The sequence below is a fragment of the Arabidopsis lyrata genome, assembly GCF_000004255.2.
Source record: "Arabidopsis lyrata subsp. lyrata unplaced genomic scaffold ARALYscaffold_8, whole genome shotgun sequence".
In the NCBI taxonomy this organism is placed as follows: domain Eukaryota; kingdom Viridiplantae; phylum Streptophyta; class Magnoliopsida; order Brassicales; family Brassicaceae; genus Arabidopsis; species Arabidopsis lyrata.
In genome coordinates this window covers 3089581-3149824 of record NW_003302548.1, presented here as the reverse complement: position 1 = coordinate 3149824, position 60244 = coordinate 3089581, and the positions used below count along the sequence as shown (strand labels likewise).

At 33.7% G+C, this 60244-nt stretch overlaps 10 protein-coding genes and 2 long non-coding RNA genes across 15 annotated transcripts; 6 read left to right on the top strand and 6 right to left on the bottom strand.

Moving 5' to 3' along the window:
- Positions 1-6397: 6397 nt before the first annotated feature.
- LOC9301423 lies at positions 6398-7722 on the top strand. The gene is made up of 2 exons (XM_002865303.2): positions 6398-6578; positions 7456-7722. Exons 1-2 carry the CDS (start codon positions 6461-6463, stop codon positions 7551-7553), a joined length of 216 nt encoding a protein of 71 aa, XP_002865349.1. The 5' UTR covers positions 6398-6460; the 3' UTR covers positions 7554-7722.
- Positions 7723-10273: 2551 nt separating this feature from the next.
- On the bottom strand, positions 10274-11030 carry LOC110225107. Its single transcript, XR_002329512.1, has 2 exons — positions 10742-11030; positions 10274-10654 (listed from the first exon to the last, which is right to left on the bottom strand). It is a non-coding gene; the product is annotated as an uncharacterized LOC110225107 (long non-coding RNA).
- A 14-nt stretch (positions 11031-11044) lies between these two features.
- Positions 11045-14076, bottom strand: LOC110225103. 2 transcript variants are annotated; one of them, XM_021013903.1, is made up of 5 exons: positions 14013-14076; positions 12766-13080; positions 11794-12665; positions 11501-11693; positions 11045-11352 (listed from the first exon to the last, which is right to left on the bottom strand). In XM_021013903.1, exons 2-3 carry the CDS (start codon positions 12875-12877, stop codon positions 11944-11946), a joined length of 834 nt encoding a protein of 277 aa, XP_020869562.1. In that variant the 5' UTR covers positions 12878-13080; positions 14013-14076; the 3' UTR covers positions 11045-11352; positions 11501-11693; positions 11794-11943. The 2 variants fall into 2 exon arrangements, with proteins under 2 accessions (XP_020869562.1, XP_020869565.1); XM_021013906.1 differs by having other exon boundaries at positions 12772-13080.
- Positions 14077-16572: 2496 nt separating this feature from the next.
- Positions 16573-19194, top strand: LOC9301421. Of its 2 annotated transcripts, none has more exons than XM_002865301.2 (3): positions 16573-16750; positions 18170-18259; positions 18932-19194. In XM_002865301.2, the coding sequence occupies exons 1-3, from the start codon at positions 16633-16635 to the stop codon at positions 19033-19035; spliced, it is 312 nt and encodes a 103-aa protein (XP_002865347.1). In that variant the 5' UTR covers positions 16573-16632; the 3' UTR covers positions 19036-19194. The 2 variants fall into 2 exon arrangements, with proteins under 2 accessions (XP_002865347.1, XP_020880711.1); XM_021025052.1 differs by having other exon boundaries at positions 16574-16750; positions 18170-18244.
- Positions 19195-21552: 2358 nt separating this feature from the next.
- On the top strand, positions 21553-22977 carry LOC9301420. The gene is made up of 3 exons (XM_002865300.2): positions 21553-21701; positions 21816-21899; positions 22690-22977. The coding sequence occupies exons 1-3, from the start codon at positions 21578-21580 to the stop codon at positions 22782-22784; spliced, it is 303 nt and encodes a 100-aa protein (XP_002865346.1). The 5' UTR covers positions 21553-21577; the 3' UTR covers positions 22785-22977.
- A 1436-nt stretch (positions 22978-24413) lies between these two features.
- Positions 24414-26539, top strand: LOC9299635. Its single transcript, XM_002865299.2, has 2 exons — positions 24414-25667; positions 26252-26539. The coding sequence occupies exons 1-2, from the start codon at positions 25547-25549 to the stop codon at positions 26371-26373; spliced, it is 243 nt and encodes an 80-aa protein (XP_002865345.2). The 5' UTR covers positions 24414-25546; the 3' UTR covers positions 26374-26539.
- Positions 26540-28496: 1957 nt separating this feature from the next.
- Positions 28497-30224, bottom strand: LOC9301419 (elongation factor Tu, chloroplastic). Its single transcript, XM_002863512.2, has one exon. The coding sequence runs from the start codon at positions 30133-30135 to the stop codon at positions 28699-28701; it is 1437 nt and encodes a 478-aa protein (XP_002863558.1). The 5' UTR covers positions 30136-30224; the 3' UTR covers positions 28497-28698.
- Positions 30225-30716: 492 nt separating this feature from the next.
- Positions 30717-32906, top strand: LOC9301418. 2 transcript variants are annotated; one of them, XM_021015891.1, is made up of 8 exons: positions 30717-31430; positions 31510-31565; positions 31677-31736; positions 31844-31921; positions 32010-32139; positions 32221-32273; positions 32353-32526; positions 32626-32906. In XM_021015891.1, the coding sequence occupies exons 1-8, from the start codon at positions 31142-31144 to the stop codon at positions 32848-32850; spliced, it is 1065 nt and encodes a 354-aa protein (XP_020871550.1). In that variant the 5' UTR covers positions 30717-31141; the 3' UTR covers positions 32851-32906. The 2 variants fall into 2 exon arrangements, with proteins under 2 accessions (XP_020871550.1, XP_002865344.2); XM_002865298.2 differs by having other exon boundaries at positions 31635-31736.
- A 2077-nt stretch (positions 32907-34983) lies between these two features.
- On the top strand, positions 34984-36815 carry LOC9301417. The gene is made up of 8 exons (XM_002865297.2): positions 34984-35364; positions 35455-35510; positions 35668-35727; positions 35806-35883; positions 35983-36112; positions 36185-36237; positions 36324-36497; positions 36588-36815. The coding sequence occupies exons 1-8, from the start codon at positions 35055-35057 to the stop codon at positions 36726-36728; spliced, it is 1002 nt and encodes a 333-aa protein (XP_002865343.1). The 5' UTR covers positions 34984-35054; the 3' UTR covers positions 36729-36815.
- Positions 36816-37038: 223 nt separating this feature from the next.
- On the bottom strand, positions 37039-37993 carry LOC110225891. The gene is made up of 2 exons (XR_002330055.1): positions 37390-37993; positions 37039-37291 (listed from the first exon to the last, which is right to left on the bottom strand). It is a non-coding gene; the product is annotated as an uncharacterized LOC110225891 (long non-coding RNA).
- Positions 37994-41231: 3238 nt separating this feature from the next.
- LOC9299633 (plasma membrane-associated cation-binding protein 2) lies at positions 41232-42347 on the bottom strand. Its single transcript, XM_002863511.2, has 2 exons — positions 42244-42347; positions 41232-41849 (listed from the first exon to the last, which is right to left on the bottom strand). Exon 2 carries the CDS (start codon positions 41832-41834, stop codon positions 41349-41351), a length of 486 nt encoding a protein of 161 aa, XP_002863557.1. The 5' UTR covers positions 41835-41849; positions 42244-42347; the 3' UTR covers positions 41232-41348.
- A 6181-nt stretch (positions 42348-48528) lies between these two features.
- Positions 48529-50379, bottom strand: LOC9301416 (cytochrome P450 93A3). Its single transcript, XM_021015406.1, is given in 5 exon segments — positions 48529-49214; positions 49446-49508; positions 49511-49942; positions 49945-50188; positions 50190-50379. Coding segments are annotated over 5 exon segments (1500 nt in total). The 5' UTR covers positions 50351-50379; the 3' UTR covers positions 48529-48614.
- Between the last annotated feature and the right edge of the window lie 9865 nt (positions 50380-60244).

Genomic DNA, 60244 nt, shown 5'->3' with positions numbered 1-60244 from the left:
ACGCAGATGATTCTCCAGCTTGCCTACCCATGGCAAAACAACTCCCGATCCTTCGAGCTTCATAGGTAGGCCCGACTAAGACTCCATGCGCCTTCTCTAAAACACACGAACAGGTTCACAGATTTATCATCAATGCTTAAAGATTTAAAGCTTCGAAACTGCCTATCACACCGAATCATTGTTGGGCCCGGCTGAACACCAGCTAACAGTGCTAAATTGTCCTCAAACATGTAGCTAAGCTCTACTGATATTGAGCTGCTCTCCATTCTGTACAGTTGCCTCACTTTAAGCTCCAAATCCCTGAAAGTTTTTAACCCCATCAAACTCAACGCCCTCCCCTGCCGATAAGAATCCATCTTGAACTCCCATTCACCTGTGCTAAACAAGATCCATCTTCCAGCCTGTACAACAACAATATCATCAACTGCAAAGGAAATTCAATTAGAATCAGTTTCTAGGCCAGTACAGTAGGAAACATTAAAAGAAAATTTGGAAATTTGTTTCAGTACTGAATTCCACCTTCCATTCTTTGTTCTCTGATCTGTACGTCCTCAGGAACTTAGAAAACCTACCGAAACTGACAATCATCTTCTTCTTTTTATCTTATAATAAATTTTCCATCAAAAAAGGTAAAATAAATTTCCCTCCAAAAAATTTGCCTACTTTCGAAAAAAATCTAAAGAGAATCTGAGTATTATATGATTTCTCACACCAACCTAGCAACTAATTTCGTTGACATAAACTTCTCATTAATGCAGGGGTTTCTGACTGCTCCAACGCCGCCACTGATGAAGACGACTTGTTTGATAATTGACTTCGGGTACTATTTAATTTTGGAGACAAAATGGGGAAGAATTTTAAGGCCCATTTAAAACTATCTAAAACCTGTTAATCACAGTTGGCCCATGTGTCCAACAAACCAAACACGCCATCTCGTCTAGAGGCTTCCTCATTTCCCTGTAAAAAGAAGGAAGCTCTCAGACGTAATTTCCACAACAACCTCAAGGCCCCACTCTTTTTCTATCAGAGAGAACGCTTATTTGTGTAGCAGTGGAGACCCGACTATTTCTTGATTATTGAATAGCACCTGTACCAATTATCCTATTATGTTTCATAAATGTACTAATTCCCAACTTATTCCATTAATTATAAATTGGAAAGAGAGGACGTGGGAAGATTAGAAGAAGAAAGAGAAAATCAAAAGCACTATTTTGGATGCTGTAGAAAATTGGCTGTGTAAAGCCAAAAATTTATTTATAAATAACAAGAAAATTAATTACATTTTCTGTAATTTATATATATTTTTTAAATCATTATATAATATATTATTTTATTTTTATAAATGGTTAGTTTTATTGGACAGACTAAATCGGAATTATTTAAGCAGAGACTTCGTCGTCGGCAGTTGAGTTCATAGTTGATCATTGACATGAACTTTAAAGACAGAGCATTCTAAGCCACTGACACTGTTGTAACGAAAATCCAAAGCCAAAAATAATCCGAAAAAATTAAAAATATCTCGAGGTAATAGAAATATGGGTTTTATTTACTATTCAAGGTGTTTACGGATGACCAACTTGCGAGATGGAAATTCTTTGCTAAGGGGATCGATTCTTGACTTATATCCACATAGAGATTCTAACTGGAGCCACTAATTCATTTGGTTGGATGATATTATGTGAATGTTGGATATGTAATATGTGAATATGTTTGTTGTCCACAAATTGGAAGACGTCGGTACTAGACTACATATATAATTAAATGGTCCAAACAAAATTCAAAGTCAGTCTAATAAAACAGTCAACGCCACTTGATTTTCTTGTTTTATATTACTAATTAAAATTCAAAGATTTCTGCCTAAAAAGTCCAACAAGTTTGAAACTTCAATGAATAAGATGGTTCGACGTAGACAACACTAATTTTTTAATATTGCAAAAATAGTTATGCATCTTTAAATGACTCTTTAAATTTTTTTTTTTTTTTTCATCCAAAATTAATTAGAATTCAGAAGAGGCATTTCTGGAAAATGTTGTTTACGTATGTAATATGAAGCGGTTCTGTACAAATTTTTCGTGCCAGATTATCCGTTTTTACATTAGTACTACGAGAAACTAAAGATAAAGAAAAGGTTGAAAATTCTTTCTTGTCGCTCTGAAATTCCTCCAAATACACTGAAAACGCCGGCCATTCGATTGGAGAAGACACCATCTTCACCAGTTCAGAACAGTCTGTAAAGAACGCTACCTTTTGATTATCCGCACCAATCATACACTTCATCGCCTAAAGAAGGGCCTCGACTTCTGTATGTAGTGGAGATAGACTTCTAAGGAGGTTGGCAGCTCCCATGGTTGACGGCTCTCCATTTAATGATGTACAGAACCACTTTGTACCGGAGAACTTATATATGGATATCAAATGACTCGTAAAGATATGTAATATGTTTCTAAACGGTTAAACCTGAGTGATTTTTTAAGATGCATAACTGTCAACAACGAGCTGATGGATTACAACGAGCTAATGTCAACAGGCATCTGTTATCTACATCAAGTGACTGATGAGTGCGAGAAAGTTAGAAGCTGACGTGGCACTTATGGGAGGCTGATGTGTCATGGCAAGGAAGCAAAAAGGTGACTTGGCATGAAGATTAAAAGAAATAGAAGTTGTTGAGATTTGGTAAATATTCTCTACAACGAATAAGGAAAGAGATAACCTTGACAAGCAAGGTGTATCTCTAGGGGATATTCTCGGAGACCTTAGGGTTAGGATTTTCGTGATTGGTATAAGTACTCTAGAGTGAGGCAAAAGCCTAGGTTAGCACTCTAGAATATTTGCATCGAATTGTATACATTGCAGCTAACTGAAAAGCTGAGAAGGGAGTGTGTAGATCTCTCTTTGTCTTCACAAGTATGTGGTTAGAATAGAGAAGAGAGATTAGGCTTAGAGTCGTTCTTTGTCGGGGTTAACTATTCGTTTGTAATAGGTTAAGTAAATCCGTGATAAATAGGATCTATTGTAAAAGGTCATATTATCAATAAGAATGAATACAAGCGTTTGATTCGGCGCGTTCCGAATCGTGTATATGTTGTGTACCCTCTATACTTCTTCACTTTTGTTTCTTAACTAGCACTAGTCCGTCACTAATTCCAAATGATTGTTCGTATGTCTGAACTAATTCTAGAATGGACAATATTTTTACATGAAGAGGTTTTGGTAAACCCAAACCCAACTTTCTATATTTTACATGAAGAGCTCATGATTGAATAAAATATTGAACTCCAATAAAACCTACGTGTACGGCCACTCTAAAACCAAAAGTCTTCATTTAAAAAAAAAATATTGAACGGCCACTCACTCAGGTAACACCTTTTCCAAAATTAGAAATTCAATAATTTTATTGATGGTAAGGGAGATTTATTTGCTGCATGACGACTAGTATTTGATACAGGTCAAATTAAATCCTAAAGCCTACTCTCTCATATAAGAGATCAATTGCAGCATTTAAGGGTCGAATTCCACAAAGTTTTTTTATTCACACAAAAGTTATAAGTCTCGAAATTATGCTAAATAAAATAATTAGAATTAAAATAAAACAAGAGCAAGCAATGATTTCAGGTGAAAAGATCAATAGATTAAAGCGTTAGGTTTAGGGAAATTTTCAGGAAATAAACTAATAGTAAATCTAGCAATTAATTAGGATTATTTAACGGACCGTTCTAGAACTCAAAACACTAATGAATAGCTAACCAACTCTCGATGCGCTAACTAACTAATCTAATATCAGTAATTCCACAACTCGATCCGAATTCCTAAATCTAGACTAGCATTAAATTCAGGTTTGATATGTTCACCTTAGTATATAGGCCGATTCTTATTACACACCTATAAACCAGGCTCATCTAAGGTAGTTCCAGTAACAGGTGCCCTCTCGGATCAAATACCTATTATCCTATAATCAAGTTCTAGTTAGCTACTCTAGAACTAGCATTAAGAACAACCTAGATGAAGAATTCTATATATTAATCCTAACAGGTAATCGATTTACTACTTCATCTAAATCCCTAATGAGAATCCCTAAACCTAACAAGGAGATTACTCAGACATGATTAATGAAACAGAAAACATGATGAATAAATTGTAGAATAAGAAATTAAAAGAAGAAAAGAGTTTTGAATAAATCTTCTCTCTAACAGGGTATATAAATCTCTTGAAGTAGCTCTCTCCAATTATATTCCAAAGGGTTCAAGCTCAGAGAATTACCAAAGCCAAAAACAAGATAATGAAATAGAAAAACCCTAAAAACTATTTATAAAGTCTCAAAAACGTGCAGAGACTACAATTGCAAATAGGAAAGTCTTCTAGGTAAATTATGCGGGCTTTAAAACTCTAAACCGTCGAGACTTCTTGCTGGGCCGTGTTTGGTGTCGAGCGACACCAATGGTGTCGGTCGACACTTATGCCTTGGTTCGAACCGAATTCGTCTCTTCAGCTCCAAATCCTTGGTTTAGCTCCAGAATGATTATTTTTCTCCACTTTTGTCCCGAACGTGTAAAAACCTGAAAAGACTCGAAAAGACACTAGAAACAACAAAAAGACTCTAAAATCGACACGTAAATCACGGTTAAAACTGGTAAAATCCGTGATATATCAGTATTCAAATTGTCATGTGTTTAAATCTTTATTGAATTATTTTGGGCCAATTAAGCACATATGTCTTTATAAGTTTTATAGGTTACCTCTCGAATGGGCAAATGGAAGTGAACAATGATATAGTCGGTTAAATTAAACAATTGAAACATTCGGTTCAAATAGTAACTGAAAAGAAGCGGTTATAAACCACAATAACAAAATATATGGTTTGCATCCGTCTGTTTATCAAATGAATAGTTGGATATTTCTAAAACAATTTGGTGATTATTAATTTAAAAAATTATACTTCTTTTAATTTTTTTTTTAATTTACTTTTTTTAATTTTTTTCATCTGTTTCAATCAAAATTGTTCTTGTCTCACCGCTAGTATTACTATCTCGAGTCCGAGGCTAGAGTGCCACTAAATGGAGAAAATGAATCCGACATGTTATTTTGTGATCTGAATGCCACTGTAAATGTGATATCCCCAAATTATCCTTCATGAAATAACAGACGATTGGTACAACTAAGAGATGATAGTACAACTGGTACAGATGAAGGATTATAGGAAAACTGATACAAATAGTATAACTGAGAGTTAATAGGAAAACTGGTACAAATGGTAAAAATGAAAGATAATAGTATAATTGGTACAAATGGTATAACTAAGATATAAATAGGTACAACTAGTATAAATAGTTAGGGACAACTGGTACAAATGGTTCTACTGAAACAAAGCAATTTGTAATTCTAAACCCTAGAGCCGTCACATTCACTAATTCGTCTCTTTTTGCTTTGTTCACTATCATCGTCGCCGATTATCCACCATTATCCTTCCTCGTCGAAGTGTGTGGACCGTATTCTCTCACCAAACGATTGCGCACTAGAAAGGACGAAAGCACAAAGAGAAATCCATGGAGAAGAAGCATGAAGAGAGATCTATGACTTTTGAATCTCAGCAATCCATGGAGAAAAAGCACGAAGAGAGATCCGATCCATAAAGAAGCGCGAAGAGAGATCCATGGAGAAGAAAAGATCTAGAGTTTCATGATGGAAAAAAAGAGATCTAAAGTGAAAGATCCAAAAAGTCCAGAAAAAGTAAAAGAAGAAGAAGAGTAGTTATGTTATTGGGTTGGAAAAAAAAAAAAGGTAAGAATACGTAATAATTAGATTAAGGTAAGGGTTTTTTGTCTTTTCACATTTATTTGATTTAAATTAAATTTAAATTTATTTTCTCCGAAAATTGAAATTAGATGGGTGACATTTTAGAAATTTTTGTTCCCACATAGTGGCTTTCTAGCCATTGTTTCTACTATCTCTAATCGATTTCTTTTTAACATCCACAAAACTACTAACTGTCTTATTTTAATGATGGTTCCAAAATTTGTTTTTGTTAAAGGGCTTGATGGTTCTAAATTTTTAGTTCGAATGAAATATTTTCAGGAATAACTCCTCCCATGAATAGTTAGACTGACAAACAAAAGTCTTCATTTTTTTCTTGTGTTTTTGGTTAGTTCCTGGAACTTAGTTTATTATTAGAACAATTATTGGGTTCACCCCTCATTCACCCCCTTTTTAATCACCAATCAAAATTTGACATGTCATCTAACTAAAACAAATATTTTGATTTTAACTAAAACAAATTTTGATTTTAACTAAAACAAATATTTTAACTAAAACAAATTTGACATGTCATCTAACTAATACAACATGTCAAATTTTGATTGGTGATTAAAAAGGGGTGAATGAATTGTTCTTATTATTAGGTATATAAATAGGGGATTCATATTAACAATTTAACATATTATCAAAGAGCGAGATCAGAGAGAGAGAAATGGAAAAGAAGAGTGCTTCACAATTGGGGCTTGTGTTGTTTCTTCTGGTTGTTCTTTTGGTCCCAACCCATACGGAGTCTGCTCTTCCTTCTCAACAAGAATCACTCCTAGTGATCGGTTAGTGTTTCTTTCACATACTCATATACATAAACAAATCAATTATCTAATCTAGAATTAGAAAGGGAAAAAAAACTAGTATTGAAGTAAATCTTTTTGGTTAATTATCCATATTTCTACAAGAAAAATCCAAAATAATTTCAGGACTACGTGCAATTACCAATTGAACTCGAAGTGCTGAAATTAATATGGCTACTAATAAAGTTACTGCATGGGTTTTCACTATTTACTACTCCTTCTGTTTCAAAATATAAGTCGTTTTAGGTAAAAACACGCAGATTAAGAAGATTTACTTTTTAAAAGTTCAGCCAATCATAAAAGAGACTGCATAATATAAATAATCATAAAATATTAAAATAATATATAATTTGCATTGAAACTCGAAAACGACTTATATTGTGAAACAAAGTACTTTATCCAAAACGCCTTACATTATGAAACGGAGGGAGTATTTAAAAATACCATGTGGGATAACTTCTGAGTTATGCCAATTTTAAAGCTTTTTTAAAAATTAATTATATTATAAATATAAATAAGTATGAAAATCCAGAAACTGAAATTTGATGTTAAAATATTCTTAAATATTTAAAGCCAGACCAAAGTAAGTGTACATTTATTTTTAAAAAAATTTCAGCCATATATATAGGATTTTTTTTTATTTCCTTTGTTTAAATATTAACTCTTTTTTTTTGAGTCTTATGAAGCTTAGAACATGAAAAGTATTTAGATTTTTGTGAGTTTAACCATTTTAAAATATAATGTTTTATCAAGTGACAGTCATTATTGTATTTTATCAAAATATTTTATTTTTGGACTGCACACCTTTTTTAATCGATTACACACATAAATATATACACGTTATTATTTATTTTTGCAGGATCAAGGAAGTTGATGAGTAGCTATAAGACCAATAGTAACATAGATTTTGGGGGATCAATCAGTGGACAAGCCGGTGGTGGTAAACAAAATCCCTAGTTTACGTTTCTCCATCGTCGTTCCCAATTACTATCGAAGCTACTAGACTTCAACTATATGTATTAATCATCATATATGAATAAAAAAAATATTCTACGCAATTACAAGTATGTTTTTTTAGCCGAGACGCCTTTATTATAGTGATATCCTTGTGCAAATCATTTGGGAACTCCTGGATTCAAATCTTCTCGATAGCCAAAAATATTTAGAAATTAGCTTTCTAGTCTAGTGGTGGTGGCCGAATGATATAATGACAATTGAGGTCTTATAACATTAATTGCTTTTGTATTAGTTGGTTTGAGACTTGTTTGGATGATGCACAATCCCATTAGTATAATTACGCATATCTCCATCTTTCATGAAGTTTATGATATTTATATATAAACAAAGTTTATAATATCTGCTGATTCGATTATCTATCAAAGAACTTCTTCAGAACTAAACATCGTCAACGTAGAATGATTTCAAGATTCATAACCTTGATGTTTCAGTATTTTGTGGATGTAGTAGACAAATCATAAAGACAAACTTTGTATTGATCTATATATATGGACTAAATACATATTTATATATTTAGTTTTCGAGGTTTTCCATATCAACGAACTGGCTGCATGGTGAATAATGAATATGAATCCCACATATTGATAATTAATGTACTGTAGATGGTAAGAATTTAGAAGGTCTAGTATTAGATGATTAACCAAGGTCAGATTACCTTGTGGGATATATGTATAGTAGCTTTTCCGTAGTGATAATTAAGAACATCCTTATATATGTAGATTTTGTTGTAATGGAAAGTTGGAAACAGCCTCTATAACAGTTATAGTTTCTGCGTTTCAATAATCTTCAATTGGTGTACGATTGCACAGACACACACAAACGAACAAGTATAATGTATGCATATCAGTATTTCAATAATTAAAAGCATCAACCTTATTCTCGTATTTCTCTTCTTATTCATTAGGGTTATATAACAAACTAACGTTTAACTAAAAAAAAATTGAAGAAATAGCCATGAGTAAGAAATAGGGGAATTGCAGTCTATAACCAAAAAAAAAATTATAATTCACTCTATAACCATTCTAACCATGAACCGTCGATATTACATGTATTTCATGTATTATAGACAAGTTTACCCTCATTGCATAAGTAACAGTTGCCTACTTTCGCAACCTTGAGAAACACGAACCGTAAAAGTGAAAAGACAAGTCGATGTCTAATCCCGCCAATTAAACGACAATTTCGTCGCAAGAGAAAACAGAGAGTTAGGGTTTCACCGGAATCGACCTTCTGGTTGGGATTCATCTCCGTCGCCGGAATTTGAAGTTTGTCGTCGCCAGATTAGCGGTTGTCGTTTGTTTCTGAGTAAGTCGAGGGTTGGGATTTCTATAACTGTTGTCGATTGCTCCATATCTATTTCTGACTCAATCTATCGACTTTCTCAGGTGAATAGCCGCGGTGTGCCGGAGGAGTGGAGCCCAATTTCGGAATTATAAAGTCTTAGTTCTCTGCAACTGTGCTTTATCTCTGTTAGATTCAACACACGGTAAGCCTTTCTCCACGCATTCGCCTCTGCAACAGTAATTTCTGGTTGTTTTGTTTTATAATTCCGATAACTATTGGTCTGTAGTTGGTGAAGAATGGAAGAAGAGCCGTTGCCTAAACGTATGTTCTGTACTGGGTTTGAGCCATCTAGAAGGCATATGGTGAATAACTACTTTAATCTGCGGTGGATTGAGAACATAAAGCAGGCGCTTTCGGATGCTGATAATGAGCGGTTGTGTAACTCGCAGTTTGGTTCTTTGATGTTGATGGGAAACCACACATTCTCTGTAATGTTTGTGCATTACCTCCTTTCGAGGTAGTTGGTGACCAACAAGAAGTATGAGTTGTGGTGGGTGTTTGCGGGTAAGCCAATTAGATATGCCATTGAGGATTTTGCTCTTGTAACTGGTCTCAATTGTGGGAAGACTGGATTTAAGCCCGATAGGGGCAGGGGAATAGCTGTAAGGAGAGGAGCGCATTTGAAGACTGCTTTGTGGAAATCTCTATTCGGCAATCTTGCTAAGCCTACAACAACATGGATTCTGGAGAAGTTGCTTTTAGGGAAAAAATACAAAGATGATGAGACACGTTTCAGACTTGCGTTGTTGCTTCTGGTGGATGGCATTCTTTGTCCTACTTGTGCAAAGACAAACATCAGTCCAAAGCATGTTGCAATGGTAGGTGATATTGAAGCATTTCTGACGATGAAACATCAGTGTCATCACTGCAAACCTATTACAGGGAACTTGACGATGAAAAGATCCAAATTGCAGCAAAACAGTATGCTATTGAAGCATTTGGTGCATTTTCTCCAACTCCTATTGCTCTGTAGACATCTATGTAGTAAAATGGTGCATTTTCTCCAACTCCTATTGCTCTGTAGACTTCTATGTAGTAAAATGGTGGAATTCTTTACTTTTTATCTTGTACTCCTAGTATCAAATCTTTGGATTGGATGTTGTTTACTGTTTAATTATTGCAAACTTATTTGGATGACTTGCTACTATGTTAAAAAGTATTTGATGTTTCCTTGAGAAGTTGCTATATAGTTCTAGTAGTCTCTATAATATTTAGATTTAGGTTAATTCTGATTTGTTTTTGTTATGTTCAGAATTGATAATCAAACTTTTAGTCAACATATAATTAAAATCCAAAATACTATTTAGGCATCAAAATAACATTAAACCATTTCTGGGTTTATAATATATTACAATCTTCAAAACATGGTGTTCTTGGGCATCACAACCTTATTTACAACACTGCATAGAGATAGATAGATAAGCGTATCATCCAAAATACTATGGTATATACCATGATAGGATATACCAGAGTATTTTGTGATAGCTTTGGACTACACAGCCACTGCATATATACATCATCGCATCTATACTTGATGCGGTAACCATTATTTTGCCCACTCCAAAAACCTTCTTTGGAACACCTTCATTAAAACCCATGGTTGTTGCTAATGCTTATATAGCATTTTTACAGGAAGCCTTGTTGTGGCCTGGGCGACAACAACGGGAACACCTCCTGTTAGACTGTTGACGAGGGCGCTGCATTAAAATGCAAAACATTGTGTTAGGAATATCTGATGATGATAAATAGAATAGACTTGTTAAGTAAATAGAATAGAATCATACCTTGAATTCCCCCTTAGATTTGATCTGAATCTTCTTAGGCCTGCCCGGTGGACGTCGCACAAAAGGAGGATTAAGATCCCCTACAGTACCAAACGCATTATCGGGTCCCCCGACAGATGGAATAGGATAAATCTTCTCGGCATAAGAAAGTCGAAGCGTGTGTTCAAAGTATGCCGGTGCTACAAAGTTATCCATGCTAATTCCAATGCTTGTTGCTGCTGCTATCACATGGGCACATGGAATGCTAAGGCTCTGGAATTCATTACAGGTACAAGTCCCGTCTACTAGTTTAACTCTGAAACATTCACCACTTGTAATTTGAACTTGAAATTCGAACTCGCTTATTGGCCTTACTGACATGGCCATTGCCAGCTCAAAATTAGCTTCTACTAAGCTGCGAACTTTGGGAGCTAAGGTGGTTTGTGACCGTGCAGCCCTGGCTCTACGGAAAGCGAACCAATCCATAAGAGTTGTACGATTGTATTCAAGCATGCATATCAATGGATAGTCTCTAGCTTCTTTCAGTACACTATTCCAGGATTCGGCGATGTTGCTGTCCATTATGTTGTACCGCTTTCCCATAGAATGGACCCTTGTCCAATGAGAGAATCCTACATAATCATTAGCAACACTCATTAAGCAGTACAACTCTTATATATTTTAAAATAGTGTAACCTATGTTAACGAGATAAATATATATCTTTAAGTCCTCATACCCCTTGAATATATATAACCATGATCTATAGTATAATGACCTACCTATGTCAACAAGATATGCAGCACATCCTGGGCTTAGCTTTTGAATTTGGAGGAAATTTTTGTTGAAGTCATCAACTACATAGGCTCTGGCTGCAGCTGACATTAAACCAGCTAGGGTTTGGAGCTTGTACAAGTGCTTTACATTCCTCCACAGATGAACAGTACAGGCAGCATGATTCGCGTCCGTGTAAACCTGAAAGCCAAATTATAATGCCCATTAGTTAACTTACATAGCCAAACAGAGGTTAATATTTTGTAAATTTCTATCTGTGAAATTGGTTAATCATTTATACCTTCCTTAAACCGCTGTAAATGCTAGAATGGCGGTCTGATATGAAAACCAACTCGGTTGTGTCAGGGACAAATACGTTTAACCGCCTAAAGAACCACTCCCATGCTTCATCATTCTCACTATTAACGACAGCATATGCTAAGGGAAAAACCTAAAAATTCCCGTCTTGGCAACTAGCAGACAGTAAGCATCCTCCAAATCGCCCTTTCATTGATGTCCCGTCGACCACAATGACCTTCCTCATGTATTGATAACCTTTTACGGATGCAGCCAATTCTATGAACTGGTATTTAAAACGTGTAGGACCTTTTGGATCATCAGAATGGGCCGAAAAACAAAGTGATCCAGGATTAGTTTGCTGAAGCAAAGCGATGTATGCCGGTAACAGAGCATAACTTCCAGCCATAGAACCCATAGACTTTTCCATTGCAATCTCCCTTGCACGCCATGCTTTCCAATATGAAATGTTGATGTGGAAATCATCTAGCAGAAACTTGCGAATGACAGCAGCATTGGGATCTCTTTTGATATTCACAAATCGAGATTGCATAATCTCACCTATAACTTGTGTTGTAGCTAACCTGTGGTAGCTACGCCTCTCATCAACCGTGCATGTGTGCGTCAGTTTGGCTTGACGGATTTGGAAGTTCTCAGATGCATCCACTTTTGCTGCATAAACCCGCCATGGGCAGGTTTTTGAAATACACTTCAAGACCATGAACTTAGGAGTTGACCTAGTGGTGCGAAAATGGAACTTCCTGTTGATTGCGTGAATAGCAATCTTCAGCTTGCAATCCGCTTTTGACTTAAACACACGTCCGACAAACAGCTTGTCTCCTTCATAGTTTATATCCGCCAAAGCAGTTTCAACATCTACACAATTAGATAATAATGTTAGGTAGTGAAAACATTGACATTAGAAATGGATGTACTATGTAGACATATATGTATGGTTAAAAAGTTTCTTTTGTACCTGCACCTTTTCCATCATTAAAGACAGGAGGTGCATCGCGACAGAACAAGGCCGGATCATCACTCTTGTCTAGTAGCATCTTGTTTAATGCCTCTTGAACTCGTCCCCACATCACACATGGAACATGTTCTGCTCCATTTCCATCACCGTCAATGCTCCCAGTTGATTCAGAATCTGAAACAGGGCTTCGTACAGCTACCCGTGATGAATTGATAGTGTCATTCACCCTTGCTTGGCTACATTCAACTCTGGAGGGTATATCTGGCTGTGAAAATAGAACAATTTGATTCTCCTGCTCGTCATCACTATCAACTTCTGTAGGATTTGGAGCAGGAGTACTCCCTTGCCTTTATCACCAGGTTTACAAGCAGGACCAGCAGGGCGAATTGTAGGTTCTGTTTCTCGGATAGTTATGCCTCCTGCAGTTGTTGGGACAGAGCATAATCTAATTGTCTCACCTTCAACAATAGGTCCTTCTTGTGGTGATGTTGTGTGTTCGCTAAGTGCAAAATCATGCCAGTCGGCATCATATTCATCCTCTGAAGAGTCTCCATCACTGTTTGCTGAAACGTAATGCAGCCAGTGCTTCTCCCTCCTCTTTGGCTGAGCCTCTTGGGATGTTATTTTCTTCACCACAGTGACACACAGGTTAACCTCTTCAATGAAACGCCTCATTCTGATGAAAACTTCAACATCCTTATCTTCACATATGTACTGTGGCGAGGATCCGTTGCCTTCGTCTATTTCCATCCATAAAGGGTACTGGTATGACATTTTTATAACGACGTCATGTGCTCGGAGTCTCAGCTTCTCTTTAACTTTGCTTGCAAGCTCTTTGTATGTCATGGAGTCCCGCAGGCGAAGGAACCGGTTCCCCTCCACCGTTGTAGGTTCAAAGTTCCAGATAAATGAATCCACCTTCACCCATTCTCCAATAACGAGTAGAACATGATCCTGAGCCGTCATCTACAAAGACAAAACAGAGTAAATATTTTTTAGGTTATATATTATGCTGTTTGGATTACACATAACTTATGATATTAGTACAAAGCTTTGCCGCATAAAGAAAATTAGGTTTGGTTAGCAGATCTATAAAAAATGGAAACTATATCATTGTTTACTTGTTTGTAAAGACAGATCTGTGTAAAAGCTAAGTATATATATGAGTTCTTAAATGGTCTGCAGCAATAAATTCCATACTATGTTTAGAACAGGAATAAAAGGAATCTAGAATCTATGCTTTTTACCTGAGTATTTCGATGCCTTGAATTTACTGTCCAACTACTTTCCCCATCATCCATTCTTTTTGCAGATGGATATAGTACTCTGCAAGTAAAAAGAGCCTCACTAGTCTATTTAATAACTGCAGTACAATATCTCAACCGCACATCTTTCTCGGGGGAATTTAAAATTCAAAAGAAGTAAGTTTTTTCGCATGGTTAAGTTACTGATTGGACAAATTGTGCAACTTGGCAGGTTACTATAAGCCTACTTTTGTAGACCAGACACGTCGACCTTCTTTTTACCAGGGAGATAGCGCGTGTCACGTACGGAGGCTACTCAGGTAATATCCACAGGCCCAATGGTTATTCTCTTTGTTTTGGGCTTTAGTGTGCTATATTCTTAATTTTCTGTTTGAAATTGGTCATTCACCTAATTGCCCCTAAGAAATAGCCATTAGTAAACTGACGTTTTTTAGAGATTAAAAAAATTCAAAAAAAACAAAAAAAAACAAAAAATTGTTTTGTACAAAAAAAAAGAAAAATTCAAAATTGCCTTCAAACATAAAGACAAACATGCAATAACGTATTGTAATATAGAGAAAAACATGAAATGAATAATAATACATTGAAATCTGAAAACAGACAGTGCACTTTACAAAAGATATGATTTTTTTAGTCGCGTATGACATTTAAATATACTAGACCGGCTCTATGCTTATCATCTATAATACTAGGAAAAATGGGCTCGTAGACATAAAGGTATCAATACTAGCAATACACATTGCCACGCGAAAGCTTATGCATTTCGCGTGGCAATGTATCTCCGGTTGCCTAGCAACTTGTCAAAGATTAGCCTACCGTCACATTGGGAACGAGAAAGGATGCCCTCGCTGCGGAAGCCCGGAGGAATCTATAAATCACTTACTCTTTGACTGCCCGCCCTCGAGACAAATCTGGGCTTTGTCCCCTATCCCCACCTCGGGGCATATCTTCCCCAGAAGCTCCCTCTTCTATAATTTCGATTTTCTTTTCTGGCGTGGGAAAGAATTCGGAATAGAAGAGGACACACTTGAGATCTTCCCTTGGATTCTTTGGTATATCTGGAAAAGTAGAAATAGATTTCTGTTTGAAAATATCAGAGAACCTCCCCAGGAGACTCTAGCTTTGGCGATTCAAGAGGCGAATGCTTGGAAACAAGCAATGCTGAAAGATCGATCTCCCGTTGACCCTCTCCCCCCCGGGGTATCTGCCTTACCCCCTCCCCTCTTGACCTCGGAATGTCAGATTGACGCATCTTGGCATACAGATGATAGTCTAAGCGGGTTTGGATGGGTTTTAGTAAGACAGGATAAAGTCTGCCATTTAGGACTCAAAAGTGCTCGACGAAGTCTTTCACCGCTCCATGCGGAACTCGATTCTCTGTTGTGGGCAATGGAATGCATGATCTCGATTGGGGATTCTTCTGGTGCGTTTGCCTCCGACTGTTCTGATCTGATCTCCCTTCTTGATAACCACGAAGATTGGCCTACCTTTGCTGCTGAGCTAGCCTCTTTTCGGTCTTTAATTTGTTTTTTCCCTTTTTTTAGTGTTAGATTTATTCCTCGCAATTTTAATGGTCGGGCTGATTGTTTAGCCAAAAAAGCTCGGGCTCGTAATAGTCTGTTTTCCCATGTAAGTCAATCGGTTCCTGATTGGCTCTCCCTAGCGGAGAGTTTCTTTCTGATAACTTAATATAATGGCGTTCGAAGAAAAAAAAAAAAAAAAAAGACATAAAGGTATCAATATACCTAAGACCACAAACATGACATCAGACATCAGCACTGTGTACCTTCGATATTTTGTGAGTCGCCCAGACACCGACAAAATATTTAGACTTGACTTGTTGACCTTTTTTGTTTTTGTTTTTTGGTCGCCAACTGAGTAGTTGACTTATATGTTAATTTATTAAAAACATATTATTATTGTTTATAGATGAAATGCCATTGAAAAACAAAGGAAAAGGGTCATCGCTATCTTTATAAACATCGCACTTGGTCATCGTTCATTATAGGGATATGTATTACAGTTGTATTTTTAAATTTTAGTTCCTTTTATTTTTATGTTGTTTATCAAAATGCCAAATGCATTGATATGTTTTGTTTTTTTCCCTCTATTTTTTTTTCGTCTAGATTTATTATTAATTAATTTTTCCCTATATTTTCGTGTGTAAAATGCGACTGTAATAAACAAAATAAAGAGAATAAAAAATTCAAAACTGTAAAGTTTATTTTCACTAACCAACGCTTATTTAACATAAGATAATTATTTTAGCCAGTAAAAACAAGATTTGAATAATGTTATTTTTTGGATTATTAAGAAATTTTATCTATAGATCCGTACATTTTCTCAGGCCAAATACAAATATATTTTATATAGTTTCCTTCCAAGTATCACTTGAACCACTTTCTTTTCCGTTATCCGGTACAAGAAAAAAATCATCATTATCCATTCTTTTCTTTTTGTTATTTTTCTTTTTTATAATAACCGCATTTGTTATGCCTAATTTATATGATTTTCCTAAGAATATTTTGAGCCTATAAAACTCAAAAGGCTTAAGTCAATATGGAAATAGAGAAGCAAAACTAGTAAACGTAGAGAGAGAGAAATGGGAAAGAAAACTTCTTCAAAATTGAGTCAAGTGTTCATTGTGGTTCTTCTTTGCATCTTCATTTATCGTACCGACTCAGCTATTTCTTCTCATCATGAACAACTTCCAATTTCCGGTTAGCATATATATATATATATATATAATTAATTGTTTGACATATTTAGTCTATAGTATCTGTGCTCTATGACCGTTTTGAACGATTTTACGTTTATTATTAAATTGTTATAGACACGTGATTTTTCTTTGTCACATTTAATCTTTCTACGTTGACACCTAATTTATCAAATAAACTTTATAGTTGGTTTTACTCCTATATATCATATTAAGTGTTGTAAAAACTCTTCTTCGTATCTAGTTCAGGGGATTTTAATAATAAAACGTCTAACAGGCTTTTACAACTTTTTAAATTTATATATATAGGGTGTGATTGGTGACATGAGTTACTATGTGGTATCATTGAATTAGGAAGATAACTCAAAAATGTTACCAATCATGATTTGTTTTTAAAAATTTGCATTAGTGATTGAAGTTTGTTGAGTTATGAATGACTTACATTTTTGAGTTATCTCCTTTGTAAAATTGCTAAATCAAAACTTAACTCAAAAACATGAAAATTCTCATGAGTTAGGATGTGGTAAGTTGAGTTATAATTTTTGCATTAAAAAAAACGAAAATTAGTTTTAAATTAGAAGAAAATATCTTAAATTAATTTTAATAATGATAATTGTTTTTATTATTATCTTAATTTAATTCAATAACATTTCATAAAAAATAGGTATTTAAATTCTTAATTTTCTTAACATCTTTAAGTTTTTTAATTTGTTTTTTATTTTCATTTAGTTACCAAAAATTATTTATAGGACTAGATTTAATACAGATAAAATTTTAAATATGCTAGGAAAATGTAAGTCATTAGTTTTATAACTATTATGTAAAAAAAAATATTTCAAATTAACTATGTTTTTAGTATTATTTTATTTTATTATTTAATTTGTAAAAATTATTATTATTATTATTATTATTATTGATATTTAATTAATTAGTTTTAATAACATATACTGCAACTTTTAAAACACAAAACTTACCAGTCACTTGTATTGATCAGACTGATAACTCATATTTTTACAGCAAAAAACTACATCAGTCTACAGTTTATACCATAGTTTCCGGTTTATTCTTAGTTTATTATATAGATTGAAATTTTAAGAAGTACCCAAACTGGATATGTTTTTCAGACTCAGTGTTGTCTTTAACCATACGACCAGAAAATTAAAAAAGCATAGATTGATTAATGGTTTTAGCGTGGACTAGTATAAATAAGACAAGTTCCCATGGTCAAATGGCTCTATTTGAAAACTTCTTCAAAATTGAGTCAAGTGTTCATTGAAAATATTTAATATAAATATTTAATGTTTAGAAAGAAGGAGAGGCATATATCGTATTCGTCTTCCTACGTTTTTATCGAATAAATATTTCCTCGAGATATTTTTTGCTTTAGATCCAACAATATTTAATTTTAAAAATATGAATACAGGGAGAAGAATGATGGCGAACACTCCGTATCCGTATGGTGGCATATATGTGAAACCACCACCCTCAAAAAGTAAAGGTAGTTATCTGAAAGGTACTCATATATCTTCTTATACTTCAAAAAAAAAAAAAAAGAGGTAGATTGTGTCATTTATTTTAAATATTTATATTACTTCTAATTGATACAAAAGAATTTACATCACTCATAAAAATGATTCCGAAAGGATGATGCAAATAATTAACATCGCTTTATTAGAAACCATGCAAATTTATTTTATTTTTGCATCAATTGTTATAATCGATTTCAATATGTGTCAATTGTCAGAAATGATACTACCTTTTAATCAATTGACGCCAAACAAACTAATAATTGCATCGATTGTTGCAAATGTAGTGATACAAATGTAAAAGTGATACAGATTTATTTAGATTTGCATCAGTTTTAATCAATTGACGCCATACAAACTAATAATTGCATCGATTATTACTAAATGATGTTACATTTTAATTTTTGTATCAATTATTAATAAGTAATTTAAAACAGTATCATTTAGATTTGTGATTCAATTTAAATGATTCAATTCAACTTTTTTGTATTAATATAATTCATCAGCATTCAATCTCGTTTTATATTTGCACATTATCCACATTTTTCTTATCAAAAGAGTTATTCACTTCTAGATTTTCTATAATTCTAATTTACATTACGTAATTATGCGTCTTTAATACACCGCTAACTTCAGCTTATACTAATATTATTTTGTAGTGAAGAGATTGGAGACATATTATAAGCCAAATAGTGATATAGGTACAGGACCATCACATAGTGGACATGGTGGTAGCACCATTGATCAAGTTTCATCTCCTTAGTTTCCGGGCAATGACTTATTTCTTTCAAATAAAAAGTATGAATGTAACTCTTTAAGTTTATGTGTGTTTTTAAATTTTAAGTAAGGTTTTTAAAGTCTCATTAATGTAAAATATACGTATTTGTGTAATATCATATATAATCTAAGTTTCTTAAGCAAACATTTTCTTATAAAAAACTTAAATTTGCTCGAAACTGATGACATTCATATAAAAAAAAAAATTAAAAATTAGAATTTTCTATAAAAAAAAATTTGCTTGTGCTTTCTTTGAACTGGTCATCGTTGGATTATAAAAATATACTGAGGAGTTGATAACGAGTTTCAATGAGAATGAACGAGAGTTATACACAAGAGTAGGTTTTGATAGAATGCTGTTTTGTGCTTTATTATGTTGTTGCATAGTATTTTTGCTAAAGTTAACTGTATCTACATTATGAAATAACTATAACTAATAAATATGAAGGGGATGAGCATGATGAGTGTACAAGGTGGGACTGATAATGGTTTAATTCAATAACATTTTCTTTTATAATAAGAGCTTCTAGGTTTAGGTTCATACATTTTTCATGTATGGGACCAGAACATTTAATATGGTTCTCTCCTAAAACATTTATCTCCTATTCTTATACTGTATTAATTTCTTATGAAAGCTTTTAACGTTCCTTTTTAGAATATATTTGAAATTTCATAAATCCGATTTTCATTACATAATTCGTCTATAATATTTTGATGTCTTTTATCTTTAGTCGAAATTTAATTACATATATCATTAATAAAAATATATAAATGTGAATTATTGTAGTGAGGAAATTGATGAGTATATATACCAAATGGAAACATATTTACAAGACTACCAGGCAGTGGACATGGTGGTGGTCGCACTACATGTGCATATTAATTTAATGTATAATTTATGTGCTCACAAGTCAAGTTTTTGATTTCTATATTGTGTATAATGTATGTGTGGAAAATATTGATGTAGATTGATGGATCATATTGATGTAGGAAAATCAATTAGAGCTGGTCGCAACTCGCAACCACTAGAATCGATCTTGCCTATCAATCTTTCGTTATATATATGTGTCTATGTGTGTGAGTCGTTTTATTCTGCCATCACGATTCAAGCTTTTTCAAAGTTTGATCAATTATGTATTTTGTATATCATTATTTTGTGTCTATCATTAGTACTAATAAATTAAAGATTTGAGATAATGAGAATAAAACACAATTCAAAAGCTTATTAGTAATGAAAAAAAAAAAAAACTAGAGCAAGAACAAGGTCTTTTTGGCTTATAGTATACTTCATTAATTTTACCTTTTTTTTTTTTTTGAACGACATTCATTGTATTTTCTAAGAAAATATATAAAATTCAATTAGGGTCTAAATGGTAACCGAAGAATTTGGCTGAATCCGGCTGAATTGCTGAATCTGGCTGAATTTTTAGTGATTTTCAGCTGAATCTGGCTGAATTTTTACATTTTTAAATGGTAACCGTTGAATCTAGCTGAATTTTTTGTGATTTTTAGTAGTATCTATCATAATTAAAACTTTAACTGAAACATATCGTCAAATACTTATGAATATTAATAGAATAATTAAAAAATATCTAAATAAACTAGATATATAAAATTATCCAATGGTCTAATTAACTATTATACTAATAAATAAATACTAAATTATCTAAAATTAATACTAATATAAATAATATATTGGTTAGCAAAATTGAGTTATTCTTTCATATTTAATTTTTGAACTATGAAAAATATGTAAATAATTAATGAAAAGCTTTGTAAAGCATTATTGAAAACTTGATTTCAAAAATTAACATGATAATAAAATATAAATTATCTAATTAGTTTTCTATTGTTTTCTAGTATTTTAATCAATAATATGATCAGGCTGATTAAGAAAATTATTAAAAAAATTTTTGATATTTTAAGTAATATTTTAGTATGAGTTACGTTGTTTTGTGAAGTTTTAAAATTTTATTTTAAATTATCTAAAAATTATTAAAATTATCAAAAATTATCTATAGTCATCCGAACATGAATTCGTCTCTTTTCTATTCTGGTAGTGATATATTATGCATCTGAATTATTCATATATCGTATATGTATAATTTAACTTATTTTAAAATATAAATTTGTTGTATAATTTTTGATAATATTTTAATTCAATTTAAGTACTCGTTATTATCCGAATTTTTACAAGAAATGAATATATACGTATCTGTTGGTGTTGAAAAAACTGCTGAATCTGGCTGAATTCAGCTGAATTTAGTTTTATGCAAATGGTGACTGCGGAATTGCTGAATCTGGCTGAACCCGGCTGAATGTTTTTATTATGTTACCATTTGGAGCCTTAGAAAAAGAGTGTCAATTATCTTTTCACAAGAAATTAAATTAATCAACAAAAATGAGTGGTGGAGAAAATTAATATTTTTGGGGTTTGCTTATCTTTTCAACACCTTTTGGAATGTTCCCTTTTCATTAGGATTTATAAATAATAGTCTACAATCAAGAAAACAAAGAAAGAATAAGAGATGGAAAATAAAACGTTTTCTTCAAACTCTGTTCATTTGCTCATTGTGTTTTTGCTTCTTTGTACCTTTCTTTCCCGTACCGAATCTGCTCGTCCTTCTCACCATGCACTACTCTCAATCACCGGTCAGTAACTGCTTTAACAATTATATAACATCCACATATGCATAATATTGTCTAAGTGTTAATTAATGCGAAAATTCATGAAATAGTCTATTCACATGTAATAAATATGTATAGGGAGGACGATGATGAGTAATTATAAGACCAATAGTGCCATAGGAACACCATCATCAACCAGTAGCCATGCTCCAGGCGGTAATGGTATGTCCCTCGCTCCTCTTTACTTATCTCACATTTTCTTATCAACTTTTTTCTGCCGAAAATTTTCTAAAATACATATTTTTTATATTGAATTATAAAAGAGTGTGTTTAAATAAGGTTTGGTGTTTTTCCTGGATTCAATAAATATGAGTTTTCTCCTTACATATATTACAGTTAATTTTAAAGACTAGCTGGAAAATAAAAACTATGAATAAGCTTTTGCTAAGAAAGTAAAATATCTTAATGTCTTTTATTAGTTTATTTTGGAGTTACCTTTAACGACTGATGAGTGAAGTGGGTGTAGGAGCATCAGCGAGTGGTCGCAACCACTAAATTAATTCTCCTATTAGTCTTTAACTATATATGTGTGTATGTATGTTTAAGTTTCTATTTTCTACATGCCATCGTAGGTCAGCTTTTAAAGTGTCCAATTAGCGCAGTAATGTAAACATACGTAAACTTAACAAAGAACAATGTTGAAACTTGATCTTGGTTAGTGTTCAATTCAATATTTACGCATACCATTTGTTTGATATATGATATACATACATATTAATGCATGGCCAGGGTTTAATAATTACTATAGTTTAGAGTTTGGTGGACAAGGTGGGCTCATAATGGTTTAATACTATTATCATCATTATCTCCATTTTCTTATATTAATTTCTTTTAAAACTTCCACGTTTCTTTTCGACTATTTTCAAATTTTATAATTCGATTATATTACATAATTCGTTTATAATATTTTGCCTGCCTTTTCTCTTAATAAATACATAAATATGAATTGTAGGGAGGAAATTGATGAGTATATATAGACCCAATGGAGACATATTTACAGGACCATCAGGCAGTGGACATGGTGGTGGTCGCACTCCAGCCCCCTAGTATATATATTAATGTGTAATTTATGCGCTCACAAGCTATAAGCTTTTAATTTCTCGATTACTTATGACGTATGCGTTGGTGTAGTATATAATGTAATGTTTAATTTCTGTGTTCACAAACCAACTTTTTCATTTCTCGACTATGTAATCTATAATATGTGTGTTTCTCTAATATTTCCAAGTGTTCTTAATTATCCAAAGTGTGTGTTTAAAATATATTTTGAATTTTGTTTTAACATATACGTTTTAGTCTATATAAGTCTAAAACATATGTTTTGCGATTTTACCTTATAGAAACAACAACAAAATCGCTAATACGAAAATGTAGTAAACAGCTTTACCTTATATACGTTCTAGTATACCACGAATAATATATTTAAGTTCTATTATTAAAATCTAAATTTAGATAATATTTGGGAAAGATCAAACTGGTTCCTAGATTAGATCTCAAGTTCCTTATACTTTATTAATCACTCTTTCTAAGAAATTAAAAGGCTAGGGTCCGAGATAGTTGCAAGAAATAAACAAATAAAAATAAACTAATAGATGTTGCAAAAAGAAATTATAAATGAATAATTTTAAGATTATAATATTTTATTAATTTATGAAGAAATTAATTTACAGAAATGTTAATTTACAGAAAAATCAGTTTGAGATTAAAAACCAGAAATGTTATTTTTTTTCTTAAAAATGATGTAGGGGTTTTACAAATAACTAGATTTTAACCCGCGGTACACCGCGGAATAATTTAATTTTAAAGTTAGTATAAAATATTTTGTAAATTGTATTTCCTTATAACAAATTTATTTATATTATAGTTTACAATTGTTATTAAGTAACGATATATCACAAGTCCACGAGACAATTATTAATAAACTGAGGATTGAACCCGTATTAAAGCGGTATATAAATATTGATTCAAATTCGTCTGGCATATAAATCCTTTCCGAAATATAAACCGTTCCGTAATTTCTTAACCCGTCCCGTGATTTGTTTTTATTTTAAAATTTAATGATTATTTATTATATATAAAAATTTACAAATCATATCACCCTCTAAGACCACAAGACATTATACCACGGGACAATTTTTGGTTTTATACAATCTTTTCTAAATGAGACTGATTTAATATGTCTAATATTTGTGGTATTAAAAAAAAAAGATTTAATCCGTATTGAGGCGGCGGATTAATGATATTTTAATCTTTTTATTATTGTTGATTCAAAAACTCGTCCCGCCAAACCCGTCTGGCCAAAAAAACTCATTTATTTTATTAATGTTCTTATTTATGATATGATTCTGAATCATTGTCTAAATATTTTAATCGATGTTGAACGTTGAACACACATTTTCGTCAATTGGATAATATATGTCCGTTTTTAAAATTTCGAATCACAGTATATGCAGATTTTTTTTTTTTACTTTATGTATTATATGATGATTCAAAACAGTTAAAAAAAATCAAACAAAGATGATAGGAGAATCATAATTATAAATCTTAATCAAATCTTCTAAATATCTAAATTATTAAATATGGAATATCCGGTGTATGAGTTGGGTTAAATATAACCCGACCCAACAAATTTTGTTGTGAATGAATTTTAAAAACGGGTCGGATATCCGATATACCCGAAAGTATTTTTACCCATCCGTCACCAAAGTGTTGCAAAAATACTAGTATAGATGTAACCAAAACAAGCTAAATCATAAGCAAAATATATAAGAAGAATAAAAAACACAAATGTTATTACGATGAAACAGTTTGAGTTTATTTTTAGGATAGATCACCAAGACTTCATTTCCATGCTCCTTCATTTCAACTTCAATGTGGTTACCAAACGTACCAAGTCGGGTCCATGGATTTCCATGAGGCGCTTAATGATTAAATTCTCATAGTGTTTGAAGCGCTCTCCTTCGACATAAAAAAGGAGAAATCTTCTATGGATTTTTCAGCTATATGTGGCTCAAGATTAGGAGAGGTTGAATAAGCATTTTCCAAGAAGTAATCCCTCTTGAGAATTTCTAATCACTAGCAAAGGCGGCCAAAATTATACACCATGCATCGATTCCATCAGTCTGTTTTTCGATCCATTCCTTTGATAAAAGCATGCTGCATTCCTTTTGTTTTTGCTCTTTTCCTGTTATTTAGTTCTCTTGTCATTTGTCACATCAAAATCTAAGCTTTCACTCAATTGATTTTGGTCTTGGGTTTCCATTGTACTGGTGCTTTTTGGTAATAAATTTTCAACTCAAACCAAATTATCAAAATATCTTTGCTATATCAAAGATATTTGATAAGCTCCATAATTATCTGAACCAGATCACGTGGCATAACCTTCTTCAGTCCCTAGCTCAAATTTATTCAAGTAAAATAAAAACTCGGATCCTGATCTATGAACTTCAAGTATATTGTTTAAAATCACAAATCACGGATCCAAATTCGTAAGGAGATATGAAACAATGGATAAAAAGATTGGATCTAAGATCGGATCAGAAAATCCTGAAAGATTTTTGTCGCTATACTTTGTAAAGAAGAATGGTTAATGAACAAGAAGTTATAAGTAACTGTTTGTTTTTTATAAGAACAAGAGAGTCAACTTAATGATTATTGAGTATTATTGACTAGTGGAGAAAATTCAAAGTCAACTTGGTTTTATTAGGTTTAGGGTTTTTTATTGTTTCAATCTTTCGTGGAACGTTCCCTCCACATTTGCATAAATATGAGTCTAATGTCAAGAAAAAGAAAGACAGAAAGATCAAGAGATGAGAAACAATATTTCTTCAAAAATGGGTCAAGTTCTAATGGTGTTTCTTCTCCTTTGCACCGTTATCTGCCTAACCGAGTCAGCTCTTCCTTCTGATCATCAATCAGCCCTACTAACCGGTTTGTGTTTCTGTTCATGCATAATATCCATGCACACAAATGTACATATACGCAGATATAGATAAGTTTGTATAATTGTTGATTGATGGAGAAGATCCATGAATCATGGTCTAATTACATGGAAAATAGTTTAGGACTTGTTAAAACATTTTAAAGAAAGTTATAGCTAGAAAATATTTTAGGACTTGTTCAATATTGTTTATCAATGTAACTTTATACTAGTTACTTACATAATCCGTCTGTTTTGAATTACCTGTCGTATAAGTTTTTTGCACATGAATTAAGAAAACAATTAATTTTTCAATTTTACCTTTATTCAATATATTTTCTAAATTTTTTTATTGGTCAAGACATTAAAACAGTGAGGATAAAACTAAAATTTTTATAAAACATCTGCATTGAAAATCTAAAACGACAACTATTATGAGACAAAATTTAAGTGCTAAAACGACAAGTAAATTAAAACGGAGGGAGTAGTACTTAGTTTTAGATGTTTTGTTTTTCTCAATAGTGTCTGTATATGTGAATAAATAAGACAAGTAATCTCATTAATCTACAACGTCTAACTATTTTTAAATTTGAAGGGAGGAAAATGATGGGTTATAAGCAGAGTGAAGGACCAGTAAGATCATCACAGAGTCATCAAGCTGGTGGACGTGATAATGATGATGATCCTATCGCCAACATAGATTACGGCAAATATTAATTTTCTTTCCGATTTCAGTTTTTTTTCAAAATTCAATGATATTTTAATTGTTTTCTGCTGTTTTTTCAATCAATTTACAGTCAATCCTCATTACGTGATATTTCCCTTGTTTGAAATAATGAAATTTCTTCTATCACCATCTATATTATATATTTTGTGTTTTTAATTATTTTCATTGTTAGAACATATTTGTTCTCTTAAAACATTGGAACGTAATTTATATTTGTATAAAGTAATGTCATACAATTTTTCAAGTTCTCAACACATGATTATTTGAATTTATATTCTTTATATAAGAATTTTCAAAACTATGTATCCAAACGGATCGTCAGAAAACAAAAGTCCTATTTCATCCCATATCCATAGGAAATTTTCCATCACATCACTTTTTATTTTAAATATTTATTTGTTTGAGAATATTTATTTAAGTCCAACGAAAAAGAAATTGGAAAAAATGTTAAAACAAATCACCAACTTTCATATTTAGTTGGAAAAGCACCCATTTTTCCTTTGACGCCTTATATCACAAACTTTTTGTTGACCTACGGGGTTATTACTGAATTGGGTATTTGTTGGGCAAAAAATTTGAGATAAGGAACAAACGTCCGAGCTTCGTTTTTAGACATTTATTGGCTAAATGAAATTACACATTTACCCCTATCATTTGTATCTTCTTCCTCATTCTCTTTTCCCGACCACCACCACGTTTCCTCCACCGACCAAAACGTTTGCTTCCTCTCGCGACCACAATACTCGCTTTCACGGTCTTAATCCTTGCTTCTCACCACCGTGTGCTCCATCAATACCGTTTCCGTCACTTTTAGGACCAACTTTTTCACCTCCAAAATATAAAATCTCTCTTCCGCCGACGCCAACGATCTGATAAATTCAATGGAATTAAAGGAAACTAAACCCTATGGGGGATAGTATCTAATAAACCCAAGGGGTCAAATCACAAATATTAATTGAATCAAAACTTTCAATTCATCTTCAAATCTCAACTTTGTAAATTATGTGTTCCCGATCTTATCATCATCTTCTTCTTCTACTTGCTTCTCACCAACGCGAAAACCACCGTAGTCACCGGATCTCATCATCACCACCATCTAATTTCCAGTGTCTTCTTCTTCGTCTCGTCTCCTCAACGTCACCGAATCTCTTCATCGTCACCACCATTTCGATCACCGCATTTATCATTGTTTTCACAATTTCGTTCTCCGAATTTCATCATCATCTCCACAAATCGTTGTTAAACGTTGTCACAGAGAATTCATCGTCGAAATTGAAACGTCATCAAAGCTTCTCGTCGTTGGATGTAAGGGTAAAAAAGAAATTTTGGTATAAGGAAAAATGCCTAAACCAGCAAGTATAGGCATATGAACCGGATTTGATAATTTATGTTGGAATAAAGCTCATTCCCGTAATTAATTCGACCTTTTATTTTAGTTACAAATTTTTGCTCACTAAGCCAATATAGACACATTTTAAGTGTTTTAACGAAACATATTAAATCTCCGATAATAATTTGTGTTAAGTTTATCGATAGCCTGATTACGAAGATAAGTAAAGAGAGTTAACCTTGCTAACTCATTTCGTCAAAATATTTCACGACGGACTTAAATTGGTTCGTTAACAAAATATTCTGATTAAAATGAACAGTCAACAAAAGTATGTAATTAAAATAAAAAGTCAACAAAAGTTGATGATTTTGAAAAAAAAAAGTAAGTTGGTGCTTTCTCTCAAAATACGATAGATAAAAAAATATTTTTTTATATTTTTTTTTGTCAACCACATTGGTTGCCCAATTAGGAGGAGAAAAATTTACAAAATTAATTTCAGAAAATAAAAGTTTAGAAAAATAAAAAAATTATTTATTTATATTATATTTTCACATTCAACCAAAATAAAAACTCGGATCATGATCTATATACTTTTTTTTTTTTTTGGGCAAAGGGAGATCTATGAAATTCAAATATATTTTAGATCACGAATTATGGATTCAAATTTGTAAGGAGCTACTGTGAAACAATGGATAATAAGATTGGATCTAAGATCGGATCTGAAAATCCTGAACTACTTTTGTCACAGTACTTTGTAAAGAAGATTGGTCAATGAATTCAGACTGAAACCAAAGAATATATGACATTTTTTATTCTGAGTTTTTCATACAAAATGATGGAAAAATAAAGGAGAAAAATAACACTAATTAAATTGCAATTCAAATTTTCAAGAGTTTGTGAATTATAGTGAACCCAAGAAACCAAACAAAAAAGAAGCAAGAACAAAAGCTCGCTATTGCGAAACTCTCTTTTACCCACTAATTTCTCATTCGATAATCGACTGAATCACTCCAGCACCAACAGTCTTTCCTCCTTCTCTAATAGCAAACCTCATCCCTTGTTCACAAGCAACAGGCACAATAAGCTCAACAACAATCTTAACACGATCACCAGGCATAACCATCTTCGATTCCTCATCTTTATCATTCATAATGTTAGTCACTTTACCCGTAACATCCGTAGTCCTCATGTAAAACTGAGGTCTATACCCAGCGAAAAACGGCGAATGTCGTCCACCTTCTTCTTTCTTCAACACATAAACAATCGCTTCAAACTTAGTATGCGGAGTAATCGAACCCGGCTTAGCCAAAACCATACCTCTCTGTATATCCGCCTTTTGTATACCTCTAAGCAACAATCCAACATTATCACCAGCCATAGCTTCATCAAGAATCTTCTGAAACATTTCCACCCCTGTAACCGTATAATTCCTAGTCTCTCTCAATCCCACCAAATCAACAGTCTCCCCAACCTTAACACAACCTCTTTCTACACGCCCCGTAGCAACCGTACCACGACCAGTAATCGAAAAAACATCCTCAACCGCCAACAAAAACGGTAACTCAGTCTGCCTAGTCGGAATCGGGATATAACTATCAACAGAATCCATCAACTCATAAATCTTATCTACCCATTTATTCTCACCTCTCTTAACATTAGGTTTCTCAGTCAAAGTTTCTACAGCTAACAAAGCAGAACCCGAAATAATCGGAATATCGTCACCATTAAACTCGTAAGACGATAAAAGCTCGCGAACCTCAAGCTCAACAAGCTCTAAAAGCTCAGCATCATCAACTTGATCTTCTTTATTAAGAAACACAACCATATCAGGAACACCAACTTGCTTCGCCAACAAGATATGTTCTTTAGTTTGTGGCATTGGTCCATCAGCACCAGAAACAACAAGAATCGCACCATCCATTTGAGCAGCACCAGTAATCATGTTCTTGACATAATCAGCATGACCAGGACAATCAACATGAGCGTAATGACGATTCTCTGTTTCGTATTCGACCGTTGCAGTGTTGATTGTGATACCACGAGCTCTTTCTTCAGGAGCTGCATCGATTTCGTCGTATTTTTTGGCTACACTGTTTCCTACTGAAGCTAAAGCCATTGTTAACGCTGCGGTTAGTGTTGTTTTGCCATGGTCAACGTGACCTATTGTTCCGATGTTGACGTGTGGTTTCTTGCGTTCGAATTTTCCTCTGGCGGCGCGTACGGTGAAGGCGCGACGGAGACGGTGAGGGGAGGAAGATGTTGTTGTTGTTGTGGTGGTGGTGATGGAGAGAGATGTGATTGGTGGGAGGAAGTAGGAAGAGAGAGTTAGGGATTTTGGTTTAATGGTGGAGATTGATGGAGAAGTGAAGGAATTGAGGAGTTTTGAGGAGGAAGAAGTAGCGGCGGGTGATGAAATCGCCATTGAAGGAGAGGAAAAATTAGGGTTTTTTTTTGGTGAATTTGGTGGAGAGTGGAGATTTTGTGAAGAGAGTGTTTATATTTTGTGAAGAAGGTGAGGAGGCAAAGAAAATGAAAGGCTCTTATTTAGTTTATCCGTTGCAATGTGTGCCAATCTTTTTTTTTTTTATTTACGGGATGAAGAAAAATTGGATTCGAGTATGAGAAATTACGAGTGATTTTAGATTATTTGTAAAAATATTGGATACGTTTGAATTTTTTAAGTTATTTTATAATTGAACTACTAATATGGTGAATTTCATACTAATAATTGTATAATATAATACAATGTGTATATCTTATAAAGACTTGTTTAGGTTGAGACCAACAAGATGAATCTTTTTTATTTGTCAATCTCAAACAAGATAATTTAAAAGTTCTATTTGTTTTGTAATTCAAGCCTCCAAGGTTGGAAAAAAAAAAAAGTCTATTTGGACGAATAATATTGAAAAAATTGTAAATAATTTGTTTTTATAAATAACAAGAAAAATAGAAGGCATTTGTACAAATAACTTAAGTATCAGTGTTATAATGTATGTTTGTGGCCATTTCGTTGCTTACGTGTAGCCTTAGAACCAACACAAAGATCTCTTATTGGAGAGAACAAATCGTGTCGTTTTTCTCAACACTCGTTAAAGTTGTTAAAGCAGACAAAGTCCGCAAGTCAAATTTAATCCACGTGTGGTTGCACACTGATATTTTATTTACCAAATTTGGGCTATAGTTTCAGGTTATGTTCTATGCCGTTTCAGGATAAGTTTTGGACCAGTCCGTTTGTCAGCTCAGGTCGAGAGTTGAACACAAAATTTGACATTCTATAATCAAAAATAGTGCCGTTTGTACAATCAATAAACGGCAAGACACTTACCGTTGCAAATAGTCAATCTTGCTTTTAAGCTGAAGAAGACTCTGTAATCTGAAGAAAGGATAAGACTTTGGACACAAAGAGATCACTGAAAACAAACCCGAAAATGGCAGCTTTGAGTTCTTCCATGGCTATCTCATCTCTACATTTACTTTCTTGCAACCAAAGTTTCTTCCTTTCATCTCAATTTTCAAAACCCTTGTTCATAAACCTTTCTCAGAAGAAACCCAGATTCTCAATTTCCTTTTGCCTCAAGCAAAGTGAATCTGGCAGCAAAGAACACGACGACGAAGAAGAAGAAGAGTTTACTGTTGTGACAGCCGTAAGAAGCAGATACAATGAGATTGTTATAGTCGATACTTTTGCTTCTAGATATCTTCTTCTTGACTCCACTAGTGAGACTTTAAAAACCCTAATTACTCTGTTTTTGGATATTAGATCTTTTTATTGTAACCTAAGTTTTTCACTATGTAGGGAATGTGCATAGTGTTATCAATAAAGGAGGCCAGAACTGGACTGGAGCTTATTGGGTATGTTATGATATTTTTCATATCATAAAGTTGCAAATATCATATCTTTGGTCGTTTCTCTATTGATAGGTAAAATGTGGTTTTTTGTCCTATCAACATTTTTGTTTGCAGGATGAGTCTGCGAGTTTGCCTCCTATTATCCCTAATGGTCCCATAGCAATCTACGGCTTGGTGAGCACTACGCGAGGAATCTTATACCTATTGTCTGAGATGTACATGAATATAGGCTTTCAATGAGTCAATGATGTGTTTTACTTTTTGTTCATTGTGTTTCTTAGGGTGGTGGAACAGCTGCAAGATTGATTCTTGAGCTGTGGCCTTCAACGAAGCTTGAAGGTTGGGAAATCGATGAAATTGTAAGTAAGCTATCGGTTTTTTCTTGAGGCATTTCGTTTGCATATTGGAATCTTGAGTTCACTTGTGATTTTATTTTATGAACAGTAGTTGATTGAGAAAGCAAGAAACTATCTCGGGCTGTCTGAGCTAGAGATACCGACATCAAAAGGGGGTAGACTTTGTATTCATGTAGATGATGCTCTCTCTCCTTCTCAAGATGATTCAAAAAGATATGCTGGTGAGATTTACAGGTTAATTAATGTATGTTGCTTATTCCGTTTTTCTTTTCTGAATTCTTGACTTCTTATGTCGATGTTAGGGATCATCGTTGATTTGTTCGCTGATGGAAAAGTTTTAGATCAGCTGCAACATGTTCTTTAACTGGTTATGGTGTTAGTATAATATAGTCAACTTTGTGACACCGAGTCTTTTTGAATTTGAGTTTGTACAGATTCCAATGTGGCTGGAACTGGCTAGTAGGTTAATGCCTAACGGTCGCCTTATGGTCAATTGTGCGGGAATCGAAACAGAGGTACAGAATGGAAAACCACAGTTGGTGTTAGATGATTTAGCTTGGATGTTGAATTCTACAGTCAAGATCTTCTCAGAAGCATTTCCTAGACAAGTAAGTAACACATTTCATCTTCATATCCTTTTGTTAACTACTCTAAAATGAAAAGAACCAAAAGATTAAAACCCGGCTTGCGATTATTCGTTGTTGCAGGTTAGCTGGAAGAGAACACCAGATTCACAAGGTCTCAACTTTGTTGCCTTAACCGGAGGCTTACCTGATCGTAGTGACTGGTCTAACAAGGTTCCAGTCCGTTTAAGCGAATCAGTGAAGCTATGGAAGCTTTGCGAGACCCCGTTAAATATCAGTGCTTTGAATGCATCTAAACATCAAAGAGTTTTGCCAAAAGATTTGATCAAAAAACTCTCATGTGAATAGTGGAAGTTGTGTATGATTTATTTTGCCAATTGAGTAGAGAGATACACAAATGGACAAAAAAGAGGTACATATGAATTTCACATTTGAACCGAAGGGTTTTAAATCTTAAATTCGATTGTCTTAAAAGTGTTCCTTATATTGAGTTTGATAGACAATACTTTGATTTTGAGTTAAAGATTTTGATTAAGTTGTTAATATTAGTCTTAGATCTTCTATTAGTTAAAAACATACAGCTTTTTTTTCATTCAATCATTCAAATGTAGTACAAGGCTTAGGAAAATAGACATTCTCATTGTTTGAAACAACAAAATTAAAAGCAATAACATACACCTATGATAATCCGACGATAGAACCATATGATAATTCGGAGACAAGAGTTGTAGAAAACAATGTCACATGCAAGAAAATTCTAAGTCGGAGACATGACCACGAAAAATCTAGGAAGTGGAAGATTGGTCATAGTCAATTGACATAATGACGTTGAAGATGACTCCATAGCCTCGAGTTTCGCCGGCACAAGACACACTACACAACAAAGTAGTAAGGTGATTAGGAAAATCAAGCGATTTCTCGGCTTACAAGCCGTAAAACAAACATGGAAACTGGTGATAAAAACTTTTCAGTTACTCCTTTTAGTCATCCAATTATTTTGGACTCATTTTTGAGTTCGGGTTGTTAGACAATGATTTGAGAATTTAACCACTTGACTGAAGATATTTTCGCCTTATATGAGATACTTTAGCCTTATATAATTGAATTTATTGACTGAAGTGGGTGAATTTATCATACTGATTTCATAATGATTAACTGAGTATATCTCTAACAAATAATTGTTTTTGGTTTACTTGAACAAGATAATTTATGAGTTTTATTTTTATTATAGTTTAACGTTGAAAAAATGATTCTAATTTGTGAAATTGATTAAAAACAAGTGGTAATAATTAAAATTTATCTTAAAAAAATGAAGGTATGCATTCATATAACTCAATTATCTATATATACATTTTTGGAGTACACTTAGCAAATCTATATATACATTTTTGGAGTACACTTAGCAAATAAATCCTAGAGTTGCTAAGTATTTACAAAGAATGCCATTGTCATAAATGTTTATCTATTAATTAATATTACAAAATATTTTTGAAAAAATATTTTAGAAATTTTGGCTTCCAAATATGGTAATAAATTGATTTTGTTTCTAAATTTTCCTAAAACATCTCTACCTAATTTAAACATTAATATATGATTTTTTTTCACTTTTATATGATCTTAAAGTAATTTATTTTGAATTTATATAAAATACATATAATTAATAAAATAATACATTTTTTCTGCATATAATGTGATTCAAATTTTAAAAAACGGACATATATTACTCAATCGATGAAGAGAAAATATGTATACAATGTCCCACATTGCTTAAAAAATTTAGCAATGGTTCAGAATCATACTATAAAAGGACCAAAATGATTCTGAATACAAAACTGAGTTATATGGTGGGACGGGTTTAGATCGATATTAATACGGGACGGTATACCACAGGTGAAACCTATAATTAAATATATAAATATAATTATATAATCTTAAATACTAAACAAAGCAAACAATATTAACAAAACAAACATAACTTAAAATTTAAAAATTTTAGTTAAAAAAAAATCGACCCGCAATATATGCCGGGGTAATTTTTTTGATACAAAATAATATGAAATTATTATAATAGTTCATATTTATAAATGCTTGCCAATATTAACACTATATCAATTCTACACCTACGAATCTTTTTAGTACACATATTTCAACTATATTAATTATAATATAAAATAATTAAATGAGAATTCTTTTTATAACATCAATTTAAAAATCCAATAAGTTATAAATTATTATATGACATACATAAAATAATATTTTGCTCCGCGGTGTACCGCGGGTTAAATCTTAGTCAGCGTTATTGTTATTATTGGTTATTGGTTTCGTATTTATAACAAAGAAGCATTTTGATCGAAATTGTTGGCAACAAAGGACCTTATTAGTTTTGACTTTCTAGATAAACAAATCGTGCCGTTTGTTTAGTCAATAAACGGCAAGACACTTACCGTTGCAAATGCTCAATTTTGCTTTTGAGCTAAATCTGTAAAACTGAAGGAAGAAGAAGGATAAGACTTTGAACGCAAAGTGATCGATCACTGAAACAAACCAAAAAAATGGCAGCTTTGAGTTCTTCCATGACCATCTCATCGCTACATTCACTTTCTCGATACGAAAGTTGCTTCCTTTCATCTCAATTTTCAAAACCCTTGTTCATAAACCCATCTCAGAACAAACCCAGATTCTCAATTTCGTTTTGCCTCAAGCAAAGTGATCGTGATGAGAGGCAAATTCAACAAGAACCTAGCAAAGATGACGACGAAGAAGAAGAAGAGTATTGGGTTGTTACAGCCGTGAGAAGCAGATACAATGAGATTGTTATAGTCGATACTGTTTCTTCCAGATATCTTCTTCTTGATTCAACTAGTGAGACTTCTATTAACCCTAATTCCTCTGTTTTGGATTAGAGATTTTGTACTATTTTATCCTCTGATTTTCTTAAACCTTGCTATGTAGAGAATGTGCATAGTGTTATCAATAAAGGAGGTCAAAATTGGACTGGATCTTATTGGGTATGTTTGATTTTTGTTTGCATCAATCTTTTGTTATTGACATTGCTTCAAAAAATTATAACTTTGGTTGTTTCTATATTGAGAGTTAAATGTGGTTTTGTCAAAGGTAAACAGAACATTGTGCTTAGTTTTGAATTACATTAACATTTTGTTGCAGGATGAGTTTGCGAGTTTGCCGCCTATTATCCCTAATGGTCCCGTTGCAATCTACGGCTTGGTGAGAAACTATGCGATGTATCTCATACGGATTTGATATCCATTGTCTTAGATGTGTTTTGTTCATGTATTTTCTTAGGGTGGTGGAACAGCTGCAAGATTGATTCTTGAGTTGTGGCCTTCATTGCAGCTTGAAGGTTGGGAAATTGATGAAATTGTATGTAAGAAGTTATCTTGACCCGATAAGATTTAGTTGCGGTGTTTTGTTTACATATTGGAATCTTGAATTCATTGTGATTTGTTTTATGGAAAGTAGTTGATTGAGAAAGCAAGGGACTATCTTGGGTTGTCTGAGCTAGAGAAACCAACATCAAAAGGCGGTAGACTTTGTGTCCATGTAGATGATGCTCTCTCTCCTTCTCAAGATGTTTCAGGAAGATATGCTGGTGAGATTTCAAAATCAATATATGTCAGGCTATATATTCTGGTTCTTGTTCTGAATTCTTATGTTTATTTAGGGATCATTGTTGATTTGTTTGCTGATGGAAAGGTCTTAGATCAGCTTCAACAGGTACTTTACATGGTTATGATTTTTGGTATTATTAGTCACATATAGACACTTAACGTCTTTGGTGTATTGATTTCGATTTTCTTTAGGTCCCTATTTGGTTGGATCTTGCTAGTAGGCTGATGCCTAACGGTCGCATTATGGTGAATTGTGCGGGAATCGAAACAGAATTGCAGAATGGAAAGCCTCAGTTGTTGTTAGATGATTCAGCCGTGATGTTGAATTCCACTGTCAAGATCTTGGCAGAAGCATTTCCTGGACAAGTAAGTAACATATTTCATCTTCATCCTTTTTGTTAATCGCTCGTTTTGAATAAAAGTTAAATGTCATTTGCGGTTTTTTCGTGGTTACAGGTTTGCTGGAAGAGAACACCGGATACACAAGGTCTCAACTTTCTAGCTTTAACCGGAGGCTTACCTGATCTTAGTGACTGGTCTAATAAAGTTCCAATTCGTTTGAGCGAAGTAGTGAAGCAATGGAAGCTTTGTGAGTAGACGAAGAAGCTGAAGTCTTTTTTTGTCATTTTTAATTAAGCGTAATAAATAAATTATTTATTTTCAATTTAAATTTATTTTTCACAATTTTAACTAAATTTACTAGCCCTGGGAGTTCGGTGAAATCGGGTTATTCGGTTTTGGGGAAATTCGGGTTTTGAAAAATCTTCCCGAATTGAACCGAAATTAATTTCGGTTCGGGTTGATCGGTACTCGGGTTATAGGATTTAAAATTAGTTCCGAAATTAAACCGATCATTTTCTATTTCGGTTAATTTAACCGAATTACAAAAAAAAATTGCATATTGGGCTGAAAACAAAGCCCAAACTCATTACATCATCAAAATACATTAACAAATTTACAAACCCAATAAATAATTTTACAAGGCCCAACCCATTAAAATTAGGGTTTTCGACAATGGTTGACGGTGACAACGAGACAACGACGGTGACAAAGAGACAACGACGGCGACGGCGAGGCAACCACGGCGAGGCAACCACGGCAAGGGTGATGTCAAATCTTTATGTCCGATGAAGCTTGTTATTTGCCAACCGCAAGAAAATCTGCCACCAACAAGATCTATTAAATATCATCATCATAACCACATAAAAGTAAAAAAAAATAAAAATCCAACGAAGGTTGGTCAGATCTAAAGAGTAACCAGTGAATCCAGCCGTGAGTTTGGTGATGAGGAAGAGCTTAGCGAGAAAACAACAAATAATCAGACTAAGAAGCGATTAAGGGAAGAAAAAAAGAGCTTATCCCTAAAAAATTGTGGTTACGGGTGTAGAAAGAAGAAGAGCTAACAACAATTGATGAAGAAAAAGAAACGTGGTGCTGATTATGGCTTAGGTTGGAGAAGAAGATGAACTCGGCTTTAGATAGAGGCAGAGGCGCAGAAGAAAATGAAACCAAATTAGGGTAAATGACTCAGTATCCTTATATATGGCTGCAGATTCTCGGTTTAAGTAAAACCGATCGGTTCCGATTACCAAACCGACCCGAACCGAAATCCGATTACCCAAATTAATTTCGCCGATCGGTTAGGAAGAAGCTGTTCGGTTTACGCCGATAACCGAAAATGTCGGTTTGATCGGGTCGGTTTGATCGGTTTTCACCGAACTCCCAGCGCTAAAATTTTCAGAAGTTAACTGTTTTGATAACAGACGTTACTGTTCGGTCATCTTATTATGGGGGGTGCAAACAATAAAGCTAGTTTAGAAGTTTAAAGTGTTAATAATATTATTTTTGTGGTTTGTAGTGTCAGTTAAATTCTTTTGAAGTTTAAACTGCGATGACATTTTGAAAGTTAAAAATGTGATTTTTTCTTAGAAATACTTCTAATTGCGGCGAAAATCAAACTCTATCAACCTATATCAATTGTTTTTGTTTTTTCTTTCTTTTCTATGTGTTCTTTTCTATTCTTTTCTATGTGTTCTTAGAAATACTTTTGTTTTTTATCATATTATTCATGTTTATGGATGATAGCATCATTTCATGATTCTTTTTATTATAATAAAACGAATAATCAAAGTTTCTATGAATCATTCATTACTCTTTTTAACAATCCATCTTCCATTTCTCAAATGATTGAAAATTTCAAATTTATAGAAGAAAACTTTAATGATGCAATGTTATAGAAAACAAAAGTTTCTCCAGCTTCTACTTGTATTTTATTTTAAAACCTAAAAAAAAATGTTTAAATCATTTTAACCTCTAAATATTTTTATTTTAAATTTTTAATAACCAGGTCGGTTTTATTTAACCCTACTTATCAAAAGTAAAAAAAAAAAACACTACATAATTAGTAAACACAATATAAACCACACCAAATCGTAAGGCCAAGTTGATCAAAGTGTGTCTAACTTTCAGCGCTTCTTCTTAACAGTGCGTAAGGATTGTTCGTTGTTTTGCGTTGAGACTTACATGATACATGCTCGAGAATAAAAAAAACTTGTTCGTGCTCTGAAACTACTTCGAAGGGTTTACACTAGTCCACAAGAACATAATGTGAAAGACCACCGTAAGTCGCTCCTCACATATTCGAGGTGTCTTTGTTTGGTAAAGAATCTGTTTCCATTGTTTTGCAACATGGCATGATGCATTTCAACAAGAGCAGCAGGTTTCCCAACAGAACATACATCTAGAGAAAGTTGTTGTTTTGTTCAATCTTGGTGCTATGTGCCTTGAGAATGGTCTCAGCTTCGACAGCAACACTGTTATTGGCCGTCATGACTCTTGCCAAGAGTTTATCTCCGCAGCAAGTTTTTTCGCATACTTAAGGACTACGAATCTTCTAAGGCATCTATGACAATCGAGTGCGCGGGCATGTTGGAACAGATGTTGCTCGCACAGGAGCAGGAATGTGTTTGCGAATTTTTTTTAAACCCAACCACGACAGATGTTGTATGTGCCATAATTGCTAGTCAAGTTAGTGCCCAATCTTGTGTTTCCTTCCCTTTTGTTCCTTCCTTGTTCATAACAATTAGAAAATGTAGCTTTCATATGAGGTTGTTCTTACCTATACCTGATCAGGATTTATGAGTCTAGTGCGATGAATTTAATATTTTGTCTCTGTTTTGAAACTGAGGTGTGTTTTTCTTGATGTTATTAGTTTGCCGTATACTATGAGGAAGCCTTGAAAGCTCAGGATTCTCCCTTTCTCAAGGATCACTTCGAAGAAAGGTGGAAGAACCATGTAGAACTCAAAGCTGTTCTTTTCTACTCTGAAGCCTGCGTAAGGCATGAGGAAAATGATACAATTCCAGCAAAGCTGCAAGGTTGAACTATGTGTTGTTTCGTCTAACCGAGGGGAGGAAGTCATCTAATGAGTGTGACCCTCTGCTCATAAAATTGGTTGACCAGCTTGTTTCAAAAATGAAAAGCAATCTGAAGAAGATTTCCAATGATGAGAACAAAGAGATAATGCCTGGTCTGATGCCTAACATTCCCCCACTTTCAGTAATTATGATTCTAAAATAACAACTTGACGCAATCAATGAGAAACTATTTGCTTATTGTAGTCCTAGTGCAGAAACAGTACTTCTCAGTCCAATTTTTTATAGAAATATGATATGAAGATTTTTTTCCTTCAATTGGCTAGCTAATAGCCGATTTTGGGGTGATAATCATTGAAAATTCATATCAGTAAAGAACAATAAAACCAAGATTATGGGAAGCAATGGTTTGGATAGGAGATTAGAATTTTTATGTTAAGTATCACAAAAGAGTGATCCGTACTTGAAAGAACAAGTACCAATCCAAAATAAAAAGCAGAGTAAAACAATATTTATATTGCAAAGGTTTCTCTACAAAACCGTTTTTAACGCTTTCAGTACAAGATTAAGACACTTGTCACTTTATGATAAAGTGGTAGAATCTATAAATACTATGAATGTGTAATGTGAAAGATAAAAAATGAAAATATGAGTTTTAACCATCTTCTTCAACATTTCTTTCAAAGTTTTCTCAAACTCTTACAACACTCACATCAACTAGTAGAACTGCGAGTGTTGAGTTCTTTTTTTAAAAACAAAATTAGCTGATATATGATTTGTTATCAAACCCATAAGGCCATAAGCTTTTTCATCTTTTATAGTACTCTTGACAGTTTAATTATGAAGATCATAGATACGTAGTTGTGTTGATGTTTTCATTGAATAGTTAGTCTTTCATCGATTGGGCTAATAAAAAGCCCAACAGTATGGTGAGTTTTAAAAAATTTGCAAGATGCCTTAGAATTTTCACAACAATTTATGAATCTTTGATGTAACCTCTTTTGGATAGTGTGTGAATTTCAACGTTGGACATAGTTTATGCTGTAACTGACAATTTTCTCGTGCGATTCGTCATTTACTCATTAGCTAATTTCTTGGTTCTGCATCGAATTATCTACATCTGATCTCGGTTTAACCTAATTTATATTGAACGAAAATGGATTGAATTAGTCAATAGTCAAAACGATGACCTTGAACCCATGAATACATTAAGACAAGTCCAAAGAATCCAAAAATATGAAAAGTATTTTATATACTAATAATCTTATCATGGAAGATTACGCAGCTAATGTGTTAAGAGAGAAAACGAAGTTCCAGTGGAGCAGAAGAGTGCGTACCACGTCATTTGATTAAAAATAAAATAAAATTGGTTGCATATAATTGCATCCTAATCTTATTTCGTTCTTGCTTGCACGTATCGAAACGACTTGATCAATTCAATCCATTGATAAGGCTGAGTTTCTAATTTGTTTCTATTAAATGTTTTACGATTTGTATAGTATAGTTTAATTTTATATCTAATGTATAACAATAATCTTTTGTTAGTCTGAGAGTCATTGGACTAAACTCGATTTCGTAACAAAAATTCTGAGTTAATCATATTATTTGGATTAAAATTTACAAAAACTATTAAAACTAAACCACTTAAAAACAATAATTTATAACATGAATTAATTTTTAGTACGTAAAACTGAATTTAAACATGAACAGAAATAGAATTTTGGAGAATAAGATTTGGATCATAAAATATATAATTCAAGCAAGCAAATTAATGTTATAGAGAAATTTCACATGGATAATAAAACAAATAAACACAGAAAATAAATTATCCACACAAAGACAATCAATATTTTTGTAGAAAAATGTACCATGAAGAAAATTCCGGAGTTTCCGCAGCCTTGGCCGGAGTTTCAACCACTGGAGTTTCGGGAGCCTTGGTCGAAGGAGTTTCAGCCACCGGAACCGCGGCAACAACTTCTTTTTTCTCCTCCACCACAGGTTTCTTCTCTTCCACGGCAGGCTTCTTCTCCTCTTCCACAGCTGGCTTCTTTTCTTCCACTGGCGCAGTCTTCTTCTCCTCCGGGACCGGAACCTCCACGGGTTTAGCCTCTTCTTTCTTCTCTTCAACTATTTCTATCTCTTTCTCTCCGGTTGCAATTTCCTCCGGTTTGGTTTCTTCGACCTTGGCCGGTTCTTCGGTTTTCACGACGACCTCCTCCACAACTTCCACCTCTCGTGGCTTCTCCTCCTCAACAACTTCCTTTTTTGCTGGACTCTTCTCGAACAATCTCTTCATCCTTGGAACAACCTTAGATTTCCAATAACCCATCTTTTTTTTATTAACCTGCCACCAAAAACAAAAACATTATTAGAAGTTTTCAATATATATTATATAGTTTGCGGTAATTTGTTTACATAAACATAACGAAAACAAACGATCTTAGCTTTTAACATAAAAGACTAAGACTATAGGTCATAAGTTATAACATAAATTTAGTTACCAACCTTTGTCTTTTTGAATTTATACGTGTTATGTATAATCTCTAGAATCTCAAGAAAAAATATCTAGTAAATTAAACCCAACAACAAGCAGAACAAAAGAGCCAAAAAAAAAAAACCCAATTATCACGTCTAAATTATCAAAAACTAACCTGTTTATAATTTTTTTACAACGAGTATATGAATGGTTAGTAACGTATATTAATTTGTATAAATCTTTGTTCATGATGAAGTTTTACCTGAGATGATGATTTTCTTGAGGTTCTTCTTCGTCTCGAATAGACTTTGTTCTTCTTAATTCTCCAAACTACTTTTTTTTTGTCTCTCTGATTTTTATGAAACCCTTCTCGTATTATAGAAGAGATTAGCTTCTAATCACCGATTGGTTTTTAACTAAATTACGTTACTACCCTTTTCTTTTTCTGTCGTTGTCTACCTTTTTCCCGTTGCCGCCAGAATAGATTCTGTTGGCTGGTTAAACAAGTTCGGTTCACATTAGTAAACCCGAAACCGGTTACATGAAAAGTGAAACCAATACATGTTTTTTCTTTAATTGTATACTTGATTCATCATATTCCTTATTTTTATTGAGTGATTTTGTAAGGAACATAAACCGGAATTTTGCATAATTGTGATTATGAATTTTCGGTTTTCTTAAGAAACCGGTTCAGGTTCTAAGAAAAGACAGCGATGAAAAGGATGCACAGGGTAAATAAGTAATTTCAGTTTAAATATGCCAGCTGGCATTACAGTTGACAAATCTAGAATATACGGATTCTTTTTGTAAGGTTTATTAGTCTGTTCAAACTATATTTGATTTATATCTAATTGAATTAGAAATATCTAAAATAATTAACAGTTATTTAAAAATTTTGGTCAACTCATTAGCTGTTATCTAAAATTTGTGTCTTAATCTTGATTTTAGAAATTAAAATGACAACCAAATATAGGAGATGATTATCCATATACTCTGGCTATTTCAAGGAAATTAGACTGATTATAGATTATTTTAATTTTGTATAAATAATTGTTTTTCAAAACATACATCCCTCCCTCAATATCTAAGGATCTTTAAAGTATGAAATATTCACCACAACATGGTTTACACTCCTCTTTATGTATAAACAAAATTCTAATTGTAGTTTGATTAAAAATAACAAAATTGAACGAATACTAAATTATTTAAAAAATTCACATTTTATAATTTTTTTTAATTCATAGCTTATAAATTTAACTCTCTATAAATATTAATTTTATTTGAAAAGTTTCCAAAATTTATATATTAAAGAAAAAACTCAAATCATATGCATAACTAGGTATCAGAAGAAAAAAAGAAGTAGCTATCCAAAGTTTCACTAACTACAGTAGTAACTAGAAACTAGGCCTGGGCCAAAAAAACCGTACCCGAGTACCCGAACCGAAACCGACCCGAAAAAACCGGTTCGGGGCGGGTACGGGTATTAGCTATTTATCCTATTGGGTCTTGTATTGTCGTACCCGTGGGTATAGGGTAAAACCCGATCCGAACCCGATACCCGAACGGGTACCCGATTACCCAAAATTACTTATACTTATACATATAAAAACTTTATATATATGTAATATTTGAGCTAAATACATTTATATCCAAATATCCGAGAGTAATTACCAAAAATTAAATGCACTTATATTTATATATTTAAGACTAAATATATTTATACGCGAGATGCTTGTAAATTTTTTAAATATTTGGACAAAATTCCGGTTATTCGGATAAATTTTTGGGTGAAACTTGGATATTTGAGTAAAATTGCGGATAAAATTCGGATATTAGAGTAAAATTTCGGGTAAAATTCGGGTATTTGGTAAAATTTTGGGTATTTGGGTATAAAATACCCGAACCCGATGGGTGCCCGATTTTTTCGGGTATTTAGCGGTTCTAAAAATCTAAACCCGAACCGAAACCGAACCGATATTTTAGATTTACCCTATTGGGTCCTAAACTCCTCTACCCGAAAGACCCGTACCCGATCGGGTTTTACCCGAACCCGACCCGCATACCCGAATGCCCACCCCTACTAGAAACTGGTGAGTAACTAATGTATGCAAGCGATTCAGTAGCCTATTAATAGTATAATTTTTTTTTTTTGTCAACAACTTTATTAGATTGGTAATTAGATGCGGTTGGGTACAAACATTTCGTGCCAAATTATCCGCTTTTGAATTTGCATGTCGAGAAATCAAAGATAAAGAGAAAAAATCAAACTCATCCTTGTCGCTCTGAATAGCCTCTAGATATGTAGAAAAAGCTGGCCACTCCGTCGGAGAAGACACCATCTTCACCAGGTCTGAGCAGTCTGTATAGAAACTTACTTCGCGTTTGTCTTGGCCAATCATACATCTCATGGCCCAAACTAATGCTTCCACTTCTGTGTGTAGACATGTGAGACTTCGTCGGAGGTTGGCCGCGCCCATAGTTAGTTCATCCTCACTTTGTAGTGTACAGAACCATCCTAAACCCGAGTAATTGTTACCTATTAATAGTATAGTTACTTGGTATAATTAATAACTAATCAGATTTAATCTATTAGGGGAACTTTTTTAAATTATGTTGTTTTTCTCAAAAAAGTTTATTACTTAAACTTAGCAAGGTTTTGAATATGCGAATTATATAACGATAGATATGGCCATGATGACCGTGTACATGCACATGGGTTTCTGCCATCTTTCTGATTGTCGTCGATGATTATTAGTCGTGTCCCTTTGATTTTGGTTTAAATGGAACAATTGAGAGAATTTTATAAAAATAATAAAACTTCTTTAAATTCATCTTTTTTTTTTTTTGGTAAGGACCAGTGAATTAAACCTCCCTGTATTTTATTAACGAAACCGGAAAAGAAAATTACAAACGGACCTTGGAAATGCAGTTCCGCGGTAATCATTCTCAACAAAATCCTCCACAAACGGTGGGGCAAAATCAAAAGCGTGAAAGCCTAAAGGCAAAGTAAAAACATAGTTGGTCAACCCATCTACAAGACAGTTAGCTTTCCTGTATTTCAAATTCATCTAAAATCATCTAAAATCTCACCAAAACTCAAAATTAAGGATAAATATGTGATGTAATACACCCCTTAATTTGTTATGTGTTATACCCACCATTAAAGAGAGAAAAAAGAATTGTGTTACAAGCAAGTAGCCCATGAGCCCAAATCATTAATATTTGTGCCCAATATTTAAACCAATTCATAATCAAACATGCAAGAAAAAAAAAATACTTAAACCAAGTAGTTTTTTTTTTTCTTTGATATACCCTATCGGCTATCCGGTCGGCCCCAGTAGGAATGCACCGAGGTGCAACATAGTGGACTTGTCCACCGTGCTAGACGGCTAGGCCCTTCGGGCTACCACTCTGCCTATTCCGAGTTTGGTGTGTCTCCCGACTAAGTGACAGGGGGTAGTCAGGCCGCCTGCAGTTCAGATGCACTTTCTTTCTAAGAAGTCATTGCCGAGGAAACTTCTACAAAGGAGGCAAGGAACCTGCTCATTCCTTGGAGTACTCAAGTACTAGATCCTTTGAGAAGTCTACAATCAGATATCTGATGCTAATCCAAAACTTTTAAAATAATCAAACTATAGACGCCAAAAAATGTAACTTCTTTTATTCTTTGATCCGAAGATACGTGCGCGTTACACCAAATTAGTTTTTTTAATATATATCAGCAAAGCCTTAAACAAGGAATGCTTGAAGACAACCGCCATGCTATATCAAGTTTTTATGCAAATGCAGTTAAATACTATATGAAAGAACATGGAGTTACCAGAGAAAAAGCAAGTAAAGGATTTGAGAGAATGATTGGAGATATCAACAAAGATTGTAAAAGAAGAGTGTCTGAAGATAACCATCATGCCGCGACGAGTTCTTTTGCAAATCATCAATTTTGGTCGCTCTTTGGATGTTCTTTATGCTGGGATGATGTCTAAACCACATTTTAGTTTAGTATGTGTTGGTTCTTAATTAGACTATTGGTTCTCATGGTCCATAGATTTATTTTTTGATTCTAAAAGTTTTAATTTGTCAATATCATCTAAAGCTTACAGATTGTACAAATCGTTTTTTTCTAGGTTTTGATGGATAAGTCATGGATAAACAAACCACGTTTATCTCAAGATTACATATATATACATGATAACATTTTCATGCAATCGTTGTTCTCTAGTCAAAACCCTTGTTCAAAAAATCGCTAGGCGTTAGTCAGGCGCTTAGTATGGGCCTAACGATTAATCGAAAAATTGGATTGAAATCAGAGACTAGTTTTAGGGTTATTTAATGTTTTAATTAAAATTTATTAATCCAATCTTGTTTTCAAAATTGTAATAAACACATAAAAATATATTTTTAAGACAAAATTTTATGATTTTTATTAAAATTTTGAACATAAGTTGTTATTATAAAAATCACAAACCCTCAATCTAAATGTCTAAATAACAAAAAGAAAAGTTGATTTATACTACAATCTAAAATAATTAGGGTTTGCAAGATTAGGCGGAGAGTAATCGGATTAGACGGTGAAAAATCAGATTAATCAGAGAGTAATCGGGTAACTGATTTCTTCAAGAAATTAGTCATTAATCGTGGCATGGATCTAGCGATTAAGCGGGAAGTAATTGGAGCTAGGCGGAGATTTTTAGAACAAGGGTCAAAACTAAGGTAAGAGAAGATATCGATGGTGATTTGATCTGCTTTGGGTTTTTGAGTTCTTACCCAAAATGGGTACGACATGGAGAGGATACATGTGTCATGAGTACCTAAAGCCAGAAAAATGTCTCTAGTTATTAGTACCAAAAACACTTATGATACAAGCTTCACATTCTCAGTCTAGATTGGTTTAAAGTCTATTAAACTTAGACTAAGGCAGTCCTCGGATTTCATCTCTTACGGCAACAGCATTGTGCCTTTCGAGATTAAAGTAGTAAAGATAAAAAGGGTCGGATGGGTAGCAACGCGACAACACAAATATCATTTGTCGGAGTCACTCTAAAAGAGCCATTTCCAAGCATGTTCTTATTGCTTCATATATATGCTTGGACCATTCCTGCTTTTGGAGATCTTCTAAAATCCTCAACTCAATTCTTTTACTTATTAGTTATTTCATAAGTGTAGTGAAGCTCTTCATCATAATGACTTTAATATAGCTGAACTTCTCAGATTTAACGTCAAAGCAAACTCCTATTTAAATTTCTATATATACACCTACTGATAGCTAGTACAAAACTCCATTGATGCATATCCCTACATCTTTAGCATAATGTAGCATGCAACATTCAATCATTCTCCATGGATGGATTTCAGTTCCTAATGTCAGAACTTGATACTCCGCAAACACGTTTTCCCCATAACTTGTCAGGACATGGACAAAATCTTGAATACTATTCATTAACCCGGTCAGTGTCAACTTAAACCAGAATTGTATCGTACCAATCAATTAACAAGAATCCAAATTCGAATTACATTTCTCTTCTGAATCCAACCAAGCCCATCAAGTAATTAACTTTCAACAAATCTAAGTCACTATTCTTCATCTATTACAAAATTCAACCATCATCATCCACAGAAGAAAAAAAACATGGATAATCGACAATGCTTCATTCCTTGGATCTTCTAACATTACGTGAATTAGAATCATAACAAGCTTCTATATTTTTCTTTTGTAAATGTACTAAGAACTTGTCTCTTCAACAAAACCAGATGAAGATCAATCTTAAAACAATGTCTATTTGACTCAATAAAAAGACTCAATTAACAAACTGTTAGCTTCTAACCGATATATAACTCTTCTGATGTAATTTTCTTGCAAGCTTGAGTTTGATAAATCGTAAACTCTTGTTGACTTTGCTAATATAAACACCACGTTAAGTCATGAAACAAATCAAACAGTTGATGCTTCGATTCAATTAATGAGCTTTCATTTATATGGGGCAAAATGGTATCTTTTGAAAACAAAACAAAGTACTCAAATCGATTTATATTCTCCCAATATTTCCAAATGAAATTTTATATCTGATTTCATACGATGTCGATTTGCTAATTAACAGAAGCCTATTAGTAGAAACACAATACCATTTATTTGTTCCATTTACCGACTTAACGATGTGCCTAAATTAGTAAAGGCAACAAAAGTTTAAGATTTAATAGAAAATAAACAAAAACAAAAATTGATATATATTTGTCTAGATATAAAATTGAGACTTTGTTTCAACGGAACGGATAGTTGAAGCTTTTTATGACATTTAAGGTTGCTTACTTGCTTGTATTCCAGCTTTTGTTATGCTTATCTTTTGCTGCTCCATCACTTCATGAACCTTTGTGCCCAAATGTAACAATAAATTTCATCAAACACCAAATTTTAAACTAAGTTTCCTAAATTTCTATAGATCAAATGGATACAATATTTTTTTCACGCGATGAAGATACTGTACGCCTTTTATTAAAATCATACAAGATACAACACATATAAGTTATGGAGAATTTATTCCCGCAATAAAGACATTGTACGGCTTTTATTAAATAATACAGAACACAAATAAGCCCGCTGTATAACATTCAGTATTTCTTTGTGTTGAACTTGAAACTCTAAAGATAAAGATTTGGATCGGACAACCTTAGTAAGGGCGTGGCAACAAGTGGATTCTTTAGCTCCAACACGATCCCAAACTTCTCCTCCACCTCCACTCTCTCTCCTTGTGGAATTTTCCAATCAAAAGAATGCAATAACGTAGCGAGATTGTAAAGAACAACCACACATATTCTACGACCAGACCCAAACGGTAAATAGTTGAAGTCATTTCCCTTGAAGTCATAAGACTTATCAAGAAACCTGTCGGGATCAAACTTTAGTGGATTCTCCCATACATTGGGGTTCCTATGGATCGCCCACACATTGATGAAAATCTTTGAATCTTTAGGGATGGTGAAGCCGCCCACCACGGTGGTTTTTGACGGTCGGCGAGGAACAAGGAGTGGAACAATCGTGTGAAGCCTTTGAGTTTCTTTCATAATGGCAAGAATGTATGGAAGTTTAGAGATGTGAGATTCGTCCACAACCTTTTCTTTGCCCACAACTTTGTCAAGCTCTTGTTGAGCTCTCTTCATGATATCCGGGTTGTGTAATAGCTCGGGCATCGCGAATTCTATGATGTGTAGTGATGTGTCTGTACCACCGAGCACCATGTCCTACATATATATGAAACAAGCCAAATTAAAAAAAAAAAAAAAAAAAAAAAAAAAAACACCTATTTGCGTTATCACACTCATCATTAGGAACAAAATTTTGATTGAATTTTCCAAGTGGCAATGGAGTAGATTGATATAAGTAAATGACAATGATACGTGACATATTGCTATCAAATAATAACAATTTTTTTTTTGGACATGAGTGCAAATACTCCAAATTTTTGTACATACCACGAGCAGAGCCTTGACATCGTTCATGGTCAATTTTATCTTTTCATCTTTTTCATCCGATCCAAAACTTTCAACAAGGCATCCAGAAAATCTTCAGTTTTCCAGTCACTTTCCCTATCCATCCCCAACCGTTGGTTAATAATCCGGTCAAACATCTGGTCCATCCTCTGAGCTGGTCCTCGCATACGCTTAACCAAACCTTGTAGATCAAATCGGCTCAATGCCGGAAAAAAGTCGGATATATTGGGCACTAGCAGGAGGTCGTTCATCTCTCTAATCACCTCTAAGAACTCGGCTACGACACTCTCCCTCTCTTTGCCTTTGACCGTCCTGCCCCATAGCATCTGCGTCACAACATTCAACATCATCAAGAATATTTGTTCTCCCAAGTTAACCGGTGAACCGACCCGAGCCTGGCCCGCCAAATACCGGACGGTTTTCCGAGTCTCTCGGCGACGGAGGTCAGTGGAAGAATCCAACATGGCGTTGGCGCGTTGCTCAGTATCCTATTAACACATAGTTTCCTCAGCATCCGCCACTTTGGTCCATACGGTGACCAAACGATCTCCATACCACCGTACGTATTGGCGGGAGCAACGGCAGGGACATCGTGGTTTGCGAAGATGATATCATTCGTTCTGAGAATATCTTGGGCTACTTCAGAAGAGGTGACCACGATTGTCAGTTTCGCCCCGAGCCAGAGTTTGAAAATGGGACCATGCTTTTTAGCCAACTCTTGGAAGCTCCGGTTTGAGGAATGGAAGGAATCCGATAATGGGAAGGCCCCAAGGTCCCGGCGGCAACGGTGGAGACCGCGGTTTGTACTTGGCGTAAAGCCAAAGAAACCAACAAACAGAGGATACAACTATAGCAGTTAAACCATAGTCAAGTTGGTCATCAATCATTTTTGTTTTATCGATTTTTGCTAGGAACAGAGGAGCCGTTTTTATCTTCTTATATATTTGTCATCAAGTAGGAATTGATCCAATCTGATTTGTTCGATTTTAATTTTATTTTGTTATGTTAAATTAAATGATAATTACTCATTATTTTTGTTTTTAAATACTCTAAGAAGAAAATTGATTGGCATACCTACCCCAAATATAGTAGCCTTGTTTTTCAATATCAATGGAATCACGTTTACGACCTTAAAACTATGTATTTTTTATGAGCTACGGATTAGGTTAAAACGAACGGTTTGTCTTTTCCAATTTGGCCAACAAGTGCCTGTGTGAGCATGACTGACACTTTTATATAATTATTTTCTAAATTGCACATGTTTCATATACAGCACTACCAATTGCATTTTATATTTGTAATACAGCATGCCAAAAGAATAAAGAGATAGGATAAGAGATAAAGAGAATGTTGTGTCTTATTCATCTCAAAGAAAGAGTATATATACATGTTATAAAAAAACCTAAACATATTTAAAAATATTAACATAAAACTCTAGGAATTATACTATATTTACATATAACTCCCTAATATACAGCAGAACCAATTTTTTGTTATTCAACGGCTTCACTCATCCTAAAGAGATTAGTTGGATGGTAAAAATCTGGATCACTTCATGCTTCTCTCTACGTTAATAAGTATCAATCTTTTCCACTTTTGTTTTATCCATCTTTTACGAGGCAGCAGATTGCGACTAATTATGAGAGAAGATTTGATTTTCTAATAAGGTGATCATATTACACAAGCCTTTGTGATATTATTGATATTGGGCAAAGCCGTAAAATAATTATAAAGAAAATATATGTATCTTTTTATTTTAAAATATAAATTATAATATCATTAACTTATTCTAATTTAAAGCTACTATTCAAAACGTAAAGGATTAATTTTACCTTCAAAATTAAAAAGTGACATTAAAAATATATATAATTAATTAATAAAATACGATAATTAAGGAAATTACACATTCAATTATTAATCGTAGAAGAAAAAGGATTCTAAAACCCACTTTATATAAACAAATTGATAATATCATATTTTCTCACCAAACAAAGAATTTCTTCAAACACAACACCATTGCTTCAACTTCATTCTAATGATAAAGCTTTTTTTTTGGGAAAATTTATTATGTAGAGGTCATATGTTGTATTTTAATATCTAGGTCATACGTTATATTGATACCTATTTGTCAAAACTGTATTAAGAGGCTAATCTTTGTCAAAACATTCTTTTAACTATTCATATGTTTACGTAACTAAAATCATATATTTACGTACTATATATATATATCATTCTTGGTTGGTCTTTAAATTTAGTTACCTCTAATTTCAGTTATTTCTTTTAATTTTCAAAGAAAACATGAGGACACAAGTTCAAACTACCAACAAAGATTATATACCACTAGATCAGCTAAACAAAAAAAACGTTCTTATCGTCGAACGGTAGAAAAAAGTGGGAAACGAGAAATTATAAGAAAACAATGAGCTCACATGAATAAATTTTCTCTTACTTGATGAAAAAGTATTTTTATTCCTTAAACCTAAATGCTATCCTATTTATTTATCTAAATTTTAATTTATTTCAAAACATAACAATACTATTCAAGGCTTTTTACATCATTCTCTAGTATGTGAAGAAAGTCTTATCGAAATTTACAACTTTAATGTGCAAGATTGCAATAAGAACCGCAAATTCTTCCATCAAAAATTTCAAATGATATTAGCAAAGAGAACGACAATCGCATTTGTGGATCATGTATATTTATGAATATAATAACGAACTATAACACAGTAATATCAAATGATTTAAATACTTTCTTTCATACATTTGGATTAATGTCTTCTTAGAAACTTTCGTAGATAGTAGTCAAGAGCATACTTCAACATTAAAAAATAATTGGATGAACAAAAATAATATTTCGTAGTAAAGTAAATAGAAAATTTGTTAATAGATGTAAATAAGATCAGGATTTTACATGTTGTTTGTATCTAAAATATTTTCTAAAAATTTGTTAAATTTTTTTTGACGAGAATGCAAACTACGTTTTGGCAATAATAATAATGATAAATATATGACAAAAGTTTGATGATTGATAGCTGAAATTTACTAGACTGTTATAAAAAAACGTTACAATAAATTTAAAATATAGAAATGCAAATTAATGTATTAAGGCAAAATAATGAATATATAAATAACTTTCTCTTTAAAAAAAAGTTATGTTTTTTTACTTTATAAACATAATTTCTACTTATAAACAAATTTAATTTTAATTTAATTTATTGTTTAATTTGATTTAAATTAAAAAAATAAACCCGTCCATCGGACGGGTCCTGATCTAGTTAATATAATAAAATAACAAAACTTTGTTATTAAATATATTGAAATATGTTAAGTTGTTTCTGAAATTTCATTGTTTTATCAAAAAGGATATTCCACGGTTTTAGGTGAACAAACACGATTCGGTGGTTGGCAAGAATACGCAATTTCAAAGTTTTGGTAGTAATTATGCATTCATATTTACTTCTTTAGAAAACGTGAACCTTAGCGGGAAAATGTGGATCCCATGTTTTGGCAGTAAATATAATGGAATTTTTAGGGCCGGACTGGTTTAAACGCAGCGGTTGCGGTTGCGGTTGTAGGAGTTTGCGGAAGCGGGCGGTTGCGGTTTCAAGCATTACCAAGCGTTTTGAAGGACTGGTTTAGCGTTTGAAAATAGATGCGTTTGCGGGAGTTTTATGACTGGTAAATCAGCGGATGCGGTAGCAGTTAAATAAAAAATGACCAAAATAAATAAAAATTATTATAAAAAATAAAAATTAAAACACCAATATATTATTATGATAATATTAGAAAATTTGAACATGCTTAATAATTAAAACTATAAATAAAGTACTAAATAATTATTCAAAAATAAAGAAATTTTGTAACAAGATAGTACTTTATGCATCTGGTTTAACATCAAAAATTGCATCAAGTAATGGGACAAACTGTAAATAACGTTGAATTCAATTAAAAAGCAAGTGAGTTTCTATTCGAGAAAACAAATGGAAACATATATTCAATCAAAAAGCAAAGCAATACGTAATGAAAAGCAAAAAAAGATGTCAAGAAAAATATTCAAAAAGTTACACATGAGATGATGAATGAATAAAAGGATATATGATACTTACGTTTGGTTCTTGATTTTCATCAGTTTGGGTGGAAGACGTTGAGAGAATAGGGTTTCTTATTAGAACGTGATACAAAGATGAAAGATATATATAGGATTAATATATATTATAATACTTATAAGTAAACGTTTGATTTTTTTTTTTTTTAAATCCAACCGCTACCGCCCGCAACCGCAAACGCTTGCGGGAATAAGCTTTTGAAATTCAGCGTTCGAGCGGTTCAAAGCGCTACGGAGCAATTTCTATGGTTGGTACCAACCGCTAACAACCGCAACTGACCACTAGCAACCGCTAGGACGGTGCTAGCGGGAAAACCAATCAAGCCCTTAATTTGGGTAGAAAACGCTATTTATCAGCATGGAATCGCCGTTCTCCTTTTTTTGGCGGAAAATTTTAATTTTGAAATTTTGGCAGTAAAACGGGATTTAGTTGTTTTGCAAGAAAAACAATTTCAATGTGTTATGCAATTCTATGATTTGAGTGGTGAACACAATTTCGCTATTTTGAACTGATAGTTAGGTTCATAGATTGTTAGTTCCCCATATCGTGTTTCAAGTGGAATTAATCATAGATTGTTAGGTTTATTATGATGATTTAGGGATTTTGTCCATAAGCTCTTCATCTATGTTGTTTAATTCTTAGTACGCATGGGCTCTTCATCTATGTTGTTTAATTCTTAGTATGCATGGGCATAATACCTGAACCCGAAGGATCGAACAGAACCCGTCCCGAACCTCAACCCGAAGTTTTAAAATATTTGAACGGGTTTTAAACTTCACAACCCAAAAACCCGAGCCCGAATCCGACCCAAACCCGAACCCGAACCCGAATAAGTACCTGAACATACCCAAAATATAAGTACATAGTTATAATGTATTAGTAATATTTATACTTTTAATAACCTAAGTGCCTAAATTATTCGGATGTTAAGATACTTTTGGTATTTTAGCTACTTTTGGCTAGATTCGGGTATAAAATACTTTGGTTTTATATATTTATTGAGTATTTTTCAATACTTTGCATAGAATAGGATACAAAATTTCTAATATTTGGATACTTTGTGACGCAGTCGGAATCTCTAGGAATAGCAAACACTATACCTAGATAGAAATCAAGTTCGCAAGCGTCGAACTTGAAGGGTTGAAACTCTGGAAACCCACCAAATTAGAGAAAAGCTCTTTACTTTTATTAATTAGAATGATAAAACATGTCTTGCAAATAACGTAGGATCTCTCTTTATATAGAAAAGAAACCAAAACATAAAATAGAAAACTCTAAGCAAAATAGAAACATGAAATAAGGAAATATCAAAAGAAAAGTAAAACTACTAAAACTAAGTCTCTCCTACGTCAGTCTCCTCCACCTCTGAAGAACTTGTCCTCAAGTTCTCTTCTGGATAAAGGACTCCATCTGCATGATACTCATGAATGTCAGTTACATTAAAGGTATTGGAAATGTTCATCGATTCCGGGAGAGCCACAACATAAGCATTATCACTGATCTTCCGTAACACCTTGAACGGGCCATACTTGCGAGGCTTCAGCTTGTTGTATGTACCAACTGGAAATCTCTCTTTACGGAGGAACACTATTACATCATCACCTTCTTTGAAAACTTTGAACCTCCGACGTTTATCAGCAGCGACCTTGTTCTTCATCCCGGTAGCCTCTAACTTAGCCTTGACAGCTTCCTAACTGCTAAAATCTCTTCAGCCATAGTTTCAACTGATGCACTTACTCCAGGAGCCTTTGGCAACTTAACCAAATCAACCACATGCTTAGGAATAGAAGTATACACTAGAGAAAAAGGTGATTTCCCTGTCGCAAAATGTACAGCACTGTTGTAAGCAAATTCTACTTGAGGCAGAGCTAAATCCCACTGTTTTGGCTTGTCTCCAGAAACACTTCGAATCATATTCCCCAAAGTTATGTTGGTTACTTCAGTTTGTCCATCACTTTGTGGATGAGCTGTAGAACTTCTATTTAAAACTGTCTCGAACATCTTCCAAAGAGTAATCCAGAAATAACTGAGAAACTTTGTATCCCTATCTGAAGTAATCGATTTAGGAACCCCGTGAAGACCCACGATCTCTCTGAAAAATAGTTTAGCTATATTTGACGCATCAGCAGTCTTCTTGCAAGCAATAAAGTGAGTCATTTTAGAGAACCTGTCAACTACTACGAACACAGAATCCACACCTCGTTGCGTACGAGGCAATCCCAACACAAAATCCATAGCTAAATCTTGCCAAATATCATCAGGAATAGGTAGAAGCATATAAAGACCAGTATTTTGAGACTGACCTTTAGAAACCTAACAAATATAACATCTTTTGACAATAGTCCTTGCGTCTCTTCTTAGATGTGGCCAGTAATACCTTTCCTCCAAGCTAGCAATGGTCTTGTCTCTCCCCAAATGACCGCTAAGACCACCACCATGAAGATCCCGGATTAATTTCTCTCTTAAAAACGAGCAAGGAATACATAACCGATCACCTTTAAAAAGATAGCCCTCTCGAATGTGGAAATCTGCACAAGGATGCTTTCCACTACACTTGGCCCATAACTCCTTGAATTCAATATCACTTTCATACAATTCTTTCAAGAACTCAAATCCAATAATTTCATGTGCTAAGGTTGTTAGCAAAGAAGCTCTTCTACTTAAAGCATCCGCAACCTTGTTAAGAGTCCCTGATTTATGTTGAATAATAAAAGGGAATTCCTACAGAAAACTTACCCATCGAGCATACATCTTATTGATCACTTTCTGACTGTGTATGAACTTCAAAGCCTAATGGTCGGTGAACAAGATAAACTCTCTCTGTACCAGATAGTGCTCCCACTGTCTTAAAGCTCTAAATACAGCATAAAATTCTTGATCATATGTGCTCCACTTTTGGCGAGCTTCACTCAATTTCTCGCTGAAAAATGCAACCGGCCTCTTCTCTTGTGACAAAACAGCTCATATTCCTACTCCACTAGCATCAAATTCAACTTGAAACACCTTATCAAAGTCAGGTAATGCTAGAACGGGTACAGTGCAAAGCTTCTCTTTGATTAAGGCGAAGCTTTTCTCCTGCTCATAACCCTAGTAAAATTTACCTTTCTTCAAACACTAGGTAATAGGAGCAGTAATAGTACTGAGATCTCTGATAAATCTCTGGTAGAAAGTAGCGTACTTCTATAACCGAATGAGGTGTAGGCCAGTCCCTGATAGCTCTCACTTTATCTTCATCAACTTGAATTCCATCCTTGCCAAACAATAAATCCTAAAAATAGCAACTTGTTGGTGCTAAATACACACTTCTTCAAATTAACGAACAATTGGTTCTCTTATAGAACTTGCAACACTTGCTTCACGTGCTCTAAGTGCTCCTCTTTGGTTTTACAGTATATCAAAATATCATCAAAATAAACGACCACAAAAGAACCAGTGAAAGGACGAAGAACCTGATTCATTAGCCTCATAAAAGTACTAGGTGCATTTGATAACCCAAAAGGCATCACTAGCCATTCATACAATCCATCTTTACTTTTGAAAGCTGTCTTCCATTCATCTCCAGGTCTGATTCTGGTCTGATGATATCCACTACGAAGATCTATCATCGAGAACACCTTAGAACCTGTTAATTCATCAAGCATATCTTCCAATCGAGGAATCGGAAACCTATACTTGATAGTTATATTGCTAATAGCTCTACTATCAACACACATCCGACATTGATTTCCTTTCTTAGGAACAAGAAGGACTGGAACTGCACATGGGCTCATACTTTCACGAACGAATCCTTTCTTTAACAAATCTTCAATCTGCTCTCTCAAGATCTCATTTTCCTTAGGGTTCATACGGTAATGAGGAAGATTTGGTAAGCTAGATCCTGGAATCAGATCGATCGGATGTTGAATATCTCGCATGGGAGGTAAGTCATTCGGTAATTCATCTGATATCAACTCCTTGAACTCTTCTAAAATCTCTAGCACATCTTCAAGAATCCCCATCTCTTCTTTCACAGCACTCATTAATCCTTTAATCACCACTGGACAAAAACAGTTAGTCTCTTTAAAGGATTCATCTAGCTCATTTTCACTATGCGTCATCACCAAGAAACTAGACTTTTTCTTTACTGAATCCTTATGAAAGTGTAAAATAGGAGCCATTGCAATATTTTGTACACCCCATGTAAACATCAACACGTTATCCCGTCCTCGATATGTAACATCATTATCATACTGCCAAGGTCGACCAAGTAAAATATGACAAACATCAATATCAAGAACATCGCAAAGTACTTCTTCTTTATAGTGTTTCCCAATGGAAATAGGAACTTTGCAAGTTAGTGCTACTTGAGCTTGGGTACCCTTGGTAACCCAACCTAGAGCGTATGGCTTCTCATGTGGCTCTGAAGGTAGCTTAAAATGATCAACTATCTTCTGAGAAACTAAATTCTCGGTACAACCATTATCCACGATCAGGTTACACACTTTATCTCGAACAGTGCAGTGTGTTCGAAACAAATTTTTGTGTTGGCCCTCTTCTTTGGATGACAACAAGATTCTTTGTAGTACACAATTCACCCTTTCATGCGATTCTTCTTCAGCGAACTCAACTCCTTCATACTCATTATCCTCTTCTTCACGTTCTTCTTCTTCCTCTAGGTAAGCTAAAGTTCTCCTGCTCGGAAAAACATTTGATTTGTGACCTTGTCCTTGACAACGGTAACACTTGTCGATGGATGGTCTCGCATAATTATTACCTTGCCTCTGGATTGGTGTTTTACTCTGCTGAACATTATTAGAACCATTGTTAGAACTACCAGCTCCTTTGTTACCAAGATTAGCATCCTTTGACACTACACTCTACTCCTTATCTCTGGTTAATTCAGAATTATTTTGGGATGAGTATCTTCTAATCGGAGTAAAATTACGAGGAGATTTTTCCATTAACTCAGCTTTCAAAGCTAGGCTAAAAGCTTCTTCCACGGTCCATACAGTTTGCAAACCCATCTTCTCTTGTATAGAACTCTTTAACCCACTGATGTATCTTGCCACTTTCTGATTTTCTGTCTCTCTTAGGTCATTACGCTCAGAGAACCGTAAGAACTCCACCGTATACTCTGTCACGGTCCTCTTTCCTTGAACACATTCAATATACATCTTATAGAGAATCTGTTCATAGTCTTCCGGTAAGAACCTTTCCATCATGAGCTGTTTCATTCGCCTCCATGTTCTGACTGGCCCTTTTCTTTGTCTTTGCCTCTGAATAACAAGTTTATCCCACCACATAGCAGCAGTATTCTTCAGCCTGATCGCTACCATCTTAACCTGCTTGTTTTCAGGGACGCCCATGACTTCAAAGAATCTATCAACAGTGATTTGCCAGTTTAGAAAATCCTCAACTCCAATAGTTCCATAAAACAATAGAATGTCAGCCTTTACACGGTAATCGTGATTATTCTGTCGATTCCTTTGCTCAACTTCTTCTTCCACAAATTCCTCTTCATCAGAACTTGAATTTTCATTGATAATAGCACTATTGTTTTCCACTCTTGGGTTTCCTCTTCCCTGGTTTCTATGCTGATTTTCGTTAAGCTCAATGTGTTCTCCTTCTCTGTCTCTTTGCTGGTTATCGTTGTTGTTGGTATTTCTGATCTCAGTTGTCAAAATCGTCATCTGATTGGTCAAAGCAGTCAGGGCCGTGGTAATAGCCTCGGAAAAACTCTGTAAGTCTGCTTTGGTCAACGATTGTTCTGCCATAGCTGATCAAGCTTTGAAAAGAGACAGGAGAAAGTCTGCTCTGATACCACTTGACGCAGTCGGAAGCTCTAGGAATAGCAAACACTATGCCTAGATAGAAATCAAGTTCGCAAGCGTCGAACTTGAAGGGTTGAAACTCTGGAATCCACCATATTAGAGAAAAGCTCTTTGCTTTTATTAATTAGAATGATAAAACGTGTGTTGTAAATAACTTAGGATCTCTCTTTATATAGAAAAGAAACCAAAACATAAAATAGAAAACTCTAAGCAAAATAGAAACATGAAATAAGGAAATATCAAAAGAAAAGTAAAACTACTAAAACTAAGTTTCTCCTACGTCACTTTGGGTAAACCCGAATCATAACCCAAAATTCCCGATTTGAATCCAAAGTTTTAAAATACCCGAACGGGTCTTAGTTTTCTAAACCCGAAAAACTCGAACCCGAAAAATTCGAACCCAAAAAACTCGACCCGAACCCGACCCGAATATCCGAACGCCCAGGTCTAATATTTAGTGCTAAACATTTATTGATCACCAAGGTTGAGATATTAGATACTTTCACACTTTCAGGTTTGTTTAAGTGTTTGAAAGAATTTTAGTTTAGTAATATTTCTCTAACCAATGAAAGTTGATGTTACAAGGTATTGCGAAATAAGAACCATTCATGCAAGTAATGTGTGTATAATTTTTTTAATTCAGGGTTTGAAAAAGGGTTGGTCTAGTTTTGTCTTCAAATATGTGTATTATAACTATTTTGTAAATTGAACTTATTAATTACTAGGACTCAGGACTCCCGCGATGTCTCGGAGGAATATATTTCAAAAATCGTTTAAAAATGTATCATACAAAATCACACTCAATATTTTTTTTAATAATAAATCAATATATATATTTGACAAAAATTATGATAAAGAAAAC

Bases quoted from the DNA above. Each gene is read 5' to 3' on its own strand.
- LOC9301423 (XM_002865303.2), top strand. From the start codon at position 6,461: ATGGAAAAGAAGAGTGCTTCACAATTGGGGCTTGTGTTGTTTCTTCTG. The intron at 6,579-7,455 runs GTTAGTGTTTCT...TTATTTTTGCAG, and splicing joins AGAATCACTCCTAGTGATCG to GATCAAGGAAGTTGATGAGT.
- LOC110225103 (XM_021013903.1), bottom strand. From the start codon at position 12,877: ATGTGGGGACGAGTTCAAGAGGCATTAAACAAGATGCTACTAGACAAG. The intron at 12,666-12,765 runs GTACAAAAGAAA...CTAATTGTGTAG, and splicing joins TAATGATGGAAAAGGTGCAG to ATGTTGAAACTGCTTTGGCG.
- LOC9301421 (XM_002865301.2), top strand. From the start codon at position 16,633: ATGGGAAAGAAAACTTCTTCAAAATTGAGTCAAGTGTTCATTGTGGTT. The intron at 16,751-18,169 runs GTTAGCATATAT...ATATGAATACAG, and splicing joins TGAACAACTTCCAATTTCCG to GGAGAAGAATGATGGCGAAC. The intron at 18,260-18,931 runs GTACTCATATAT...ATTATTTTGTAG, and splicing joins TAAAGGTAGTTATCTGAAAG to TGAAGAGATTGGAGACATAT.
- LOC9301420 (XM_002865300.2), top strand. From the start codon at position 21,578: ATGGAAAATAAAACGTTTTCTTCAAACTCTGTTCATTTGCTCATTGTG. The intron at 21,702-21,815 runs GTCAGTAACTGC...AAATATGTATAG, and splicing joins TGCACTACTCTCAATCACCG to GGAGGACGATGATGAGTAAT. The intron at 21,900-22,689 runs GTATGTCCCTCG...TATGAATTGTAG, and splicing joins CCATGCTCCAGGCGGTAATG to GGAGGAAATTGATGAGTATA.
- LOC9299635 (XM_002865299.2), top strand. From the start codon at position 25,547: ATGAGAAACAATATTTCTTCAAAAATGGGTCAAGTTCTAATGGTGTTT. The intron at 25,668-26,251 runs GTTTGTGTTTCT...TTAAATTTGAAG, and splicing joins TCAATCAGCCCTACTAACCG to GGAGGAAAATGATGGGTTAT.
- LOC9301419 (XM_002863512.2), bottom strand. From the start codon at position 30,135: ATGGCGATTTCATCACCCGCCGCTACTTCTTCCTCCTCAAAACTCCTC.
- LOC9301418 (XM_002865298.2), top strand. From the start codon at position 31,142: ATGGCAGCTTTGAGTTCTTCCATGGCTATCTCATCTCTACATTTACTT. The intron at 31,566-31,634 runs GTATGTTATGAT...CTCTATTGATAG, and splicing joins ACTGGACTGGAGCTTATTGG to GTAAAATGTGGTTTTTTGTC. The intron at 32,527-32,625 runs GTAAGTAACACA...TCGTTGTTGCAG, and splicing joins CAGAAGCATTTCCTAGACAA to GTTAGCTGGAAGAGAACACC.
- LOC9301417 (XM_002865297.2), top strand. From the start codon at position 35,055: ATGGCAGCTTTGAGTTCTTCCATGACCATCTCATCGCTACATTCACTT. The intron at 35,884-35,982 runs GTATGTAAGAAG...TATGGAAAGTAG, and splicing joins GTTGGGAAATTGATGAAATT to TTGATTGAGAAAGCAAGGGA. The intron at 36,238-36,323 runs GTACTTTACATG...GATTTTCTTTAG, and splicing joins TCTTAGATCAGCTTCAACAG to GTCCCTATTTGGTTGGATCT.
- LOC9299633 (XM_002863511.2), bottom strand. From the start codon at position 41,834: ATGGGTTATTGGAAATCTAAGGTTGTTCCAAGGATGAAGAGATTGTTC.